Raw genomic sequence first — 72089 nt, forward strand, 5'->3', positions numbered from 1 at the left:
TTCCTCCTGCTGCTGGTCTGTACAAACTGAACACGAATGCTGCAATTTTTGCTGATGAGGTTGTTGGATTGGGGGGGATAGCTTGTGATAGTTGTGGAGATGTGATGCTAGTAGCTACTTGCTGCAAAATTAGGGGCTCTTTTGAAGTGGATATTGCTGAAGCTATGGCTGCTAAACACAACCCTGGAATTGCTTTGGAAAGCTCAACAAAATCATCTTGGAGTTTGATAATCTCAAACTAATTCAGCATCTGAAGAGCAAAAAGCAGGACACCTACTACTTTGGTCGTGTTTTAGCTGACATCCTTCACCTTGCAAAGACATGTGTGTCTTTTGATGTTGTTCATATTGGTAGAAAAGGCAATGGAGTTGCACACAAGCTTGCCCAGATTAGTATGAATTATGTTGATATGCTTGTTTGGATAGAAGAAGTACAACCTGATGTAATTTCTGCTCTAGTTGTAGACTTTGTTTCGATTTAATTTATTATGTTCGTTTTTTGTCAAAAAAAAAGTCCGTACTGCGTTATTTTAGATGCATCTTACAAAGATACCGGGTCCTGACGGTATGTCTGCAATTTTTTTCCAAAAAATTTGGGATGTTATTGGTAATGATGTAATTGGGAAAGTCTTGAATATTTTGAACAATAATGGTGATGTAGGCGCTATAAATAAGACTCATATTGTTTTAATTCCGAAAAAAATATTGTGTAGAAATTTCTTTTGGGGTCAAAATGGAGAGGAACGGAAATATAAGGCTTACAGTTCTAGAACTGATGATGTGTATGACTGGAGCTCTTTATGGAAAGCGGAAGTTCCACCTAAAGTTAAAAATTTTGTGTGGCATGCAATCAATAATGGGGTGGCTACTCAAGCAAATCTAATTTCCAGGGGAATGAAAATTGATCCAATTTGTGCTTTATGTGGTGAAGAACCTGAAACCTTTCTTCACGTGCTCGTTTTGTGCAGGGATTCAAGGATGATTTGGCACCTCTCTCCACTCAGGCAGGAGGTGGGAAATTAAGTTGGCAGAAATTTTAGTGAATGTTATGGTTCAGTAAGAAGCAAGCATAAAGACCATCGATGGTGGAATATTTTGTGGAGCATTACATGGGGTCTTTAGTTACGGAGGAATGCTTGGATATATGATGGAAAGAAGAAAGAGTTCGGGGTTCTCATTGATAATGATGTTAGTCTTGTTGGTGAGTTTGAGAATATTTTAGAATCTAGTAACACTTGCATCACACCTCCAAAAATTCCTGATCGTTTTTCTAATCCTAGGACTGGCGTTATAAAGGTAAACTCTGATGTTGCGCTGTTTAAGGATGGGAGTGTAGGCTTTGGAGAATTGATGAGGCAATGCGATGACGATGTTGTTGCTACTACCTGCTTACTTTTGCGGGGGGACTATAATGTGGATATTGTAGAAGCCATGGCATTATGACACGAATTGTCAATCTCTATTGAGTCTAGTTTCCAGGTGCTTTGCTTGGAGACTGACTGCTTCAAGCTGTACAGCAGCCTAAAAACTGCTACTGTAGGTCCTATTGGTTTTGAGTTGGTTGTTGATGACATCTTATAGCTTAGGAATTTTTTTCTCCTGCACTTTTTCCTTTGTTAAGAGGGAAGGGAACCGCGTAGCGCATAATTTAGCTAGATTAAGTAGTAATTTTGAATGTCTAAGGGTTTAGATGGAAGAAGTTCCATCTGATTTGGTTGATCTTGTATTGGCTGACTTCAACCCTCCTTCTTTTTGATATAAGCTTGTGGTGTTTTTTAAAAAAAAAAAGAAAAATTGTCTTAATATTGTTGGGGTTTGGTGAGTCCAACTCACCGCGAAAACAAACCCAAAAAACAAGACCGCACTTGCAATAAATAAAACCATAAACATAATTAACTTAATGACAAGATTAAGATAATAATTATACTTTTGACATGTGCTTCGCCCGACCTCGAGGGGCTCTTACTTCGAAAGATAGCCTCGAAATTACGACGACCTCCAACGGAAGTCCACCCACAACTCGAACACCCCTAGGATCCAATGCCTTGGAGTTAGCAAGGCCCGACCTGAGTTCAAAGGTTTTCAAAATGGTGATGCCTTTTTCAACTCTTGAGTTCAAAGGTTTTCATAATGGTGATGCCTTTTTCAACTCTTACTCAAGTGCTTTTCCCAATACCCCAAGTTGGGTACTTATAGGGAAATGCAAGAGTGTGAAAAGCTCTCCCATCAATGTGGGAGAATTTGATTTTTCCCATTTTATTTTAAAGCTAAAATAAAATTAATAATCAAACTAATATTAAATCAACAAGTGGCAAGCTCATAAGGAAGAGTAGGTGAGGACCATTTCAGGGAGGGGGACCAAAATTGCCCCCCACTTTTACTCCCATAACCGGCCACCTCTCCATTTAGCCTTCCAATTAGCTTCGGCCATGTAGCAGCTCACTTGGGCACCCATGGTACCCTTGTGGGCTGCCACGGTGCAGCTGTGAGGCCTCGGCTCAGCTCACCTCGCACCTAAAATGCGGGCTGTTGGCTGCCTCGGCCTAGCAAGCCCCGCACCAAGTGTGCGGGCTGCTAGCTGTCGTACGCTAGCACAACCACGCACACTAGTGCGGGCTGCTAGCATTTGTCGCGCCCCTAGAACTCGATTTTCCGATGCTAGGGGTATTTTGGTCATTGTTAATTTATTATTATTTTAACGTCTCATCTTTTTACTATTTTCGACTTGACTTCCGACGCTCGGTTTCGACGCTCCAAGCTCGAATTTCCGGCGTCTATATATTATTCACTCGGTCGACTTATTAATTAATTCCTGATTAATTTGTTGCTTTGGCTCGTTAGTTGCTTGGGTGTGATCCGAAGGGTTCAGTCAAGATTAAGCTGTAATATTAATTATGAATTAATATTACTGATCAGAAGCGGCCTCCATCCAGGCATTCCGATCACTTGGCCTCACTGAAAAATTAGCTTTCTAATAATTCTGAAACCCCTATAGGAATAATACACTTGTTCGAAGGACACCATTCCTTTCAATCTCCCACTTGTCCTTCTGGATAAGTGTGCTTTTTAGTGTATAACTGTAGACACCCAAATGTGTCTCCCCAAAACCAAACCCAGTGATGAGTACCTTTCACGTCGAATCATAATCGAATGAAACGAAAGTGTGGAAAGGTCTAGTGTTGCGGAAAGTTTTTATTTCTTTTCTTTTCTCCCTGTTTTGGAAAACTTTATTTTTAGAAAATAGCCAATCCAGTTTGGTTGGTCCATGATATGGGTCCAATAGTAGTGTAGTTGGATGGGGCTTGCAAAGACCTTTCCAACGATATATTATAAGCCCAATTCCGATGAATATTGAGGAAGTTATGGCCAATTTACTAAACTGGGCCCGGTTTGAGCTTTATGTACGGCCCAATGATCTAGGGGAGGGCCTAATATGATTTATCATTCCTAATGCAATTAGGAATGGTTTTAGTATTCTAGAATCTTCTAGAAGGTTCTTTTCATTCCTAATTCAATTAGCATTGATAAGTTGACTTTGTTGACTTTTCTGAGTTTTAATCAAGATCAAATAGCATTTTCGAAGAAATTATATTATTTTATCTTCCAGTACGGTAAACTTATCAGATTTTCGAAAACGCGTTGAAATCCAGTTTGGCGTCCAACCCCAGGCCTTGGCGCCTGGAACCAGGCTTGGCGCCAGGCGCTAGCCACTGGTGCCTGGCGCTAGCTAGCCAGGGTTGGCGCCAATCCTGTTTTGCGATCATCAGACTCTGTTTTGTTAAATTATCTTTTTTGGCTGATTTTCTCTATAAATATCGTATCAAAAACTCTGTTTTCATTAACCAGTCATCATCAATTCTCATCATTCATCATCTACATCTAGTTTTCACGAATTCTCTTATTCTCAAATTTTCTTTAGCCTTCTTTCTTGCTTTTTCATACAAAATTCCACATTCACAAGATCTAGAAACACCTAGCCATATTCGAAGTTGCCTTCGCCCTAGACGTGAAAGGTTTTAATTTCTGAGGGTTTGGTCCCAAATCTCTCTTTCAATTATTTAATTTAATTGCTTTGATTATTATCTTCCTTGAAGTTACTAACGCGTGTATTTTGTTATTAGAAAGAAGTACGAGGCATCAAAGTAAGTACTTTAATTGATTAATTGATATTGTGATGTAGAAATCATGTTTACATTGTTATTATGATTCCTAGTATCATGTCTAGGGTATTTTTAATATTAAATATGATTGTTATGATGCTTCCTATGTTCTTCCTAATATTAATTCATGTTAGTATCATGTTAGGGCTAAAGATTTGATTTTTATTGCTTAGTGACATGCTAGGGTTTGTTATTAATCTTGTTAGTATCATGCCTAGGATCTTGCTATTTTTATTATGCTTTAATATTAGCATGAACATGATTATGAATATAATCGTTATAATTTATGATGATTGTGAATATTATTATTATTATTATTTTGATAATGATTATTTTATTTATGATTATTATTGTTTCGATTATGATTATAATTTTATGATGATTATTATTATTATCATGATTATTTATTATGTTGCTTGATACATTATTTATTTTTTATTGCTTGATCACACTTTTTATGCATGTTAAAGGGAATTGGTACTTGTAATTACGCTTAATAAGATAATTAATAATCTTGTTAGGGTTAATGTGATTATAATTCAAGTGATCGCCAATAATAGTATATTTGTGCATTAAATTCAACCAACATAGATAAACAGGTTTAGGGTTAATCCTATTGATTGTATGTTAATCAGAAAGCGCACATGAATACGAGCAGAATAAAGTAGAGGCCTATTATTAGGGCAGGTTCAATCTCTTTTAGGTTGGATTTGTACCATCATCCCCGAACCCTTATTTGGTTCATGACCTTATGGAGTTGACGATCTCTTGGATCGTTAAGGGGTGTAACCTTCACCTCGTGAACGGTTTACAAGTTCCTTAAAAACTTGTTGGCGACTCTTTTGCTCTATCTTCTTCCCTTTTGGACGCCACCGTACTTTAGTGTATGATCACAGTGGGGTTCAAGCTAGTGGGATTTTAAAGGCTTGAAATTATTCCCTACAGTAACCCTTTTCCTATGTCGCTTAATACCTCTTCATGAACTATAAGGTAAGATTTATTTGTTATCCTTATTACGTCCAGAAGTGTTTCTCGATTCCGAGTCCGACTGTCAATAAACAAATGATTTCTAAAATCCATCCGAGCACAGCCATGTATTTTACAGTCTCGCTCTTCGAGAGGCCTTGTAAACAACAAAGACATCTTCCCTATTTTTAATAGGGGGACATTTCTAGTCTTTTAATGTAGCTTCTTTTACTAAGAGGACCTAGCCGCCCGTGTGATGCCGTTATAATTCCCTATTACGGCAGAAGTTTGACAATCATCAAAGCGGACTAGTACTCAAACAAGAAAGCTCACAATACTCATGGTCAAGGAAAAAGGTTTTGATAGCAATAATGAGAAGTATACTTATGACGATTTTTAATTTCTTAAAGTATTCTCATAGGTCGATCCAGTATGGTTCTAAACTAATACCTGTGTAAATGATTTATGACAATCATGTCCTTGGCACAAGAAACAGTTCTATAAATCAAACTACATACTAATCTCAAATGGCCATTAGTCGTCCATCGTATTAAATGACCTCGATTAGGGATAATTTTCGATTATAATATTTAATGTTCACTTAATAGGTGTTTCCTTACCAAGACTGGTCTTGATACCCTATTTTAAATATTCCAAGAATCGAATAGACTCATTATTTAATCCTAAACCATAATTAAATAGCAATCGGATTGATAAAATTGCATGAAATTTTAAATTACTCCAAAACATGAATGGTTCATCTTATGATAAATGGTTTTTACGAATGTTTTAAAAGTAACACTCTTTATAAAACATTTATAGAAATCACACCCATATCTAATATGCTTGACTTCTTTCATGTAATTGTGAATGTTGTCGTTCACTTATTGCATAGGTTTAGTGATAATTATTTTGCTAATCTTAGCATCTTCATTACTAATCACTTTCATAATAAGATGATAAAATTTGATAGTGCCATGGATTATATGTGATTTAGGATTTATTGTCCAAGTGATGACTCCCACTCATTTTCATGATTGAGATCTTCAACTTGACAACCTACAATCATTAACGTTCAACAACAAAGTTTCCATAGAACATCTTCTTTATTATCGCCATTAAGGCAACAATATTCTCAACATATATTTTAGTAGACTTCCTAATGATGCTTTGCTTGGGTTTCACTCCAAACGACTCACAATGGTTTGGGATACCCTAATCACTTGTGATCATGGAAATTTACTTTAAATTCTCGCACATTACACATGGATGCACATCCATGTTACCATTCTCAATCCACGACTCATTGTTAGCTCGTGCTTATAAACAGCTTCCTTGTTAAGGATTGTGCTTGCAACATCAATTCTCAAATTGTATTTGTTTCCACAAGTCAAGAACTCATCCTGTTACTTATCCAAGTACTTTGGATGTTCTTGGCCATAATCTAACGATCTATTACATAGATTTAGGTTGATTGGTACTACATATGTACTTCACATGCTCTAAGCATGTAAGTCGTGCGACGATTTCATATCATAGTGTACATGATGGATTAAGTTGCATAGTAATTCTCAATCTTATTTCATCCATGTGAAATTTTAGCTCATTCAGTTTCACCGAGTCTTGCTAAACTGTTTGCTGTGTGATATGGTTGAAAGTCTCTACTAGAGTCTTTCTTGTTTGACTTAGTATTTAGCCTAGCTCACACTTAGTTCAAACATTTACTTAGTTTTATACATACGGGTCGAAAGTCTTTCAAAGTCCTTCAATTCATGTTTAACATAGTAAATTCCTTTACATGTTCAAACATTTTATTAAGTCAATACAATAGATCTTAATACCCAATATGTACTAAGTATCATCTTTTTCTTGGTCCATTGTATCTAAGCATTTAGTTTTTGACAGTTATTTCACAATAGAGTTCGTAAACTTTTCATTGGACCTTTATATAATTTACTTTTTCTCCCACTAAACTTCTTATTCATAAGAATTTCTATGTTTATCCATAAGTCAATCCTCTTATTAAATTCATGAGAAAACACGTTCCAATTCCTATATGCAATGCTTCCTTTAATCCCAGAATGGATACCTTGAGCTTGCTTCCAAATGTAGCATTTATTTAGATTTTCAAAACTCTTAGACTATTTTATAGTCACTTCCAATATCCTATTTTAGGAAGGCGGTTTTGGTATCTATTTTTCCATATTTCATATATGCAATTTTGCTAGAACAATCACGAAAAGACTTTAGCATTCCGATTGGTGAATAGGTTTTTATTAAAATAAACTCCGTGAATTTAATTTTATCATTTTCAACCAATCTAGATATGTATGCATATACATTTCCACATTTGATAGCTTTCTTCTTGAAAACTTATTTGCTATTGATGGGTCTTTCACCCCTCAAGCAAATCAATCAAGTTTTAAACATGATTTTCAAATATGCAGTCTATTTCGGATCTTATGGACTCTAACCATTATTTGGAAATTTGTCGTAGCTATCTTACAAGACATTATTTTCTTACTATCTAATTGTAAATAGTATGCTTGTAAGTCTTAGGTTTATTTCTAACTTAATAGAAAATTTATAGGATTCAATCCAAGCCTCTGGTGTATTCTATACCTATACGGGGTTATTGCATCAAACACTGAGTTTCAAGGCGCTTCCAAAGCCCTTTGATTATCTTGATCTTACTCCAACTTTTCAAAAGCTTTTTGAGTAGTGAATTGTCTTTTAAGGCACTTGTAAAGTCCTTTTGAGTATTCTTGATCAAATACTCTTATGAAGCCCTTTTAAGGTCTTCCGAGATTATCAGTTCTAGTTTGTTGCTAATCTCGATGGTCATCGAGTTCATTTTCCAACCACTTGTCGTTTGGGAAATGTGTTAATTTCCAGTTTGACACCACTTAGAGAAACAAACATTATGTTCTCATTTAGGTTGTGTAGGTATTTCCCGTAGTCTCACTTGAAAGCTTACAAAGAGACATGTATATTGTCTTTGGGTAAAAGTTCGTTGTAAAAGAAACAATTAGCTCCCACTTGAGCTATCTTAGCCTTTAATGAGCTATTAAGCTCCCACTAAGCCACCTAGCTCTCACTGATTCGGTGAACTCCCACTAAGCCACTTAGCTCCCACTGAGCCATTGAGCTCCCACTGAGACTAAGAGCCGTAGATATATACTTGAAAAGACATTTAAAAGTTAATTCTATCCATAACTGAATATGGTGTCCTTTCTTAGCTCCGACATTTTGAACGAGTTGGCAATTAAGGAAAGAGAAGGCCTAAAGTCTATCCGGACGCTTCCTTGGCAGAAGGGACGCCTTGCCTCCTCTAGCGCTCTTCGAATGAGGCGGTCACTTCGACCACCGAGCATTTGCTGCACCGATTCAAAGCAAACCACATTTAAAATAAAAAAACGGCAGTTTTTTCTCCTTCCCTTATTCATTCTCTTAATTTCTTTCCCTTTCTTTTTTCATTTTCATTCTCTCTCCTCATATTTTGTTCCTCCTCTCACTCTCTCCCCTCTCTCTCTCCACAACCAAACCCATTGAAGCTCCAACCAGATGTCCAACCCCCATTCTTTCTAGCTGCACTAATAATGAGTGTAATCGACATTCTTACCAGAGTTGACGCGATCTGCAAGAAATACGACAAATACGACGTCGAGAAGAAGCGCGACTCCAATGTCTCCGGTGACGACGCTTTTTCTCATCTCTACTCTTCCGTCGAATCCGACATTGAAACTGCGTATCAGGTCTTCTACTCTTTCTTCTCTCATTGTTTGGTTGCTTGATTTAGGGTTTGATTGAATTTAATTATGGTTATTGAATTAGGGGATTTTTATTATTTCAGAAAGCTAAAATAATTGCAAATGAGTCGAATAGGGTGTCGATTGTGGGCATTGAATGTTGAGATTCGTCGAATTATAGGTCGATTACTTGAAGAAGTGTCTAAGTTGCAGCGATTGACTCAAAAAAGGGTGGGTAATTTTCTTCAGTTTTGGTTTGTGACGCTGATTAATTTGGTTTTATGCCGAAATTCGATTGTTTTGTTGCCAATTTTCCCCTAATTTTGCTGGATCTATGTCAACTTGGAACTTTGAAATGTCGATAGTTTCTACTATTAAATACAGTTGAAGAACTAAATAGGTAGAAAGACAACGAATTATACTATCTTATTTTGTAAATGAATTGGTATTATGAATTTATTCTTGTTGCCTTTTGAGGTTTTGTTGATATCGGCGAAGTATTTTGACTATGTGTATGTGATGCAAAGTTATTTGAGGTTGAATGCATAGGTTTTGAGGTAGGGTTCTCTTCTGATTTGAATCCAGATCTACCCCTCGTCTTTACACCATTATTATAATCGGCTTTGAGGTAGGGTTCTCTTCTGATTTGAAGATGTTAATTTTTTGTTAAGATTTGGTTGTTTTGATTTGAAATTAGGGTATTGTTTGATTGTGACTGTTTTGGTTGTAGTGATGATGAATTTGCTACTTGGATTTTAAAATGATTTTACATAGACGCAATTTTTAATTGATTTGGTTATAGTGATGATTTTGCTGCTCGGATTTGAAATTAGGGTATTGTTTGATTGAGGTTATGACAATATAAGGAATTTTTTCTCTGTTATGATGTGTTCTTCCATGCTAGTATAACGCAAGTATATTGAAGTAACATAAACTATCTTGTATAGTAATGTATATCTTAGCAACTTATATGATCTTGTGGTTATGCTCACTTGCTTCTACTTTATTTTTTTTGGTTCAAATTATAGTGTTGCATTATTAATTATAGATGTGTGCTCAATATTAAAGAAGTTTATAACCCCCCACCTTATACTCAATATCAAGATACCATTTTGAACTAACATATTTGCTCATGTGCAGCTGAAGTCCTCTCTTCTTGTTAAAAGTAATGGAATAGCGTGCTGTCCTGCTGATGATGTTGGGCAGCAGGTAAAATTTCTCATCTTTTTCTCCTTTTCCACATGTTTTTAATTTCTAGGGAATGGGATGTTGGTGCATATGTACATCATTATGTTTATAACATACGACAATGACTTTATAATAGGTATGTTGCAAATTGGTAGATTATGTTATAACATATGACAATGACTTCATAAATAATTTTATTGCATGTCTCCATGATTACATTTTTGTAGCGTGTGTCACTGGTTAGATTTGTGTTAGCTTGTCTGAATGCATTTGTGTTTGTTGTGTTTATTGTAGTTGTTTTTGTGAAATTGTATTGAGAAACTCAGTGTGAGCAAGTAAATTAGCGTGTTTTTTTTTTTTTTTTTTAACTTGGCTTAGGGTACATCAGGGACAAGAGCCAATTAATGGGGTAAATGTTTTCTTAATACAAATGGGCAGGATTATGGATATGGATCGAAAGATGGGATTTTGAAGCAAAGAACTCATAGTTTGGCTAGACAGAGAGAAGAGATGCAGAAAATCTCTTTGTTATTGTCGTCATAAATTTAAGGTTAATGACTCACTTGCTTCTACTTTATTTTGGGTTCAAATTGTTGTGCTACATTATTATTTATAGATGTGTGCTCAATATATTAACACACTAAAGTAATGACTCAATGCTTGATAATGTGATTAATCACTTGATTTTGGTTCTTAAGAGTATAAAATGATGCATCCGCTATCTTTAGTCTTTTTCTGCTTTTTCTTTGTCGGCTCATATTGATGCTGGACTTGTTTGTTTGGGCTGAGAAATATGACTCATGTATATACTTTCCTTTTTTGATTGTTGGTTCAGTTGTAGGCTTTATGTGCTCATGTATGTTCTTTGTTGTATTTCACATTACTTTCTTCTACAACTACCAATTGTGTTGCTGTGATTATTTGTCTTTGTACATGCTTAGATGAGGGTTTTCACTTTTTAGTAGTTAGTGCTGGTGGTAGTAGATGAAGTCATTCTGAATGGGTTTCTTGGTGTGGTGTGGGGTGGGGGTGGGGTGTGGGTTGAGACTTACTATATATCAATTATTTTCGTCTTACTGTTGGACTTAAATTTCTGCTCTTATGCTGCACATTCCCTTGTGGATTTTTTCAGTTTCTTTTTCTCAATTCTCCTCCCTCCCCCTCTTTTTCTATTTCTACACATCTAACTATATAAGCATAAGTTTCAAAAGATGGTGTGTTTGTAATGAATTGTGAATGTTTGTTAATGCTTTAGCCCCTTGTTATAATTTTTTGATGTGATCTTAGATTTCTTTCATGAGCATAGTAATGGAGTACTGACGTGGGGATAACTAGGTCGTTGAACTAATCCTCCCTATAGTCAAACAAATTTATAATCACTCAACTAACCTAAATACAAGTATAGAGGTAAGTCAAGGGTCGAACCACTAGGAACGGTTATGTTCAAGTATTTCTAATTAATGTCTAAGCTAGGTCGAAGTCTAAGGTGAAAGGTAACACTATTCTACTTCCTAAACCAAGAACCAAACAAACAAATGAAACACTAGGGAATGAGGATCAACATGCATTCATGATAACCAAGCTAATTAGGGAGTTAAGCGATCCAAGCAATGCAAAGACAAATAGTAGGAGCAATTAGGAGCATTCAACTAATCATCCTCATACTCTTTAACATAGATTTCTCTAGTGCTAAACAATAGGAAGAAACATAATCAAATACTCAACCAATTATGATCAAATTGATATCAAGTGGTCATGTCAATCAATTCAATCATGCAATCAATGCTGACAATCATGGTTAGCTACTCCAATCAAACTTATGCAACATGCAAACCTCTATGAATTAATTTAATCACAACACAAGAACTACTCAAATTCCCACATCAATCCCAATCCATCAATCACACATGTTTACCCAAACCCTAGCAAGTAAACTACTCAAGAAACATGATCAATTGAACAATCAAACAATTAGAATCATCAAAATCAATCAAAACCAATATCAACATCAATCAACAAAATCAACCAAACAATATGAAATTAAACAAAACAAATAAAGAGGAGAAAGAGTGAGAAATGCTCATTGATTGATTAGGAAGATCTTCATACAATTGTCACCATTGAATCTTCAATCTCTCAAACCACCATTGAAATCCCTCACTTTCTCTCTCTAAAACTACTCCTAAACTAGCCTAATCTAGAGAGAGAAGCTCTCAACCTAAGAGAGAGAAAACTATCCACTAAGCTAATTGAGAAAATAAAATAATAGTTGGATCCTAATTAAAAATGGGTATTAATTTTTTTTTTTTTTTGAAAGGAAAAAATGGGTATTAATAATTACAAGGATAAAAGGAAATTAAAAGAGAAAAGAAAATAAAATAAAAGGAAAATAAAACAAGAAAAGAAATATAAAAGAAAGAATAAAAGAAAATGAGAAACAAAAGAAAAATAAATCAAAAGGAAAAAGAAAATGTAAAAATAAATAATAAAAGAAAAAGAAAACAAAATCAAAAGGGGAGTCAGGCTTCGATTTTTTTGGCTGCTCTTATAAGAGGGAATTGATCCCCTGTTTCGCTCCATCACAGTCACGCACCATCACAACCTTCATCAAGCTCCATCAAGGCATCAATCAATCACTACCGTTCATCATCATCGTCTTCATCAAGCTTCATAGAAAGACGGTTCGATCTTCGTTAATTGATACGTGAGAAGATCGTGACAGATTTATAGACACCCAAATGACCGCGCCCGCGGTGGTCTAGGCTGTGCCCTCTCCTGAGCCGCCGCGCCCGCGGAGAGACCGTGGCACGTCCGCGGCTGCTTCCTGCCACAAATTGGCAGATTTGGTGCATCGAGATCCGCGTTCGCTCCTCTCACCCCCGCGCCCGCGGGGAATTCCAATTGAATTGGGGCTTGATTGAGTTCGATTGGGGTTGCTTGGTTTGGGAGTTGATGAAGAGTGGTGGCCGGAATTCGTTGCTGTGCGTGGTTGCGGTTGATGTGGGTGATGGGTGGCAAGGATAAGTGGTGCGGCGTTTGTTGTTCGGTGGTGATTTGAGGTGGCAGGTGCAACATTGAGTGGCTGGTGGGTGATGGTGGTTCTGGCAGGTGGCGGTTGTGAATTGGTGAATAGGTGGCTGCGGTGGTGAATCGATTGGCAGGAGCTGGTCGTTTGTGCGGCTGTTATGGGTGTTGGCTGCTAGGTGTTGCGGCTGTTGTGTTGGCTGGGAGCAGGGGAGCTTGGTGTGGTGAAGGATAAGAATAGTGGGGTGAGGGATATGTTGGCAGCGAAAGGGCAGTGAGATGGGATAAGACTCGTTGGCTTGTTTTCGTTGCAACGCTTAATTGATTTTGAAGCTAAGACCTCGAAACATCAAGCTTGAACATCGGAATATGACAAACAACCGAGCATGAGGAAGAAATAGAAGACAAATAAAATAAAAATAAATAAAATGGAAATAAATAAAGTAAAAATAAAAGAAATAAAAGAAATAAAAGAAGAGGAATTCCATGTTAATCTCCATGATTGACAAACTTTGTCAATCTAAGGGCAATTATGGTATTTCAACTGCTTTAAGTTAAGGATATAATTGACAATTTCGCCTCCTGAGTTGAATTATTAATCATGACTGAGCATCCACGTATGAATGGAATTGCATACTTGGACTACATGGCCTATAACATTCGTTAATTGCCGTTAATGAACGAAACTTTGAAAAAATTACATGTTGTTGCACATGTTGCAATATTGTTTGGGATAAATGAGGCATCTCATTTAAAGTTTTTATACTTCCAATTTGATTTAAAATGCCATTAGTCAACATAGTTTGAAAAAATTACATGTTGCATTATTTGTTGCAATATTATAAGTAAACTATAATTTTTTTTTAATGTTTTTTATTTACTTCTAATTATTTCATTTTGTACTATTTTTAATAAACGAAATAATGAATTAATATTGTAAAATAGCACAAGGTTTGAACTAGTTTTAATCTATGGCATTAGAATTTCCCAAAGAAAAACAAAAATCCAAAATATATATTAAAAAAAAAAAAAACTATTTAAAAAAAAAAAAAAAAAACCATAATGAAAACCAAACCGGTTCAAAGATATAAGAAATAAATAAATTCCTTCCAAGTTAATAAATTAGCTAGTTTGGGAATTAAAATTTATAATTAGCCGTTTTGGTGAATACTTTTGTAAAATTAGCCATTTTGGTAAAAGATCCTAAAATTCTAATTTTACTTTGTTTATTTGTGTAAATTAGGGATGGCAATGGGGCGGGTCGGATGCGGATGATGGTACCTCCATACCCATACCCGCCTAAAAATCTTATACCCATCCCCGCCCCACCACCCATGGCGGGTACAATATCCACATCCATACCCGCCCCACCGGGTACAAGATATGATCCATCCCCGCCCCATCACCCACTTGGATATTCATACCCACCTCATACACGCCCCAAAATTGTCCCAAACCCTTTGCCATGATGATCTATTGTATCACATTAATGACGATTATATCAAATTAGGTTAAGAAAATTGGCACTTTCACTATTCAAACTTATTGGGTCTCAAGGGGTATCAAGTTTCATAAATTCTCAACTCATCTAAAAGAAATATGGTGCGGGTATAAGGTGGGTATGGGGCGGGGCGGATATGGGGCGGGTCTACTCTAAAATCCATACCCGCCCCATCACCCATGGCGGGTACACATTTTATACCCATCCCCGCCCCATCACCCGCCAAACCTCCCTCCATCCCCGCCCCACTTGGGCGGGGATGGGGCGGGTCTCCCATTTAATCCGACCCACTGCCATCCCTAGTGTAAATCAACATGTTAATAAATATTGTAATTAGGAAAAATAGAATTTTAAATTATAGTGTGAATTTAGGAGTAGTGTAGTTTAATTTGTGAATTGTTATATTAGCCCTTGTTTGAAATTTGCTATCGTGACTTTGTTTATGTGTATAATTGTTACTCGTACTAGATTAGGCTCGTGCAATGCACGATTTAAATATTATTTTACGATTTTAACTATATTATTTAGCTTATAGTGTGTAATATGTACGCAGTGCAAATAATTTAATCAACATCTAATTAATTGAGAAATTAATAAAGAGTGAAAGCCCTAATTCATATAATCTGTATAAAATATACGGAGTAGGAGAAAAATTTAATGTTTATAAGAAAATGAAATAGTCTGACCTTCCTTTAATTTTTCCAATCGAAATTGCATAATTAGTCAATTTAAATATAAAATCTGTTAGAGAAATGTATAATTAATTTATCATTTTCAAATTTTTATTTATGTTGAAAAAAAATAATGATGTCATTATTAGTTTTGGCGGAAATTTTTTTTATGATATGTTGACATGTGGAAAGTAATAACATCAACGGTAATTAGTTTAGTTATATTTATAGATTATAACCGAACTGGAATTTGGGTAGTTTTGTTCCGGATCAAAGAAGCTGATGATGGTGGTTGATGGATTGTAGGATGTAGAATTATTTAGAGTAGGAAAATGCTAACGAACACCCCGGGGGCGTTGAATAAGTTAGTTAAAAGTAGAAACATTAAATTAAAATTAACATTAATTTCACCGATTGACGCGTGATTTTGTCATGCTTTCCCAAATTATTACCACTTTAGGTAAGATTTTAAATGTTTATCCAACACCCCGGGGGTGTTCGTTAGCAAGATCCTTTAGAGTATGAAGATTATACATATGAATTTATTATATTGTGCAATTGCCTGGCACACCCAAACAATAAACGAATAGCCTGTGATCATATCGTGTGGCTGGATGAGATACACCCGAACAATGACCGAATAGCCTCTGATCGATTGATTAACCCTTGATCAACCAAGTAGTAAGCAAGCGAATAATACAAAGTTTTAATAAAGGTTACTAACTTACTATGTTAACATCAATATTTAAATTAAACATACAAATTTTTAAATGGACCTGCCTAATATATTGAAATACAGTCATTGTGACATTTAAAAGCTAAAGTCAGTAAATTTTTTATTGAAATTTTAAATATACTTGTCAATATAAATAATAAATGTGACTATATTCAAATTAGGTTCACTATGTTAATCATAACGACGTACTTTCGGTTATTAATAACATTACAGGTCACACAATGAAGTTTTAATAAAGACTACTATGTTAAAAATAAAGTTGTATGAGACAACGAATCGAGAATATGCCGAAGTGTTATATCTATGTATTTGAATTCTTAGCTCTTCCCCGATTTATTCTTTTTTGATTTTGTTAAATCTGTTTTCATTATCGTTAATTGTCAATTGTATATGCCGTATGACTTTATTTAATGAAATTTAATGTCATTTGGGGACTTGTTTTAAAGAAATTAGGGATTATTTTTTTAAATTATGGAAAATTGGATATTACCGTTGACAAACTAAAAAGGATTATAATTGGGAATTTCACCTTAATATATGATACGTTTGGGAAATAGGTAATATGTCCTTAAATAAAAGGATAAAAGTCATAATACTGACGAACACCCATGTCGATCGGCGTACGACTTTCACTATTATAATGACATTAACTTTACCAATTGGTTATTGGTGTAGTGGTGATTGAGACTACACTTGGTAGGGAGAACCCGTGTTCGATCCTCCGCACAACAATTGGGAGGGGAGTGGAACCTTACTATCCAGATTAGCCCAAATGGTGAAGCGGGTAGAACACCAAAAGAATAATGTCATTAAATTTCATTTTACTCGCTTCTTGTGTTTATAATAAGTGTTAAAAAAAAAAAAAATTTGGTACCGTATGTTATTAAGTGTTACTTTCGCCGTACCAACAAATGTGTTTGTGTTTTTATATTGATTCATCTTTCTCACGGTCAATAATTTTCTAATATTCATTTTTTTTTTTTTTACAATTTCATAGTACTCCAACTATCCTACTAACTTTTTAATTTTTATTTTTTTATTATTTGAAAAAATGTTATCCTGGCATTATTATTAAAACTAAATCAAATTAAATTCCGCCAAAGTTATAAAACTTTGAGGGAAATTGTCCAACCATACACAAGTCGACTCACTTGCACTATAACTAGCAACTAAAGAAACTAAAATTATCTTCTCTTCCAACAAAGTATTAGACTTTTGAAAGTATTAGTCAATGGATAATAAATATAGATTGAGGTAGTTAAAAACTTAAAATATCACACTTGGTTGTATAAATAAATAAGAGTCAAAGACTTAACTTTGAATGGTCTATAAAGTATAAACCACCACCTAACTACAATAAATGCTAAAATAAATAAATAATGAAGTACTAGTACTTCGTATTCATCTTCCACTTTAAACTAAAAGCCCACTAAAGGCTTAGGTAAGTAGCGTCGTTTCATAGCTGTTTGCCTAGGTGTAGCTATTAACTTATGACTAGGATGCTGACTTGTTATACACATACTCTACATTCTGACATGACAGGAAAGATTGACAAAGTTCGTTAATCATGAAGATTAACTGGCAGCCCTCATAAAAGAAATAAAACTAAATCTATGAATTAAGGACTAAAATCATGAAAAACTCATAAAAACTAATCAAAACTCAAAATTAGTTATTAAAATGGAAAAACAAGGAAAACTAAGAAAATTATAGGAAAATAAACAAAGAAAATATAGAAAAATGACCTAAATCTTATTCTTTTGAGAACCATAAATGACGCTAATCAAGTACTAGTTTGAACTTGAGTATTTGTGTTTATGTCCATGATCACCAAAGCTTAATATAGTAGTTACAAACATTGTTTCGATATTTGAAATATAATCATTATTTGACTCTCTTTTAGGATTGCTCAATGCTCATATTTATGTAATGTTCGCACTTCTCATGATTTGCTCCTTTTGGTTTTAAGGTCTTTCTAAAGATCCGTGGCCCGGAAAATAAGTTGAGGAAGGCAAATATATTATATGGCTTGTTCTCTGTCTGTGCAACTACTTCAGGCGCTGCCTCGCAAGGAGCCTTGCAGTTGTTGCCTCGCAAGGCTGATGTGCTCCTAATGCTGCTGCTATGCTCTACGCCACTACTTCCTACTCTCCTTGTTACTAATCTGTTCTACGCTACTGTTGTAATATTATTACAGTTGGTCTGTTTACAATATAAAACTACATTTTTTTTTTAATAAATTGTAATGTTACAGCTATATATTAATGAAAATTATAAGTTTATATAAATCTTAGTGTTTATATATCAACTAGGTTAAACCCCGTGCAAATACACGGTTGTTGAATAATTATGATAATAATATAATTATATAAAAATTAATGAATTGATTCATCAGGTATTAAAGTGCATGAAATATATTAAAACAATTAAAACATGTGAGAGAAAATATTTATCGTTATAATGTGCAAGTTGATATTTTAGGAAGTTTATTTTAGATTTTATATATAAAAAAAAAGGTCATAATCTAAATGCAATCATTATTTATATAATAACGATTTTATTTAGAAAGTAATTTTGGCGGGAATTTTTTTAATAATATGTTGCCAAGTGTTCCTACAGATTCGCTTTTAGTAGTATGTAATTGATTTAAGTGAAAAAATGCACAAAAAAAACATATATATTTTTTTGGACTATTTTTGGCATTGGTTTTGAACTGGAACTGATGCCAAAAACCCTTTTTTGCCACCGGTTTTGAACCGGTGCCAAAAATCCTACTTTTTGGCATCCGTTAAATGCTCAATGATTCAAAACCGGTGCCATAGTGGGGTTTTGACTCGGTGCCATTTTATATTTTTCTACTAATGAACCCTTGGGTTTACCATTCTACCGTCTGGATTTCTGGCGGCGTACTTATCGTACGTCTACATGGTCCATGCCATTTGCAATTGTAGGGACAGAGAAGAATAGGTGGAGGTGAGTTGATAAGCACTAGAAATGGACCCACTCCACGAGGGAGAAGACTCGTCCTTGTCCACTCTAGACCCCGTAGACCGACCTCATCAGGAGAAACAGACAAAGCCGAGTGTTGAGCCATATTTAAAAATGAAAACAAAAAACAAAGCAAAGTAAAAGAGGAAGTAAAAAGGCAGGCGATTACCTTTGTGCGTGCATAAAACTTAGAGAATGTTGGAAAAGTCTTGAAGATTGACCGAAAAACTCAAAAACTCTGACCGGAAACTTCAAGCGTACGGCGGAGCTCTGGAAGATTTAGGGAGGAATCACTTTCTCTCTCTAAAAAGCTCTGACTTCTCTCTAAAATTCTCTAAGTACCAAAGTAACTAAATGAAGTCAAACATCCTATATTTATAGGCTAAATTTATGATGGCAAAACGGTAAATCCGTCTTTCCCATCCAAGAATTCGAACGATTACTTTTTGAAAAAGTCAACCTAGAATTCAAATGGTTTTGAAACCAATTCCGTCATTTTAGACGGAACGGGATGCGAACGGGCTAACGACGCGTCAAAATAGACGACCAGGTCAACAGAATTAAACCGTCGTCCCGAAATCTCGGACAATAGGTGTTCTCCCTAAAAAGCCAGTCGACCTGTTCCGTTCGACTGACCTCAAGACCTAGAAGTGTCTAATAGAGGAATTTCAGGCGAACTGGACAAAGCGTTCGGCCTAAGGGTCATTTTTTCTTCTTCTTTTTTTTTTTTTTTTAACTTTATTCATTGTCCTTGCCTTTTTTTTTTTTTTTTTTTGGACGGCTTTTTCTTGAAACTTCACTTAATTTTCAAAAATTTGCTTATTTCTTTACAAGCTCAACTCTAACCAAATCTTAAAGTGCTTCTTGTTTTTAATCAACTACTCAAAACTTAAACCTCACATGCCAATGCTTCACTAACTAAAAGGTCGGTAAACATAGGCCATTAGGTTTGTAATGTGGTTTAAACAAGAGCGGGAAACATAAGGCTCAAATTGGTTAGCAAGTAGGTTTATGCAAAATAGAAAATCAAATTTGTAACAAAACAAAAAGAAGATAAAGAAAAAAAAAAATGAGAAAGAAGTGCCCTTTTCCTCCCCTAGAGTGCTTCGGTCACGATCTTGGGAGCTATAAGTCAAAACAAGGATCAAGACATGCATAGCTAAGGATCCAAATGTGCCACACAACAAAGTGATGAAGGCTAGAACAATGTTACCTCACACGGGATTATAACTAAGCAAATACCAACTAAGGGTGCCAAATCCACTATAGAGAGCAACACCATCTCACCACATACCCGTGAACTAGGGCTTCATGGGTTCCTAAAAGTTCTCAACCCGGCTACCTTAGCATGTAATATCCTAGAGTCAACCAATGACACTCTCAAATCGTGCACACATTAACCACTTAGGAAGAAAGGCATTAAAGAGTAAACAAATCCAAAAGATATAATGTCCAATTAAGAACAAACAAAACACAACTTTGCTAAACTTGCCTAAAAGTAAACAAAAATCTTTTTGGATTTTCCAAAAGCATGAAAAACATGGAAATGCATATACTCATGTGCATGGCATATATGAATCAACATCCCACCAAACATGATAGAATACCCTCCCCCAAGCTTGAATGAAACCAAGCTTTCAAATCATAAGCAATGAAACCAAAGAGGGGAATTCAAGGAAAAATTAATCCAACATTACCAACACATGATCTTCAAGTCACAATAAGTAAGAGAGAGATGGAAAAGAAGGATATTACCGGATATGGGATAAATGCAAAATCACACAAAAAACCCGAAATAACCTCATATGAGCTATAATCTCTACAAATAAGGCTTGAATTCCACATTATAGGTAAGTTGAGGCACATTTCCTTGATTCTTGATCATCACCAATGCGCAAGAGTATATCAAGTTGTGTACCTAGCAAGGAACACAAACACGTCCATGTGATAAAATCTAATCTAAAAACAAAAGAAAATGAAAGCTATAAAACACGGGTTACTTCCCGCAAAGGCTTGTTTAACGTCCAAGCGAGACCGCTCTAGGAAATAATAATTCAACGCACGCAAGAGCTTGTCAAATGCACTACTACACATTTCATGGGGGTGTAAATAGGCAAATGACGGAATAAGAACGTGCAACAAAATCATTGCACGCAAGTGAAGAGGGAGATGCCAAAAGAAAGAAGAAGAAGGATCGAAAGGAAACTCAAGAAAGTAAGAAGTAGAAGAAGGAAAAGAATAGTGGAAAGAAAAGGAAAAAGGCAAATCCTCATCACATAATTTTTGGTTGACAAAATTCCTCTCTTCCTCAATGATGATGGAATGAGGGACATGAAAATCATCCATAGAGGGCGGCTTCCCAATAGGTTGTTTGAGATAGGAAGGGAGAGAAGTAGGGTAAGGAAGGATGTGGTCGAACCTTAGAGAAAAAGGGGTATGAGAAACGGGAAAAGGGGTAGCTACTCCCTCACCACAAGGTCTCACATCACCAATGAGGGCATGAAAATCAATCATAGCATCCTCAAATGAAGGGCACTCACGATCTACACCTCCCTCAAGCTCAAAAACTCCAAGGGAGTCAACCTTATCCTCCTTTTCACCACAATAGACAACCTTTCCTTCAACTATCTCAAAACCCAAGGTCCCAAAATCGTGCATGAATGGAGGTAGATTCATCTCAAACTCATCTAAGTCCCAAGAAGCGTTCTCGATGAAATCATCCAATAATCTATAAGTCCTCAAATGACTCTCGAAAAATATGTGGGACATTACCTCAAAAGAGTCTATATACTCATAGATTGAAGGGTCACAAACATACACTTGAGACTCATCAAGATGGGAAGAAGGATTAGGATTTTCAAAATCAACACTCTTTTCATTTTCAACTCCTTCACCATCACTCGAATGCTCTCTAATGGGATCCTCACTCATATGGGGAAGAGAAGAAGAAGGAAGGGCATTTTCTTGAGAGTTGGCTAGTTGGAGAATTTGGCTCTCAAGCATCTTCATTCTAGCTTCCGTCTCCCTATTCTCAACTTCCCTCATCTCGTTATACTTCTCCATCATCTCCATTATCCTCATTATCTTCTCTTCCTTCAAACTTTCCATAGAATTACCCTCATAAAAGGACTCATTAGAAGCATAAGGGAAATCATTTGAAGCCATGTAAGAACAAGAAGATGAGGAGGACGGATCATTCACATTATAGACATGAGCATCATCATATTGGGGAGAGGGGGCATAATCAAGCAAACGAGATTCATCATCAACAATAGGAGATAGAGAGTTGAAATCACTTGTACTAGGTTCACAAATAGGATCACAAGACAAATCATGGGGATGCATGCCACTAATAAAACTATTATCACATTGAGAATCAAAATTAGCAACATTACATGCCCTATTGCGTACTTCCTTAGCAAACCGTACAAAAAAGCTCCAAGCACTATGAACCGATAATGCTTGAAATTCGCCATTAAACCTATTTTCAACTTCATATCTCGTTTGTTCATTCATGCTATAGTAACAAATCTCACAAGCTTCACAAGGATTACAACCATTGTAGTTCAAAAACCCCACAAGTCTATGGAAGTAGACATAAAAAGGCTCATCATCATATTGAGGAAAAGAAAAATGTGTCATTTTTCAAAAACAAAGCAAAGAGAACAAAAATAAATCAAAAGAAATAAATACAATGGACTAGTCTCAATAAGATAACATGACGGTAATGGAAGCCGTTCCCCGGCAACGGCGCCAATTTGACAAGGGAATAAACGCGTCGTCAATTGTCTATCCCTAGATCAAATACAATTTATACAACCTAAACAAACCTAATACGAGTATAAGGCAAGCATAGGGGTCGAACCACAGAGAACGGTAAACACCACCAAATGTTATCGACAATTAAGCTAGTCCGGAATAGGGGATAAATAAACTAAAGTCTAAAAATGCTAAAACAAGAAATAAAACATTAAGGGAAATGGTTTAGGTATAGCATTCACTTGAACATAAACAAAGGCATAGAAATTGAATTAATTATGAACTAAACATGCTCAAGTATCGAAATAAAGAATCCAATCTAGCCGCCTTCCGGGGTCAATTGGCTTCTCCTAACATAGCCTCTATGTTTCCACATTAGAACCATATACTAGGAGGTACTATTAAATAACAATCGATACTAATGAACCTTAACTAAGTCAACTTCCGTTTCTTGTTAGCAAAGATTCACCTTTAATCAACCAACAATGTGCACTTGCAAGAAGATTAAAGAATATCAAGCATATAAAGACTTTAATCACAAATAAATCGATTCTAAACCCTAGAACATGCTCAAGGTCCAACTACACCACAACCATCCCCTTAATGGGGAAATTACTCACTAATCATGATAATAACAAGATTAATCAACAAATAATCAAGAATCAACATGATTAACAAGCAATACCAACAACTAAAATAATAATCAAAATAAACAAATAAAAATAGAGGAGAGAGAGTAAGAAATTGCTCATTAATTGAAGATGAAGGTCTACAAAGGATTGAACAAGCTCCTTCTTCAAAATCCAAGTTCATTAATGAAGAAAACCTCACTTTCTCTCTCTACCAAAGAAGACTAATCCTAACCTAACCTAAAACTAATTAGAGAGAAGAATAGATAGTTATTCCCCCCCAAAATTGGGTATTTATACTAAGCTAATAAAACTAGGAAAAGAAAATAAAAAAAAGGAAATAAAATAAAGAAAGAAAAGGAAAATAAAAAGAAAATAAAAATAGAAAAAGAAAATAAAAGAGAAAAGAAAATAAGAAAAGGAAAAAGGAAAAGAAAGTAAAAATAAAAGAAAAAGAAAAAGGAAACCAAAACCATCCAAACATCAGCTCCCCGATTTCCATTCATCACCATCAAATGGTTTTTTTTTTTTTCTTTCTTCTTGGCTGCTCTGATTCGATTCTCCTACCACCATCATCAACCATTATCATTAAATCAATGCTCTAAATCAATGGCTATCAACACCAATTGCATCATCATCGTTTTTAGACCGATTGATCTTCACTAATAACCACGTGTATAGCTCATGAAATGGTTCGATCGAACCGTGGGTTGGTGCGGCCGAACTACGGGGTTGGTTCGGTCGAACCATGGGTATGTTTGATAAGTGACTTTTATGTCACTTTTAGGGTGTTTATTGAGTCGTATTCCGGCTTATTTTCCAATAATTTCACCTTTTATATCCTTTATTTCTATTATTTTATTATTCTCGTCTTTTATCTTTATTTTGAGTATTTTTGTAATTTTCTATAGTTTTTAGTTTATTTTCGTGTTTTATTTTATTTTTCTTTCTTTTAATGTTTGTAGTTTAAGTCGTTAGTTTTTATTTTTAATAATTTCTCTTTTTATCTCATTTTCTTATTTATTTTAGTTTCATATTTTATTTTATTTCTTTTCATTTAATTTTATTATTTCTTTAGTTTTAGCATTTTATTTTACTTTATTTATCTTATTTTATTTTACTTTATTTTATTTATTTTATTTTATTTTCTATTTCACCCTCGTGTTGTTTTTGGTTGTAGGCGCTCCGGGTTTCAAAGTCAAGTTTGTGTTCGGGGTCCAAGGTTCGAGCAAACTTCACAATGCCCCTAACCGACCTAGCTGCTGCCCACCTCTTAACCTACACCACACCATCCCTTAACCTCCACCACACCATCTCCCCTGCTCCAACACACACAACATCACTTCCCCTGCTCCCTGCTCTCCCAATCCACCACCAGCCCTCACAGCAAAGCTGCCCACTCACACCATTCCCATTTCACCACCAGCCCTCACAACACCACCCAACAACCGTCAACAACACCAACACCATCAGCCATCTCCAATTAAACCACCAGCCACAATCCCCTGCTTCCACCAACGCGCAACCCCACAATAACACCAACAACGCAACCAATCGCAACTTAAAACCACCCACCACCACTCACGCGCAACCACTGTTGCGCTGCACCTATCACCAAACACAAACCTGAACAGCAGTGACAACAATCTGCAATTCGCAGCACCAGCCACCAATTTCAACCACCAGCCTTCGCAACCCACTCAATTTCAGCCACCTTCAATCACACCAATTTCCAGCCACCGCAACCAATTCACCCAAGCAAACCCCAACACCTCCAATCACCACAACGTCAACCACCAATTCACAGAAACACCAGCAGCAACCCGCAACAATTGCAGCAACACTTACCTCCGCGGCCGCGCACCCCTGTCAGAAAGCGCACACGATTGGAGTCCAAATTCAGAGTCGAGGCAGAAGCTATGCGCGACCTCTGCGCGGTGTCTTCGCGGGCGCGTAGATCGGGGTTCAATTTGAACCACATCACGAGCTTTGCACGTGATTTTAATGAAATCCAACGGCCGTGTTTTAATGATGCTTGATGAAGATGATGATGATGAACGGTGAAGATGAGGGGATGCGTGGTGATGGTGATGAAGGTGATGCAAATCAGAGCAGCCAAATGAAAGAGAAGTGGAAATCGTGGCTGAGGGAATTTGGGGGATTTGTGGGTTTATTTTAATTTCTTTTTCTTTTATTTTATTTTATTTTCTTAATTCTTTTTATATTTTCCTTTTCCTTTTCTTATTTCCTTTCTATTTTATTTTTTCTTTTGTTTTTCCTTAATTTTCTCATTCTTTTATTTCTTTTATTTTTCTTAGTTTTATGAGCTTTGTATAAATACCCATTTTTGGGGGTAATTAGAGGGGAGGCCATTATGCTATTTTCTTAGTTAGTTTAGGAGAGATTCTCTCTCTTAGGGTTAGATTAGATAGTTTTTAGAGAGAAAAAAGTAGATTATTGCTCAATTTTCTTCCAAGTAATCAATTTTGGTCAAGTTTAATTTCCAATCAAGCAATTCCTTCAAGTTTTCATCTTTCATTAATCCTCTCTCTAGTAATCTCTAATCCTTTCCTTTAGCTTTATTTATTTGCTTTATTGTTGCTTATTTTTGTTAGTCTTTTTAGTTCATCTAGTTATTATTGTTTTCATTGTTTTTAATCATGTTTTGTTTTGTGTTTCTTGAATATATTTTTGGTTTTGCTATTATGTTTAATCTCCTTTCTCTAGGCTAATCTTTTAGCTAGGGGAAGGGGGTGGAAAATATGTGTTGAATGTTGGATGAATGATGATAGTGGATTGATTACATGCCTTAAATTGATGAAAGATATGATTTTTATTGACTTGAGACTATTGTAGCACTTTATTTGATTGCCTTCTAGTTTAAATGCATGAAAATGATTTGAACTAGATTTAGATCACCTCTATTTTAATGATTGCATGAGAATGAGTTGTTAAAAATGGAGTTCCATGTATTGTGCCCCTTTATTCCTTGGTTAGCTTGTGCCTAATGGGATGCATGAGAATGATCCTAATTAGCATAGACCTCTTTCATTGATTTGCCTAGACTATTGCATGAGAATGAATTGTTTAGGTAGGATCTTGTGTTCTTTGGCATGTTCTTCATGATAACTATGATTATTCCCCTTTTTTCTAATCATGTTTGACACCCCCGTATCCCTAGCGTTGTTCTCTCTTGATTTTATTCGTCTTTATCTTTGCTTATTCGTAGTTTTAGTGCTTTTTATCCAATATATCAACAAAAACATTTCCCCTCTTGACTCTTGCATTAGTGATATTGATGTTGGACGAGTGAGCTTCCTTAGTGGTTCGACCCTTTACTTGCCACTAACTAGTTTAGTGTAAGTTTAGGCATTATAAATTGTTAATTTGATTAGGGTTAGTAGAACCAACGACCTACTTAATCCCGATCAAATTTTGGCGCCGTTGCCGGGGAAGCGGGTTGTTTAGCATTTGTTTTTGCTATTGTTAGAGTCATTTTATTTGCTTTCTTTTTATTATTTTGCCTTTTTTTAATCCTACTTGTCATTGCTAATCGTGTGCTTAGCTTTGTTGTATTCAAAGAGAGATATGGCAAGACAAGAGGATGGCCTTCTTTTTAGGGAGTTTGGAAATCCGGAAGTCTATGAGCTCACGAGTGGTATACTTCTCCCAACCACCGAGTCTAATTTCACAATCCATCCACAATATGCTAGGATGGTACAAGTTGAGCAATTTTCCGGAAGTGCAAGTGAAGACCCCATTGAGCATTTGGACCGATTCCTTGAGTTGTGTGCAATGATGCAAACAAATGAAGTGAGCCAAGATTACATTCGTATGCATCTCTTTCGGCAATCTCTCACCGGAAGAGCAAAGAAATGGCTCAAGCTTTTGAAGCCCAACTCTCTCACCACATGGAAAGATGTTGCGAAGGCCTTTCTCAAGAGGTTCATTTCCGATGAGCAAACCGCAAAAATGAGGAGGAAGATAGCTTCTTTTGAGCAAGAACCGGATGAAACTCTTGGGGAAGCATGGGAAAGGTTTAAGGATATGATTAGAGCATGTCCTAACCATGGATTCAACCATAATTTGCTCATGAGATTCTTTTATGATGGCTTAGAGCCAATTTCAAGAACCAATCTAGATGCGGGTGCCGGTGGCCAATTGATTAAGATCCCTCAAAGCCAAGTTGAAGCTATAATTGAAGAGGTGGCTACTAGCTATTCTTGGGGAGGTCAAAGAAGGTCCCAAGGAAAGCAAGGTGATCTTTATGAGTTGGAGAAAGTCGGTCAACTTAAGCACATAGTTGAACTCTTGAATGAAGGTCTTTCCAAGTTGAACTCAAGTGTTGGTTTGGGTTCAAAACTGTCACAAATCATTGATTTCTCATGTGCTTGTTGTGGTGGGACGGATCATGATGCATCGTATTGTAGAGAGTTCAATCACAAGCAAGGTGAGGCTTTGACTTTGAGGGAAGGAGAGTTTGTAACCCAAGCTCATTCTCAACAACTTCAACAACCTCCAAAACAAGAAAACTCCTACCTCCAAGATGAACCTCTTTTCAATCCTCTAACCGAAAATTTTTCTTACCCTTCCATCCAAATGGGGAACTTTCAAGATCAACATCATGACCAAAATCCTCAAGCGTATGAAGAACAATCCCCACTCGACCACACACAAACCCAAATTCTTCAACAACGTCAAATTCTCACTCAACAATTCCAAGAGATCAAATCTCACAATGAAGTTGTTGACTCCCAACTAGCCAACATTTCTTCTCTCCATTTAACCGCAAAACTCCCCTTACAATCATCTACTAACCCTTCATATGCTTATCATCTCGAAACTTGCAAGGAGGATGAAAGTAAGGAAGACAAGGTTGTGGAGGATGTGGTTGAGAAGAAGGTTCAAGAACAAAATGAGGAGCCATTAGATTTTAGTGAACCAAACAAGTTTGAAGGCCCGGTTCCCTTCCCTTGTAGGCTAGTTGAGAATGTTGTTTTGAAGAGCCCTATGGCGGTGAGCGTATGTAGAGTTGATGTGGTCGATGGTGTGATGGATAATGAGAGCTTACCTCCATGTGACGGTAAGGTGACAATGAGGTATGATGACTTTCTTGAAGTTCCTACTTGGTTTGAAGGCTCTCTTGAGGAAGGTGAGGTTTCCCTTCCTAATATCGAGGATTCCAAGCTTCATCGCCCTTTTAGAAGAAACGACAAGAAGAAGAGAAAAAGAAAAGATGAGCCACCATTGGCTCTTGATTTATTCCCTCCTTTCCCTTGTGGTGATTTGAGACCTCAAGGAATGCTAGTCCTCAAGCTTGGGGGCATTTATGATTCAATCCTCAAGTTGATGAGGGTGATGTTCTTTATTCCACCTTGAAGGAGGTGAAGGGTCAAGCTAGAGACCATAAACAAGCGCTTCCCGGGAGGCAACCCGGAGGATTTCTACCCCTTTCTCTCCCCCTCCTTTCTTTTTCTTTTTTGTTTTCTTTCTTTGTTTTCTTTTAATGTTTTCTTTTATGTCTTGTCTTGCCTTGTAGGTTGCATTTTGGAAGCTTGGAGCGGAGTGACATTTGGTGAACTCGATTTTATGCTCCATTATTCTTTTAAGCCAACCTCTCGGTGAGACCTTTCTTGTTTTCACTCTTTTAATTTTTCTTTGAGTGCTTAGTTTAAGGTTAGTTTAGGAAGAAGTTGAATGGTTCGAGGGTGTTTGCATTGGTTCTAAGGAACCTGGGATCGTTGATGTTGTTATCAACGGTCATTTGTATGACGATTGGGATTTACTTGAATTACATGCCTCATTTGTGAACCTTTTTATTTCTTCCTCTTGTTTTTGTGTTGTTTTTCCCTTTTATCTGACAAACATGGCTATGACGAGTTGAAATTATTTTGATTTAGAATTGCTCATTCATTTGGATTTGTGTGCCTTTCATGATAATGTGTCTTTGAATGCTTATCTTCCTAGTTGATGAGGGTTTACACGGTTTGAGAGTGCTTAGGGTTGAATTAGACACATTGTAAGCTAAGGTAGCCCGGTTTAGAACTTTTGAGGACGTTTGAACCCCTAGTTCACGGGAAAGTGGTAAGATGGTGTTGCTCTCTATGGTGAATAGGATTCCCTTGGTTGGTATTTGCTTATTTCTTATCCCGTGTGAGCGTCATTTGTTCTAGCCTTCATCATTCTTGTGAGCGGCATTTAGGATCCTTAACTATGCATAACTTAATCCTTGTGTTGTTCTCTAGCTCCCAAGATCGTGACCAAGCAACTCTAGGGGAGGAAAAGGGCACCATTTTTCTTTTTTTTTTCTTTATCTTCTTTTTGTTTTGTTACTTATTTTGTTTTTATTTCGCATTTGCTCCTCTTGCCAACCCTTTGAGCCTATTCCCTTTCTTGATTATGAGCCACATTACAAGCCTTATGACCTTTCGTTTCCCTAACCCTTAGTTTGTGAAGCATTTCGGTTTAAGAGTTTGTTTTGTGTTGTAATAAAATGAGAAAGTATTATGCTTTTTGTACCAAGCAAGAAAAGTAAATTGTATATATTGTGTGAAATAAAGCAAATGTTAAGAAAAAGCCGTCTAAAGTTAAAAAAGGCAAGGACAACAAATAAAATATATATAAAAAAAAAAAAAAATTTAAATTAGTTTGGTTTCGTTTTCTTCCCTACTTTAAGCATTGAGGACAATGCTTTGTTCAAGCTTGGGGGGGAGCGTTACTTCGTTTTTGTTTTTATTGAGTGTCGGTGTCGAATAAGCTTGGGGGAGATGGAATTATTGGTATTTTTGTTTGATGTTTGGTGATTTCTTGAGTTTGTTTTTGAGGTTTGATCACCCTTTTGCTTCACTTAGGAAATATCACCAAAATTTTCAAATTTTTGCCCCGCCTTGACCCTTAGCCTTACGTTACAACCCTAGTAAAGACCCTTTGACTTTAGAGGGGTGAGGTCAATGACCGGTGGAGGGAGATAGATTTCAACCCTATGGAGAGAGTATGCATAGTTGAGATGTCGGGATGACCTTATGATTCCACATAAAAATTTCTTTTTCCGGTTCCCTCGAGGAATCATGAGGAGCTAACTAAGGGATGATTTGAAGCTAGTGGAGAGAACGTGGACCGTCTTGGATGGGGCTAGGGCGGAGAGTGAAATCATTAGTTCTCTATGCTTAGCTTAGGTTTGTCTCTTTCAACCATGAGCATCTCGGAACGTGTATTCCCTCATTTAATTAAGAAAGGTGAGCATTCTTTGGTGCATGTCTCTATGTTTTGAGTCCGAATGGAGCATTTTCTATCTAAAAGCTTGTTTGGTTTTCTTAAGCCTTGTCATGTCATAATGGTCGTGGTTGTGCTTGCTTTTTGTTTTTGCTTTTCTTTTTCTTTTTGTTTTGCCTTGGTTTTGTTTAGAGTTGTGGGTTAAACTCTTAGGACACCCTCACGAGAGCACACTCGTCCTCTAGGGCGATCTAGGGGTTTAAAGGGCTTGTCATTAGTTGCTAAAAGTGACCGTGATTCCTACGAAAGTGAGTTAGTGTACATTCTTGTCTCCTTTAGTGTGTTAGCTTTGCTTGAATAAATCATTCTCCTTCTTCCGTGCTTCATGTTAATTTGCTCGAGGACGAGCAAAAGGTAAGCTTGGGGGAGTTTGATAAGTGACTTTTATGTCACTTTTAGGGTGTTTATTGAGTCGTATTCCGGCTTATTTTCCAATAATTTCACCTTTTATATCCTTTATTTCTATTATTTTATTATTCTCGTCTTTTATCTTTATTTTGAGTATTTTTGTAATTTTCTATAGTTTTTAGTTTATTTTCGTGTTTTATTTTATTTTTCTTTCTTTTAATGTTTGTAGTTTAAGTCGTTAGTTTTTATTTTTAATAATTTCTCTTTTTATCTCATTTTCTTATTTATTTTAGTTTCGTATTTTATTTTATTTCTTTTCATTTAATTTTATTATTTCTTTAGTTTTAGCATTTTATTTTACTTTATTTATCTTATTTTATTTTACTTTATTTTATTTATTTTATTTTATTTTCTATTTCACCCTCGTGTTGTTTTTGGTTGTAGGCGCTCCGGGTTTCAAAGTCAAGTTTGTGTTCGGGGTCCAAGGTTCGAGCAAACTTCACAATGCCCCTAACCGACCTAGCTGCTGCCCACCTCTTAACCTACACCACACCATCCCTTAACCTCCACCACACCATCTCCCCTGCTCCAACACACACAACATCACTTCCCCTGCTCCCTGCTCTCCCAATCCACCACCAGCCCTCACAGCAAAGCTGCCCACTCACACCATTCCCATTTCACCACCAGCCCTCACAACACCACCCAACAACCGTCAACAACACCAACACCATCAGCCATCTCCAATTAAACCACCAGCCACAATCCCCTGCTTCCACCAACGCGCAACCCCACAATAACACCAACAACGCAACCAATCGCAACTTAAAACCACCCACCACCACTCACGCGCAACCACTGTTGCGCTGCACCTATCACCAAACACAAACCTGAACAGCAGCGACAACAATCTGCAATTCGCAGCACCAGCCACCAATTTCAACCACCAGCCTTCGCAACCCACTCAATTTCAGCCACCTTCAATCACACCAATTTCCAGCCACCGCAACCAATTCACCCAAGCAAACCCCAACACCTCCAATCACCACAACGTCAACCACCAATTCACAGAAACACCAGCAGCAACCCGCAACAATTGCAGCAACACTTACCTCCGCGGCCGCGCACCCCTGTCAGAAAGCGCACACGATTGGAGTCCAAATTCAGAGTCGAGGCAGAAGCTATGCGCGACCTCTGCGCGGTGTCTTCGCGGGCGCGTAGATCGGGGTTCAATTTGAACCACATCACGAGCTTTGCACGTGATTTTAATGAAATCCAACGGCCGTGTTTTAATGATGCTTGATGAAGATGATGATGATGAACGGTGAAGATGAGGGGATGCGTGGTGATGGTGATGAAGGTGATGCAAATCAGAGCAGCCAAATGAAAGAGAAGTGGAAATCGTGGCTGAGGGAATTTGGGGGATTTGTGGGTTTATTTTAATTTCTTTTTCTTTTATTTTATTTTATTTTCTTAATTCTTTTTATATTTTCCTTTTCCTTTTCTTATTTCCTTTCTATTTTATTTTTTCTTTTGTTTTTCCTTAATTTTCTCATTCTTTTATTTCTTTTATTTTTCTTAGTTTTATGAGCTTTGTATAAATACCCATTTTTGGGGGTAATTAGAGGGGAGGCCATTATGCTATTTTCTTAGTTAGTTTAGGAGAGATTCTCTCTCTTAGGGTTAGATTAGATAGTTTTTAGAGAGAAAAAAAGTAGATTATTGCTCAATTTTCTTCCAAGTAATCAATTTTGGTCAAGTTTAATTTCCAATCAAGCAATTCCTTCAAGTTTTCATCTTTCATTAATCCTCTCTCTAGTAATCTCTAATCCTTTCCTTTAGCTTTATTTATTTGCTTTATTGTTGCTTATTTTTGTTAGTCTTTTTAGTTCATCTAGTTATTATTGTTTTCATTGTTTTTAATCATGTTTTGTTTTGTGTTTCTTGAATATATTTTTGGTTTTGCTATTATGTTTAATCTCCTTTCTCTAGGCTAATCTTTTAGCTAGGGGAAGGGGGTGGAAAATATGTGTTGAATGTTGGATGAATGATGATAGTGGATTGATTACATGCCTTAAATTGATGAAAGATATGATTTTTATTGACTTGAGACTATTGTAGCACTTTATTTGATTGCCTTCTAGTTTAAATGCATGAAAATGATTTGAACTAGATTTAGATCACCTCTATTTTAATGATTGCATGAGAATGAGTTGTTAAAAATGGAGTTCCATGTATTGTGCCCCTTTATTCCTTGGTTAGCTTGTGCCTAATGGGATGCATGAGAATGATCCTAATTAGCATAGACCTCTTTCATTGATTTGCCTAGACTATTGCATGAGAATGAATTGTTTAGGTAGGATCTTGTGTTCTTTGGCATGTTCTTCATGATAACTATGATTATTCCCCTTTTTTCTAATCATGTTTGACACCCCCGTATCCCTAGCGTTGTTCTCTCTTGATTTTATTCGTCTTTATCTTTGCTTATTCGTAGTTTTAGTGCTTTTTATCCAATATATCAACAAAAACATTTCCCCTCTTGACTCTTGCATTAGTGATATTGATGTTGGACGAGTGAGCTTCCTTAGTGGTTCGACCCTTTACTTGCCACTAACTAGTTTAGTGTAAGTTTAGGCATTATAAATTGTTAATTTGATTAGGGTTAGTAGAACCAACGACCTACTTAATCCCGATCAATGTTCGACCACTCCTCTTCGATTAACGAAACCCACAAAGTCTCTGACTCGAACTTCGACCGAACCACCAACGGTTTGCCCGAACTTGATTAAATTGCTAATTGTTCTGATTTTTGGGTCGATTGGTGGTTTGAGCAGTTGCGGGTCAGGTGTGAAATCGGTGGTGTATTGGTGTGGGTTTGGTTGATGTGGCTGCGTAGTTGGTTGAGTCGGGTTTGGTTTGGGTTGTGGGGTGCGTGAATTGGTGGGTGATTGGTGGCAGCAAGGTGCGGTTTGTGGGTGCTGGTGGTGATGTGGGGTGAAGCAGGCTGGGTTACGGTGGTCAGGTTGTGTTGCTGTTGGTGTTGGTTGAGCAGGTGTGTGTGGTGTTTGCGGGGTGAAGCAGGGGAAGTTGCTGGTGGTGTTAGGTTGCGCAATGTTGCTGCTGTTGGTGCTAATGGAGGTGCGCTGGTGGTATGGTTGTTGTCGTGGCTGTTGGTGGTGTGTGGTGTTTGGTTGTTGCTGTGTGGTGGTGTTGGTGGGTACGGCTGTGGGGCTGCTGTGGTTGCGTGAGAGGTGATTTTGGTGGTGAGGGTGAGTGAGCAGGGGAAAGGTGGATGATGGTGATGTGCGTGGTTGCGTGAGGGAGCAGGGGAAGAGTGTTGTGTTTTGGTGTGGTGTAGGATAATGAAGGGTGCGGTGATAGATAAGGTTGGGCAGCAGCTTTGTTTGGCGTTTCCCGAACCCACTTGACATAAAACCCGAAACACCTATAACCAAAAACACGAGGGGATTACTAAGAGATAAAATAAAATAAAATAAAATAAAGGTAAAATAAAGTAAAATAGAAAAAGAGAAATAACACTAAACTAATAAAGATTAAATAAAACTATACAAGTAAATAAAATCAAATAAATAACAAAATAAACTTAAAACTAATAAAAACTAAACAAAAACTATACAAGCAAAGAAAGTAAAAATAAAATACGAAAATAGACTAAAACTAATAAAATAAAGAAAATGAACTAAAACGCACCAAAATTACCAAAATAAACTAGAAATATTATTAAGAGAAAACAAGAGAAAGAAAGGGGAAAATAAGATAAAATAAACACGAAAATGACTCTAGAACTACTCCCTAAGAGTGACATAAATGTCACTCATCAAATTCCCCCAAGCTAAACCTTTGCTCGTCCTCGAGCAAAGCTAAGGCAAAAGAGAACAAGATGGAATTATTAAAGGCAAAAGAAACAAAATAGAAACAAAGAAAAAGAATGTACACTAACTCACTGTCGTAGGAATCACGGATGCATTTAGCGTATGCATCAAGCCCTTTAAACCCCTATGTCGCCAAAGAGGACGAGTAAGCTCTCGTGAGGGTTTCCTAAGAGGTTTAACCCACAACTCTCGACAAAAACCAAGGCAAGGCAACAAAAGGAAAAAGGAAAAGGAACACTAAGAGAAAAAGCGAAACACAAGCTCATGTATGGACAAGAAATAAGGACGAGTACTAATGAATGCAAACCTTTCTAAATGGACAAATGTATACAAGTTCCAAGATGTCAATGGTTGATTGAAACATAACACATGCTAAGCATAGAGAACTACTTAGGACTCAATCCACCCTAGCCCCAACCAATCGGGCCACGTTCTCTCCACTAGCTTCAAATCAACCCTTAAGCTAGCTTCTCAAGATTCCACAAAGGAACCGGAAAAAGATAAAGAAATGAAAAACTTTGAGAAGGTAATCCCGACGTCTCAACTATGCATACTCTTTCCATAGATTTGAAGTCTATCTCCCTCCACCGTTCTTTTGACCTAAACCACTAGAGTCTAAGGGTCTTTTTATTGGTTGTAACGTAAGGCTAAGGGTTAAGGCGGGGTAAAAAATTTAAAATTTGGTTATAATTCCTAAGTGAAGCAAAAAGTGCGGCCGACACTCAAAAATAACTCAAGAATTCACTAAATATCAAGCAAAAATACCACTAATGCCATTCCCCCAAGCTTATTCAACACAAACACACAAAATATACAAAATGAAGGAACGATCCCCCAAGCTTGAACAAAGCATTGTCCTCAATGCTTAAACTAGGGAAGAAAACGAAACCATCGAAAATATTTTTGTTGTTTTTGTTTCTTTTCCAATTTTTTCTTTTTTTTTTTTTTAACTTTATTCATTGTCCTTGCCTTTTTTTTTTTTTTTTTTTTGGACGGCTTTTTCTTGAAACTTCACTTAATTTTCAAAAATTTGCTTATTTCTTTACAAGCTCAACTCTAACCAAATCTTAAAGTGCTTCTTGTTTTTAATCAACAACTCAAAACTTAAACCTCACATGCCAATGCTTCACTAACTAAAAGGTTGGTAAACATAGGCCATTAGGTTTGTAATGTGGTTTAAACAAGAGCGGGAAACATAAGGCTCAAATTGGTTAGCAAGTAGGTTTATGCAAAATAGAAAATCAAATTTGTAACAAAACAAAAAGAAGATAAAGAAAAAAAAAATGAGAAAGAAGTGCCCTTTTCCTCCCCTAGAGTGCTTCGGTCACGATCTTGGGAGCTATAAGTCAAAACAAGGATCAAGACATGCATAGCTAAGGATCCAAATGTGCCACACAACAAAGTGATGAAGGCTAGAACAATGTTACCTCACACGGGATTATAACTAAGCAAATACCAACTAAGGGTGCCAAATCCACTATAGAGTGCAACACCATCTTACCACATACCCGTGAACTAGGGCTTCATGGGTTCCTAAAAGTTCTCAACCCGGCTACCTTAGCATGTAATATCCTAGAGTCAACCAATGACACTCTCAAATCGTGCACACATTAACCACTTAGGAAGAAAGGCATTCAAGAGTAAACAAATCCAAAAGATATAATGTCCAATTAAGAACAAACAAAACACAACTTTGCTAAACTTGCCTAAAAGTAAACAAAAATCTTTTTGGATTTTCCAAAAGCATGAAAAACATGGAAATGCATATACTCATGTGCATGGCATATATGAATCAACATCCCACCAAACATGATAGAATACCCTCCCCCAAGCTTGAATGAAACCAAGCTTTCAAATCATAAGCAATGAAACCAAAGAGGGGAATTCAAGGAAAAATTAATCCAACATTACCAACACATGATCTTCAAGTCACAATAAGTAAGAGAGAGATGGAAAAGAAGGATAATACCGGATATGGGATAAATGCAAAATCACACAAAAAACCCGAAATAACCTCATATGAGCTATAATCTCTACAAATAAGGCTTGAATTCCACATGATAGGTAAGTTGAGGCACATTTCCTTGATTCTTGATCATCACCAATGCGCAAGAGTATATCAAGTTGTGTACCTAGCAAGGAACACAAACACGTCCATGTGAGAAAATCTAATCTAAAAACAAAAGAAAATGAAAGCTATAAAACACGGGTTACTTCCCGCAAAGGCTTGTTTAACGTCCAAGCGAGACCGCTCTAGGAAATAATAATTCAACGCACGCAAGAGCTTGTCAAATGCACTACTACACATTTCATGGGGGTGTAAATAGGCAAATGACGGAATAAGAACGTGCAACAAAATCATTGCACGCAAGTGAAGAGGGAGATGCCAAAAGAAAGAAGAAGAAGGATCGAAAGGAAACTCAAGAAAGTAAGAAGTAGAAGAAGGAAAAGAATAGTGGAAAGAAAAGGAAAAAGGCAAATCCTCATCACATAATTTTTGGTTGACAAAATTCCTCTCTTCCTCAATGATGATGGAATGAGGGACATGAAAATCATCCATAGAGGGCGGCTTCCCAATAGGTTGTTTGAGATAGGAAGGGAGAGAAGTAGGGTAAGGAAGGATGTGGTCGAACCTTAGAGAAAAAGGGGTATGAGAAACGGGAAAAGGGGTAGCTACTCCCTCACCACAAGGTCTCACATCACCAATGAGGGCATGAAAATCAATCATAGCATCCTCAAATGAAGGGCACTCACGATCTACACCTCCCTCAAGCTCAAAAACTCCAAGGGAGTCAACCTTATCCTCCTTTTCACCACAATAGACAACCTTTCCTTCAACTATCTCAAAACCCAAGGTCCCAAAATCGTGCATGAATGGAGGTAGATTCATCTCAAACTCATCTAAGTCCCAAGAAGCGTTCTCGATGAAATCATCCAATAATCTATAAGTCCTCAAATGACTCTCGAAAAATATGTGGGACATTACCTCAAAAGAGTCTATATACTCATAGATTGAAGGGTCACAAACATACACTTGAGACTCATCAAGATGGGAAGAAGGATTAGGATTTTCAAAATCAACACTCTTTTCATTTTCAACTCCTTCACCATCACTCGAATGCTCTCTAATGGGATCCTCACTCATATGGGGAAGAGAAGAAGAAGGAAGGGCATTTTCTTGAGAGTTGGCTAGTTGGAGAATTTGGCTCTCAAGCATCTTCATTCTAGCTTCCGTCTCCCTATTCTCAACTTCCCTCATCTCGTTATACTTCTCCATCATCTCCATTATCCTCATTATCTTCTCTTCCTTCAAACTTTCCATAGAATTACCCTCATAAAAGGACTCATTAGAAGCATAAGGGAAATCATTTGAAGCCATGTAAGAACAAGAAGATGAGGAGGACGGATCATTCACATTATAGACATGAGCATCATCATATTGGGGAGAGGGGGCATAATCAAGCAAACGAGATTCATCATCAACAATAGGAGATAGAGAGTTGAAATCACTTGTACTAGGTTCACAAATAGGATCACAAGACAAATCATGGGGATGCATGCCACTAATAAAACTATTATCACATTGAGAATCAAAATTAGCAACATTACATGCCCTATTGCGTACTTCCTTAGCAAACCGTACAAAAAAGCTCCAAGCACTATGAACCGATAATGCTTGAAATTCGCCATTAAACCTATTTTCAACTTCATATCTCGTTTGTTCATTCATGCTATAGTAACAAATCTCACAAGCTTCACAAGGATTACAACCATTGTAGTTCAAAAACCCCACAAGTCTATGGAAGTAGACATAAAAAGGCTCATCATCATATTGAGGAAAAGAAAAATGTGTCATTTTTCAAAAACAAAGCAAAGAGAACAAAAATAAATCAAAAGAAATAAATACAATGGACTAGTCTCAATAAGATAACATGACGGTAATGGAAGCCGTTCCCCGGCAACGGCGCCAATTTGACAAGGGAATAAACGCGTCGTCAATTGTCTATCCCTAGATCAAATACAATTTATACAACCTAAACAAACCTAATACGAGTATAAGGCAAGCATAGGGGTCGAACCACAGAGAACGGTAAACACCACCAAATGTTATCGACAATTAAGCTAGTCCGGAATAGGGGATAAATAAACTAAAGTCTAAAAATGCTAAAACAAGAAATAAAACATTAAGGGAAATGGTTTAGGTATAGCATTCACTTGAACATAAACAAAGGCATAGAAATTGAATTAATTATGAACTAAACATGCTCAAGTATCGAAATAAAGAATCCAATCTAGCCGCCTTCCGGGGTCAATTGGCTTCTCCTAACATAGCCTCTATGTTTCCACATTAGAACCATATACTAGGAGGTACTATTAAATAACAATCGATACTAATGAACCTTAACTAAGTCAACTTCCGTTTCTTGTTAGCAAAGATTCACCTTTAATCAACCAACAATGTGCACTTGCAAGAAGATTAAAGAATATCAAGCATATAAAGACTTTAATCACAAATAAATCGATTCTAAACCCTAGAACATGCTCAAGGTCCAACTACACCACAACCATCCCCTTAATGGGGAAATTACTCACTAATCATGATAATAACAAGATTAATCAACAAATAATCAAGAATCAACATGATTAACAAGCAATACCAACAACTAAAATAATAATCAAAATAAACAAATAAAAATAGAGGAGAGAGAGTAAGAAATTGCTCATTAATTGAAGATGAAGGTCTACAAAGGATTGAACAAGCTCCTTCTTCAAAATCCAAGTTCATTAATGAAGAAAACCTCACTTTCTCTCTCTACCAAAGAAGACTAATCCTAACCTAACCTAAAACTAATTAGAGAGAAGAATAGATAGTTATTCCCCCCCAAAATTGGGTATTTATACTAAGCTAATAAAACTAGGAAAAGAAAATAAAAAAAAGGAAATAAAATAAAGAAAGAAAAGGAAAATAAAAAGAAAATAAAAATAGAAAAAGAAAATAAAAGAGAAAAGAAAATAAGAAAAGGAAAAAGGAAAAGAAAGTAAAAATAAAAGAAAAAGAAAAAGGAAACCAAAACCATCCAAACATCAGCTCCCCGATTTCCATTCATCACCATCAAACGGTTTTTTTTTTTTTCTTTCTTCTTGGCTGCTCTGATTCGATTCTCCTACCACCATCATCAACCATTATCATTAAATCAATGCTCTAAATCAATGGCTATCAACACCAATTGCATCATCATCGTTTTTAGACCGATTGATCTTCATTAATAACCACGTGTATAGCTCATGAAATGGTTCGATCGAACCGTGGGTTGGTGCGGCCGAACTACGGGGTTGGTTCGGTCGAACCATGGGTATGTTCGACCACTCCTCTTCGATTAACGAAACCCACAAAGTCTCTGAATCGAACTTCGACCGAACCACCAACGGTTTGCCCGAACTTGATTAAATTGCTAATTTTTCTGATTTTTGGGTCGATTGGTGGTTTGAGCAGTTGCGGGTCAGGTGTGAAATCGGTGGTGTATTGGTGTGGGTTTGGTTGATGTGGCTGCGTAGTTGGTTGAGTCGGGTTTGGTTTGGGTTGTGGGGTGCGTGAATTGGTGGGTGATTGGTGGCAGCAAGGTGCGGTTTGTGGGTGCTGGTGGTGATGCGGGGTGAAGCAGGCTGGGTTACGGTGGTCAGGTTGTGTTGCTGTTGGTGTTGGTTGAGCAGGTGTGTGTGGTGTTTGCGGGGTGAAGCAGGGGAAGTTGCTGGTGGTGTTAGGTTGCGCAATGTTGCTGCTGTTGGTGCTAATGGAGGTGCGCTGGTGGTATGGTTGTTGTCGTGGCTGTTGGTGGTGTGTGGTGTTTGGTTGTTGCTGTGTGGTGGTGTTGGTGGGTACGGCTGTGGGGCTGCTGTGGTTGCGTGAGAGGTGATTTTGGTGGTGAGGGTGAGTGAGCAGGGGAAAGGTGGATGATGGTGATGTGCGTGGTTGCGTGAGGGAGCAGGGGAAGAGTGTTGTGTTTTGGTGTGGTGTAGGATAATGAAGGGTGCGGTGATAGATAAGGTTGGGCAGCAGCTTTGTTTGGCGTTTGACTCAACTTGGAACCCGAACCCACTTGACATAAAACCCGAAACACCTATAACCAAAAACACGAGGGGATTACTAAGAGATAAAATAAAATAAAATAAAATAAAGGTAAAATAAAGTAAAATAGAAAAAGAGAAATAACACTAAACTAATAAAGATTAAATAAAACTATACAAGTAAATAAAATCAAATAAATAACAAAATAAACTTAAAACTAATAAAAACTAAACAAAAACTATACAAGCAAAGAAAGTAAAAATAAAATACGAAAATAGACTAAAACTAATAAAATAAAGAAAATGAACTAAAACGCACCAAAATTACCAAAATAAACTAGAAATATTATTAAGAGAAAACAAGAGAAAGAAAGGGGAAAATAAGATAAAATAAACACGAAAATGACTCTAGAACTACTCCCTAAGAGTGACATAAATGTCACTCATCACAAGTGAACCACCAAATTTATCAAATCAATAGTTCCAACCAATACATATCATGACACTACCTTAGAGTTAACTAATCAAACCTTAGCTTACTTCTACACACTTAAACAATTGCCGAGTTCGTTAACGTACCTCAATTATGCCCTTAAAGTAGTCGTTACATCATACCACTCCCCGAAACAAGTCTCCTACATAGAGGGACAATAAAACTATATTATTTATTCTTGTATACACAATTTTCAGCAACTTACACTCACTTTAAACAACTTATAATAATCTGAAAATTATTTTTAAACCCCTAATTAACCTCTCTTTTAATGAGTGGTTAAACCCTTTCATTAAAATCACAATTCCACTACTTTAAATAAAATTCTAGCAATATTACTAGATTAAAACCCCCTTAAAATCTTTATTAAAACATAATTTGATGCTTAATTACCAATAATAATTAATGGGTATATAAAAGCCCCAATTTAATTTGATATTAGAGCCTTAAAAATTAAGTCTTTGATACTTTAAAACCTTAGCTTAAAATTTATAAAATTTAAAAAATAAAACCCATCTTATAATCTGAAATCATGATTTTAATTCCATTAAAACATCAATTTAAAACCATTGAACAAGTTTTAGACAATAAAAATCAAAACCCCATACATATGTGTTGGATTAAAGAGAGTATAAATCATGCTTTTTGGTAGTTGATCCGTTTACTCCCCAATGAGGTTGTGGCCTACAACATTTGCCCACAGGTAGGCTGTGGAGTAGTCTTTTTATGTCTAGTTTATAAGAAAAATCAGCCTACTCCACAAATAGGTTGTGGCCAACAACGATTGCCCACAAGTGGGTTGTGGAGTTGACTTTTTATGTCTACATACATTCATCTTTTAGTATTCTTCCTTCATCTCTTGGAGTCTCTTGTAACCTCCCATTGAAGTGGATGTTTATGGTGATTTAATCACCTTTTTATGTCTAGATTCATCCTCTAGCTTGAAACTTCATCCTTATAGATTTGGCTTGGTTATCTTCTTCTTGGATATACATCATACACAAAAAAACTAGCTAAATACATTTTTTTTTTGGGCATAAGTTTATATGACTCCACCTCTCATCCAAAAGTGTCTTTAAGTGAAAGTGGTGTGTAACCTTAGGGAACGTACCGGCGATACAATGTGCACCCTGGTTGCGCCGGAATTCGTTTTCACAGGCAATGACGAAGTCACGCCTCACCATCTTCCTTTTGATCAAACTATTACACTATTCATTCTATTATTCATAGCCTTTGAAACACTTATTTTACAACAATTTTGAAAACGAATTATCGATTTTCAATGGCTACTCAATGGATGTTGATTGAAAGATTGTATGGTGTGAAGAAAATAATTTTTGGGGAAAAGTTTGTGTTCACATTTTTCTGGGAGCAGTCCCGAAGATGACCCCCAATCGAAGGTCATTCGTGATCGGTTTTGACTGAAATTTTGGGAGCTTGTTCAGGACATAAGAGGCTTTATTTTCAACGGTCTGATCGTTGATATCTATTTGATTTTGAGAGTTATGGCTTCAAAGTTGAGCTGCATTTTTTGGAGAGGATATTTGGGCGTACTACAGAAAATGCTCATTTCAACACTTGAATTAATTCAAGGGAGGTCCTTTCTAAACTAATTTTGATAATTCTTAGCATGTGATTTAATTCTAATAATCATCTTGACAAATATATATGAGTTATGATATTTGGCACTATAATGTTGGATGATTATCTATCTATAATGTATTATTTGTTATATGATTATTAGTTTATAGGCTAATGTATATAATCCATGTTATATATGTGTATGATTATTTCTATGTCTTTGTTCTATGTTTGTGGTTTGAACTTAGTACTTAGAAATATGTTAATTGGTTTTATTTACCGAGTTGTTGGTTTTTTTAACATATAGATTATTTTGTTCATTGAGAAAGTATATATTAGGGCGATTATTTTAGATTAATTTCTATTAGCAATTTGGTGAGTGCCTAATGTTTACATGCCTATATTGATAGATAATTCATGCTTATTTAAGACTTGTTAAATTATAGGTTTTATAAGTTTTACCATGATTTTTTGTTACAATGAGTATGATGTGGAGTATAATGCGATGTCAAAGTCTATTACTTTTGTCACATATGTGTTATATTCAAATATATATGTCTTGCTTGTGGAGACTTTGTTCATGCTCATAATAATGCTTTATGTGCATACTTCTTTTCAAGAACTTGTGTTAATTCTATCAATTTATTAAGTATGAGAAGTTTTTGAATGAGAATTATGTGATTATTTTGTGAAGAGTCATAAGTGTATTTTTCTCCATAGGAGAATATCATTATGGTTGTTGTTTTTGTGACTCCTACTTGAGCCATAATCTATAGTTCTTGTTGGGGAATACATGACTATTTTTATTAATTTTACTCTTGAAATTCTTTTGGTGACTATTTTTATATTTTAGTGTGTTAACTAAGTTGCGTTAACCTGTGATAAATTTTTGAAGTATGATAATGATTGAATTATTTTTAATTCAATGGTTAGATTATTTTACTCCTTTATTTGTCTAACTTAAGAGAGAATTTTCAACAGTTATTAGTTCTTATTGCATGTTTTACTCATTTTTGTTCTTAATTGGTTAAATTTGGTTTAGTAATATTGGCATTTGTTTCAAGAATCATTATTGGTTTCTTTATACGTGGAAAGTGATTCTTAAGAATTTTATTTCTTTTGATGTTATACCTAGTAATTCTCCACATGATGCCAATATGCTTCAAGTAAAGAACATGGATCCAAATGTGCTTCAAGAAGCTCAAAAATGCATAATTAGTGGATGCACAATCACTACAAGTGGTGGTCATTGGGTTTTTCGTCATTGATCGCTAAGGTATGGGTGGGAATGTAGACCCTAACTACTATGCCGGTGGTTCGGGGTATGGTGGTGGTGGCTCTAGCCATGGAGGAGCCGGTTCTAGCCACGGCGGGGGCTATTCTAGGATGGATGAGGATGAGGAGTAGGCTACTCTCCCAAGTCAATGAGGGCATTGCTTGATTTGGCTTGGGGGGGGTGTTCTTTCACTTGGAAATTATCTTCCTTTTCTCTCTTTATTTGCTTTCTAGTATAGTTTTTATTTGCTTTCCTAGTGTAGTTTTTATTGCTTTCTTATATATGAAAAATACAAAAAAAAATTGAAAAATAAAAAATTTAAAAATACGTTCCAATGAATTGTAAATCATACTTCCCTGTGCCCCATACTTGAGAAAATTTGTTTTGATTCTTGGTATTTGATGATGAATATTGTGGATTTGTTGGTCATGATTTGAAGTCTAATTGTTTGGATTCCTAAACTTGCGTCAATTTTGCCCAACTACTTGTGAATATAGTGCTTGACTAGTTGATTTGGTTAGGAAATGTGTGATAGTTCCATAATTCCTGGTATGTCAATGAATTTGAGTATTGATTTGCAACTATGAGTAGTGTTTCATGACTTATTATTATGCACACGAGGAGGACGAAGGCGTTCATTCTTTTAGGTAGCCTTCAGAGTATTAGATACATTTGTTCCCTTCTTGTTACCCATGTTGTTGCTTGTGCCCTTTTATTGTTTATAGCCACATTACAAGCCTTAATTGCCCCATTGGTTACTAGTCCCAAGCTTGGCTTGGGGGAGCTATTAGTGAGTGAGGTGAGGGAGTTTGTAGTGTGCACATTATTTGCATAATTTGGGTGGGTTTTGAGAAGTAATTTGTTCTTGATCATATTTTTGTTTTTATGAGTTTGAAAGTTGTATATATTTGAGAAAAATAAAAGTGTGATGGAAAAAAAAAAGAAGTTCAAAAAAAAAAAAAGTGAGAAATTTGAAAAAAAAGAAAGTGAACTTCTAAGAAAAAAAAATGTTTGATGTTCAAATGTTCTAAGTGAAGGGTAATCAAAAGAAAAGAAAAAAAAAAGTTGAGTTTCAATGTAAATATTTCAAGTTATGAGTTCAAAGTTTGTTTTCACTCAAAGTTCTACATTATCGTATTTTTATGAGTGAAATTGTAAGTGTTGGGATGGTTTATTTTGTTTGGAGTATATTTGGTGGATTGTTGTTGGAGTTGGTTATGTTGGATATGTGTATGATCATTATTTTTGATCATGGGTTTATTAGGATTTGGCTCCCTTAATGCATAGCTTTTCCCTCACATAATCCCAAATTTATCCTACCTTTACCCTAGCCTTACATTACAAGCTTAAAAGACCTTCCGACCTTGTGCATAGAAGTTATATAAATGTGAAAGTGTTGTTTTTCAATGCAAGTTATGACTTGACATATTTCGAGTCGACTAGTAGGATGAGCATTCAATGTTTTTTATACACACGAGAGTGTGAGTTGGGAGGGCATTGTTCACATAAATGAGAGTTGAGTGTGTGAGCACTAGTCTTGAATTCTATATGCTCTTATAGTTTGCTTTATTTGACAATTGTTGGGGAGGAAGGGTGATTAGATGAATAAGATTGATTGATGTTGAAGCATGTTCATTTAATTTTACCTTGAATCGTTGGCTTTTGATTTGTTTATTGGGGTGAAGTATGTTTTATATGTTCATTGATGAGCTCTTTGCTTAGGGACAAGCAAAGGTTTGGCTTGGGGGAGTTTGATATGTTTAGTTTATATAGTGTTTTATCCCCGTCCCGTGGTCATTATTAGTAGTGTTTTTGGCTCTTTCGGGCCACTTTTATTACTAATTTGTGTGTTCTAGTGTTTTCGTAGTTTTAGTTGTATTTTACAGGAGAGTGCACTCTTGGAGCATTTTCCCGGGCCTTATTGGATCGACTACGGAAGCTAGAAGGACACGATCACTTTTGGAGCCCAAGATCGGTGAGAGCCGGTGACTAAGGGCTCGGTAATTTGGATCACGAGGCATTTGGACCATGTATTCGAGACCCGAGAGGAAATATGGATTGGGCCGAGAAATCTAGCCCAATCGAAGTCCAAGCCTCGAAGATGAAGACCGGGCCCGATCGGGCAAGCATACGCCCGATCGGGCGGCTGCGTGCATTAGTGCCCTCAAGGAAGAGGCGCGCCCGATCGGGTGAGCTAGGCTCGATCGGGCGCGGCACATCAGAAGGAGCACTGGAAAAAAGGCGGGCCCGATCGGGCGCCCCTTCGCCCGATCGGGCGCGTGTTTTCTTAGGACCTGATTAAGTTTTGTTTTAATTTTTGTTTTAGGAGAAGTTTATATACATTTTTGTACGGAATAATTACTTACCTCTTTCTCTTAGACTTTCTCTCTCTACTTAGTGTTTTTCTCTCTCTTAAATTCTCTCTAAACTTTTGTTCTTAATTCCTTCATTAATTCCAGATTTGCTTTGGTACAATTTCTTCCCTTTTTAATTTCAGCTATTTTAATTGTTTACTTGATTATGCTTTTAATTATTTATTTGATTGGTTTAGTTATGATGATTAGTGAGTAGTTTAATTCTAGGGTTTATGGGGATCCATAATTAATATGAAGGGATAGTTTGTTATTATTGATTGTTGATATTGCATGATGATTTCCTATTGAATTGTTTTAATTCTTTGCAATTAGGTTATGAATCGAGCAGATGTAATTTGATTGTGAATGTTTAGCAATATTGAATTGATGAATCGAGCAGATGTTGATTTAATATTAAAGGCTATTTTTAATAGGAACTTAGGTCTAATAAATTGTGAGAGCCTGTTAGATCTATGTTGATTAATAAATTGCGAGAGCCTGTTAATCATGTTATCTATGCATTGTTAATTATTAATTACTTCGTTCTATCCCGGAATATTAATTATTGGCGAACCTGTGACCCTAGGTTTCCTTATTATTGATTCTTTTCTCCCTAAACTTATTCTTCGTAGTATAGAATTCTTACCCAAAAATATTGGTTACTTAGATAATTTAGAGTATAATAATTAATTAGAATTAAAAAGACCTGTTTCCCTGTGGAGTTCGACCCTACTTCCCTATCTACTGTAGTTAGTGATTTAGGTAATTATTTTTGATTAGGGGATACGACTTTACCCTGTCACGCGCGCAACCCATTCCAATGCGGCGCGCGACACCTGCTGCGGCAAAATGCTCAAAACCCTAATCGTATCCCTTCCCTATCAATAGGGGCTTAATACAAGGCTCAAATACACAGAAATTAACCACAAACGCTGGCAGAAAACTTGTGAACTTATGTGCAACCAAACCCTCTTGTCCTAAACATTAACCTCTCTTAATCTTTGTTACTACGGTGGAGGTTCCCGAACAAGGAGTCCATAAGTGTTCTAAGCGAAGATCTAACAAAGAGAAGTGGTAAATTACCTAACACTTAGATCAATCACCTTTATTTTTATTGTTTAAAAGGACTTTATTTAATTAATTAGTGTTGTTTTATCACTTTAAACGGATTTCTAATTAATCAATTTCACATAGTATCTTGCGTTAAATAAGAATAGAATTGAATAATTAATTATTGAGTGATCACTTAATAAGCTAAGGCGAATCTTGTTTATTTTGTTCGTCTCACGAACTTGAATTAAATAAAGAATAACGACTTTGCAATGTATTTTCTAAGTGATCAATGTTTGTAAATAAAATTAACTAACTTATTTTTAGGTATCACAATGCATATATTGTTTGGTAATGAAATTGTGAAAAAGGAAGAGCTAGTAGAGGTCGTAACTAGGGCTTGAATAACGATTCCTCCCTAAAAGGAACGTTATTTTAGTACCCTCGCTCCCGAACTCATTTCTGGTTTATGTAGACCAATTTGGGCATGGGTAAACTTACGATTTGTGCTAATTATCCTTTGAACTCTACTTGGGAGAAAGGCATGAACGAGGTTTATGAGTTTTCCTAAAACTCATTGGCGACTCCTACTTGTTTCTTACAAAAAAGCGTGATGAGAGTATCATTTCTAATTCAAGGTCTCCCAAACAGTCAGGAATTCAAATCCTAATACACCCTAACAAGTGTAAAGTCTTAGGCTTTTAAAGGGTCATGGGAATCTAAGGAGAAGGATCCTATACGATGGGAATACCCTCCTTACAGTGGTGTAGGGAATAATTTCAAGCCTTTAAAATCCCACTAGCTTGAACCCCACTGTGATCATACACTAAAGTACGGTGGCGTCCAAAAGGGATGAAGATAGAGCAAAAGAGTCGCCAACAAGTTTTTAAGGAACTTGTAAACCGTTCACGAGGTGAAGGTTACACCCCTTAACGATCCAAGAGATCGTCAACTCCATAAGGTCATGAACCAAATAAGGGTTCGGGGATGAAGGTACAAATCCAACCTAAAAGAGATTGAACCTGCCCTAATAATAGGCCTCTACTTTAGTCTGATCGTATTCATGTGCGCTTTCTGACTAACATACAATCAATAGGATTAACCCTAAACCTGTTTAATCTATGTTGGTTGATCATTAATGCACAAACAAATCTATTATTGGCGATCACTTGAAATTATAATCACAATTAACCCTAAACAAGATTATTAATATCTTATTAAGCGTGATTGCAAATACCAATTCCCTTTAACATGCAATAAAAGGTGATCAAGCAATAAATAAATAAATCATCAAGCAACATAATAAATAATCAATATAATGAATAATAATAATAATAAATCAAAATCATGTTAAAGCATAGCAAGATCCTAGGCATGATACTAACAAGATTAATAACAAACCCTAGCATGTCACTAAGCAATAAAAATCAAATCTTTATCCCTAACATGACACTAACATGAATAAATATTAGGAAGAAAATAAAAGGCATCATAGCAATCATATTTGATATTAGAGTTACCCTAGACATGATACTAGGAATCATAATAACAATCTAAACATGATATCTACATCATAAATCAATTAATCAATAAAGTACCTACTTGGATGCCTCGTACCTCTTTCTAATTACAAAATACACACGTTAGTAACTTCAAGGAAAAATAATAATCAAAGCAATTAAATTAAGTAATTGAAAGAGAGATTTGGGACCAAACCCTCAGAAATTAAAACCTTTCACGTCTAGGGCGAAGGCAACTTCGAATATGGCTAGGTATTTCTAGATCTTGTGAATGCGGAATTTTGTATTAAAAAGCAAAGAAGAAAGAATGCATGAATGTTATTGAAAATTGATGAATGATAATTGACAATCCGTCCATATTGATGAATGAAACCGGAGTTTTTGATACGATATTTATAGAGAAAATCATCCAAAATAATTTATCAAAACAGAGTCTGAAAACCACAAAACTAACTTGGCGCCAGCCCTGGCTCATTGGCGCCAGGACCAGTGGCTAGCGCCAGGCGCCAATCCTGATTCTAGGCGCCAAGGCCTAGGGTTGGACGCCAAACCGGCTTTCAACGCGTTTTTCGAAAATCTGATAAATTTCCCGTACTGGAAGATAAAATAATATAATTTCAGTCGAAAATGCTATTTGATCTAATTAAAACTCTGAAGAATCCTAATTGAATTAAGAATGATAAGACCTTCTAGAATGTTCTAGAAGACCAAAACCATTCCTAATTACATTAGGAATGATAAATCATACTAGGCCCTCCCCTAGATCATTGGGCCGTACTTAAAGCTCAAACCGGGCCCAGTTTAGTAAATTGGCCATAACTTCCTCAATATTCATCGGAATTGGGCTTATAATATATCGTTGGAAAGGTCTTTGCAAACCCCATCCAACTACACCACTATTGGACCCATATTATGGACTAACCAAACTGGATTGGCTGTTTTCTTAAAATAAAGTTTTTAAAAACAGAGAGGAGAGAAAAGAAAAGAAATAAAACTTTCCGCAACACTAGACCTTTCCACACTTTCGTTTCATTCGATTATGATTCGACGTGAAAGGTACTCATCACTGGGTTTGGTTTTGGGGAGACACATTTGGGTGTCTACAGAAGCCCCCACTTTGACTGAGTTTGGAGAAATGCAAGTTTCGAAAACGAAAGTCAAAGTATCGATAGGGACGGAGAATGATTCAGAATGTTCGGCGATCCTAAATCAATCTTTTAACGCCGATACCTGCAAAAGTAGCATTAGTTAAACAGATAAAAGAGTTAAGAAACGCGTATCTTGCACCGTCGAGCACACGTCTCTGAAAGTGACCGATTTGCTGCTGTACTGTTTTTTTGATGACCTCCTGCAAGCTAGAGAATGCCATCCCGCTTGAAAACCGCTACGCCTTGTAACTGCTTCCAATTAGAAGATTGCTTCGCCTGAAACTATCCTCTCCGCTATGATAATATGCCACGTCCAAGGGAATATCATCGAAAATTATTTCTCTTGAAATAATTCTCATCCGCATTATGATCATCTTCCATGCCTCAGGAATTATGATTGAAGACAATTTCGCCCTAAAATTACCTTCAGTTGTTTGTGACAACCTTCCGCAAGCTAGGGAATGATGCCGAAGACATCTTCTCTTGAAGTCATCCTCACTTGATGCGATAATCTCCCAAAGGAAAATACCGAAGATCTACGCCTGTCGATCTTTAAAAGTCCGCCTGAACTTTGCTTTTTCTATGCCTGTATGTCGGCGCTCTTCTTCTCTTGAACCTGTATGTCGGTGCTTTATGCTCTTAAACCTGTATGTCGGTGCTTTATGCTACTGAGCCAATGCTTAGGCGCTTTAAGCTAAGTGAGACGATCTTTTCATCAAGTCGATCACTTTATGTAATCAAGCCGATCACTTAATCATGTCAAATTGCTTAGAAGGGCTAACTGGCGTACCAAGGAACCAAAAATATGTTGCAGAAAGCTAGCACAACCCCAACAGGTGGCTGGCTGCTTTGGCGTCGCTGAAAATCAATCAGCGCCAGCTTTATATCATTAGCGCCATGCGCTGATATTGGCGTCTGGCGCCAAACACAAAATGTGACGCCAATGCCTAGGGACTGGCGCCAACACGGGAATCACTTTAAATTCCCGTTTTCAGTTCATTTCGTGCTCTGGTTTGTTGCGAACGCTGCTCGAAAGAAGTCGAAACTTCAATTGATCGTTGCTCATTCGTTTCTCAACCGAATTCGCTCAAATTTGTTGCAAATCAAAGCTCTTTTCATCCATATTCCCAATCTATGTAAGTTTTCCTCCAACTCACACCGGCTTTTATGAATTATTGGCATGTTCATTCACGAATTTCATGAAAATTCGAAACTTATGATGCTCAATTTGCTTTGTTTATCAAGTTTTATGCCATGAAATTGCTTGTTTATGTTTGTATATTGCCTTGGGAGTAATTTGAGACTTGTTTGACTCAATTTGGTGAAGAAATGAGCAATCCACCATTGTTGGACCTCTTAAGGTCGTGAAGAACAATGTGGCTCGTTCTCGTTGTTTTTGCTAGCAATTCTTGTTCAATTTGTCACAATAATCACTATAGTGTTGCAAGAAATTGTTTGATTGCTTGAAAAAAAATGCTGTCATGCTCAATTTGAATTTGTGCTCTGTTTTAGTACTACGTACTCTGTTTTTTTTTTTTTTGCGAACATAGTATCATGCGACTAGGCAAACCTTTAGATACTATAGAACCTCAATTTATGATGATTTTGCACAATGTAGCATGGCTAGACAAAGAGGCTCAGGTTCACGGTCCCGAAACACTAGACGAGAGCATGAGCCTGTGGAGGACGACACTACACCGTCCACTTCGCTTGGTCAATTCCCAGAGTGGGATGAGCAGACCTTGTCCTTTGCCCCTGTCCACCACATTTCTGAGAGGGTGAGACGGGGAACCGAGCCTGGGAGGACACGGCATCACGGCTCTGGCTGTGATGGTCTAGGCGATTTGTATAGGATGCATATCGCCAGAGATCGAGAGACGAGACTTCTATGGGAGTCTTGCGGACTGGTTGCCCTGTTTGAGACCTCCGAGGCTATGGTTGCCTCCAGCGGGGGTCACCACGTAGTACGCGCTCTGGTGGAATTCTTTTGGGACACCACCAACACCTTTCATTTTCCTTGGGGTGAGATGATGGTCACTCCTACAGACTTCAGTCTCATCACAGGACTGGAGTTCTCTTCTGTGCCACTGCCATTCGACGGCAATATCGATGTATTTTCTCCAGAGGTCGAGGAGCTACTGGGGCCGATTGCTGTTCGGGCCCGAGTTGAGGTCGAGACAACTCAGTTCAGTGCTAGGGGGATTCGCCGCTCGACGCTGGCAGCGGCTCTTGATGACGATGCGACCACCCGAGAGCAGCGGGTGCGCATCTTTGTGCTGATGTTGTTGTCAGGGACATTCTCCCCTGACAGGGGTAGTAGGGCGTTGCTTTACTACCTCCCTGCTGTTCGCGATCTCCGGCGGATCGGGACTTATGATTGGGCCAGCTTGGCCTATACTGACTTCGTTCGCGCACTGAGGGACTCGTGTCGCCACCGGTCCTTTAGGACGAATGTTGCTCTGTCTGCTTTCTGGAAAGTCGTAAAGGTAAACATTATTCCCTATAAAGTTTAGCCCTATATGTTAGGCAGCTTTTACTCATGCTTTAGCTTTTTTGTAGATCTGGTTCTATGAGTACTTTCCTTCCATTGCGCCGGCGAGACCATCGCCGAGGGGGTATCCGGTGAGCGCCTCTTGGGGCGGCCACCATGTGGACCTGTCTACTGCACATGTCCGGAGTCGGATCATCTCGGTACGATTTTAGTGTTTATCTTGCTCTTCTACGACGTTTTAAATATGTTTTTATGTGATTGGTGCTTTTGTAGGGACCTGAGGTAGTATACCGACCATGGGGTGGTTGGACAGTCCCTGGATTAGCCGCACAGTACTCTGCCGAGCGTCGCTACTTTTTGGGGACCTATGGAGCGGTTGTATACTTAGGAGAGAGAGTTGCTAGACATTACTCTTTCGATATTTTTATTGTTCCTGCTCCTCCACCACGTCACATGTTCGACGAGAGAGAGTTATCGAGCATGGCCGAGGATTCTGGTTCCCTTTGGCGGTCCCATGTGATCCTTGGGCGGAGTTATGCTGAGGAGCTACTTCCTTTGTTAGCTCCAGCCCCTGTGCCGGCCGAGGATGTGAGGGTAAGATTCTTAACTTCTTGTTTTTCGCTAAGTAGCCCCCAAGTAATACCTTGCTGATTTCTTTCTTTCTCAGCAGGATGGTCCCACTGAATTTGTGCCACCCCGTGTGTCCATCCACTACCAGGGGATGTACGGGCCGATCGAGGAGATGATTTCTCCGGCTCCAAAGGGCGAGCGCTTCGTGGAGCGGTCGATTCCTCGTCACCAGACTAGGGTAAGTCTAATTCTAATTCAGAATCTTGTATTTAGTTATCATGCATTTTTACTGACTTGACTTTCCTTGACAGTTCTCACGCGAGGTGGTTTCGGCTATGGCACGATGCATAGATGCCTTCCGGAGCCAACTCGTCCGGATGAGGAACGCGGCTACCTGTCGTCGAGACGACGCTGTCCGAGAGGTAACTTTTCTTTACTTATTATTTCTGCACTATGGCTTCAGCTTTTGCCTTGTTTCTGATTTAATCCTTTTTGCAGGGTCAGCCGATTGCTTCTCACACCCGTACGAGGCCTGAGGGGCGGAGAGAGCCGGCGAGGTCTAGCTCGAGACGTCGTCGCACTTCGTCAGGAGGTAGAGGTGGTCGTTCTGAGGCTGCTCGAGCCGATGTTGCTGAGGGCTCCGGGTCTTCTTCTGAGGGTGCTCCTGCTGCACCGGTAGGAGAGGCTACCTCGGCTTTCAGAGGTGGTGGGATGTACGAGGTTGGCTCGTCATCGCAGCAGCCTCCGCGGTCTCAGCCTCAGGTTGACCTTGGCTGGAGCGGTCCTGTTTTGAGTTTCCCTCCTCCTACGGAGACTGGAGCTGGTGCTGAGGCCGGAGCTGGTGGAGAGGTGACTCCTCGGACGGCGCAGTTTTATGGTATGATGGGCCTACGTCCTCCGGTGCCGTAGTTTGCTTCTGTATATGCATTTTATTTTAACTTTTTATAGAACTTTGCCTTTGACTTGTTATTTAGACACTTTGTACATTCTGTTATTGCAAATTTATCTACTATTATGTTAGTGTATGTTAGTGTGTGCAAATGTGATGACAATTATGCGCAAAAATTCCGTCATTTTTATTATTGATGGAGGGTATTATCCGACTCTCTCCCCCAAAAAGAAAAATAAAAAGGAAAAATAAAACGGAGAAAGAAGCTGATTTTTGAGAATTAATATAAACTAAAAAGAAAATAAAAATTAACTAAAAATAATCGCTATATTTAATTAATTAATAAAAGGATAGAAAAATATTAAAACGGGGCCACAAAGTCATTAACCGACTCCAATTTAATATAAAAACGCAAACTGAGCACGCGCGGCTGTCCTGCTGACTTGGCGCCAGCTGGCGCCAGCCTATGGCGCGTGGCGCCAGGCGCTACACATAGCGTGTGGCGCCAATAACTGATGGGTGACGCCAATTTCGGGTGTGTGACGCCAATTGACGCTGACTTCGTATTCCAGTCAGGTTGAAATTCCTCGCAATTTGTGCATAAATAGCCCCCTGCTCAGCCGATTATTCGCATAATTCCAGCGAAAAAAATTATTCTTCTCTTTAGAAAAAATAACTATCATGTCTTTAGCCACCAAAACCTTCACCCAATATTCTCATGAATGGTGTCGATCTCTTAATGCTAGAGAAAGAAAAGAATTGGATTTATTTCACTTGGGGGGAATATATGGCATTAAAGGGGTAGATCTAGACATAGACTTCATACATACCGCTTTAGAATATTGGAATATTGATACTCATTGTTTTAGAATAGGGTATGATGAAATTAGCCCTTTGCCAGAGGAATTTTGTGCCATTTTAGGCTTCCCTGCAATAGACCTGATAGTAATCCCTAGGGTAGATGCATATTACTATAAGGATTTCGAGCGCTTCTTTAACTTGAAGGAAAGGGATTTATCAAAAATAGTAGATGGCAATGCAGTGAACTTAAAAGAATTCGTACGCTATTATTTTGATAAACCGCTTTCTGAATCTTTTCACATATATAGAAGAAGGGCGTTTTTATTCTGCATGCTTAATCAATATTGTCTTAGTAGTGGTAAAATTAACGAGGGTCAATCAATTATAACCACTGTGCTAGAACAAATTGAATCAGGGAGAAATCCAATGCCATTGATAGTTGGAGAGACTATGATTAGTCTAGATGAGTTGAAAAGGGACCTAAAAGCACCTCTTCGCGGTTCTCCAATTTTATTACAGGTAGAAAAATAATATTTTTAATTACAGAAATCAAAAAATATATTTTTGTATTGTAATATTAATTTGTTTGCATTGGAATTTTTTACAGATGTGGCTAATGGAAAGGTTAGGATTAATTAGCCCTCCGGACGACATTGAAAGTTATACGCCCACTTGCTTTGTGAGAAGAAAGAAGCGCATCCCTAAAATTGGGCGCCATGGGTGGAAGAAAGTCTTTGAATCACGTGATTTCGCTATCAAGTGGGTCATCCCATGGTGGAAAATAAAAAGGATGGTTGGTGTTAACAAGCAACCTTTCTGCCGTCTTCCAAGCTTGTCTCGCGTGACATATTATTATCCCTGCAGAGTAAAAAGACAATATGTCTTGCTTCAAAATATTTCTTCCGGGGATCTTCGTCCTCCCTATGAGTATCCCATATCTCAAGAAGTAGATAAATTTGACACTTACTGGAGCGCTAGACCTTTATGGGAAGTGATTACCCAAAAGGTTCCCCCTTCTTTACCTAATGATGTAAAGAAGTGGTTGTTGAAGAAGTCTTCAATTGATCAGGGTAGAACCTATGTGAAGAATTGTCTAGGTGACAGGGTGACACCGGCCAAGGAACGCTTAGGTGCAAGAATTGAGTTCAAGACACCTACAATGCCTAAGAAGAAGAATACTACTAAAGACAAAGGGAAAAGGAAAGCTATAGACAAGAAGGCTTGGGTGGAAAAGAAGCATGGGGTGCTAGCTGAGGGAGAAACAATCTATTCTAAAATTGAATGTAGGTCCTCTAAAGGATGCCTACTAGCTAAAGTAATGGATGAAGAGGAGGAAACGGAAAAGAATTGGAAAGGGGCAAAGAAGGAGAAGAAAGACTAGAACATTGCTTAGCTTTAGATTTATTAGATTGTTAATTTTTTTTATTTAAAGTTAATTTATTTCAGCCTTATTTAAATTCCATTAACAATGAAATTTTATTTCATTAATGAAATTTCAGCTTTTAATTAAATTGTTACTTTAAATTTATTTTATTAAAGCAATGAAAAACCGAAAAAATTGATTTTCCAGAAATTCTTCGAGTACGGAAGTCGAAAATTTTCCGAAAAAACACCGAAATTCGCCCAGATTTTATTACTGAATTGGCGTCAATAATTGCAGATTGGCGCCAGCTATTGAGGTCTGGCGCAGGCGCCAATACCGTCGTCTGGCGCTAATGGCTTTTTGCTGGCGCCAGGCTCTGTTCTGTGACGCCAGTTGCTTTTCCGACTTTTGTTGACTTTTTGTTGATTCTGGAACGCGGATATGTCGAAAAATAAAGTGGCCACACCCGTAATGGGTTGCCTACGTATCCTTTCCTAAGGAATCAGGCCGAACGTAGCTCTCTTGAGTGTCCTACTCAAGTAATTATGGGTAGTATTTTTTAAGTTGGTCAAGATTGGTCATGTTTGAGAATTCATTACCATCCATGTCAGTTAATTTTGCTGCGCCACCTAATAGGATTGTTTTGACAATGTAGGGGCCCGACCAATTAGGTCTAAACTTTCCCCTTGGGTCTAAAACATTTTTCCTTAGCGCTTTTAATACCAAATCTCCTATTTTGATATTTCTTGTCTTGAACTTCTTATTAAAATGTCTAGCCATACGAGTTTGATAGCACTGAGTGTGATGTAGAGCTTCTAGTCGTTTTTTGTCGAGTAGGATCAATTCTTCATATCGTGCCCTAGTCCATTCGACTTCATCGAGTTTACTTTCTAGTGCAATACGTAGAGATGGTATTTCTAGTTCGACAGGTTGTACGACATCCATTCCATATACCAAAGAAAATGGTGTATTTCCTGTTGACGTACGGATTGAGGTGCGATAACCCCACAATGCAAAGTGAAGCTTGTCAGGCCAATCCTTATAATTATCTGTCATTTTCTCGATGATAGTCTTTAAATTCTTATTAGCTGCCTCGACTGCTCCGTTTGCTTGAGGTCTATAAGGGGACGAATGATGATGTTGGATACCATATTTATGTAGCAATTCTTCACATTTGGCTTGAAAGTGAGTTCCGTTGTCACTTATCATTTCATGTGGGACTCCATATCGACAAATGATATTCCTTTCGATAAAGAGTGCTACATGTTTTGCGGTGAGTTTAGCATATGATTGTGCTTCGACCCACTTCGTAAAGTAATCAATTGCTACTAGAATACATTCATGGCCTCCTGTCCTTGGAGGAGCGATCTTGCCAATTATGTCAATTCCCCATGTAGAAAATGGCCATGGTGATGTGTAGGTGTAGAGCAAAGATGGAGGAACGTGTTGTAAGTTGGCATAAATTTGACACTTAGGGCATCTTTTTACATATTGATGGCAGTCCCTATTCATGGTAGTCCAATAATACCCTTCTCGCATTATTTTCTAGACTAACATTTTGCCATTTATATGAGTTCCACAAATTCCTTCGTGGACCATTCTCATTATTCTCTGTGCATCCACTTTCCCTACACATAAGAGAGCTCGACCTTTAGGTACCCATTTATGTAGCTCGTTGTCTATGAGTACATATTGAGAAGCCAAAAGTCTCAAGGCTCGTTTTGCTCTTTTGTCAACATGAGGAGGGTATTCTCCCTTGGTGACATAGTTGAGAATGTCTGTATACCATGGTTCTTCTTCTTGTTCTTCATCTTCGTCTTGGACTGGGTCGTCGTCTTCTATAGCCTGTATATACGCCGGTTTGTGCCTTTTTTCGATAGTTAGAGGCATTTGCTCAATATCCGTGGGAATCCTAACCATTGAGGCTAATCTCGTCAAGGCATCAGCAAATTGATTTTCTTCTCTGGGTAGATATGTGTATTCCACCTTCTCTAACTGATCGGTAAGAGTTTCCAGATAGGTTTGGTAAGGGGCTAGGCTTTCGCTCCTTACTTTCCACCTTTTAGATATTTGATTGATGATTAGAGAGGAATCTCCGAATATCCTTAACTTCTTTACTCCCAATGCCAGGGCCGTTTCAAGGCCTACCACACATGCTTCATATTCAGCAGCATTGTTGGTAACGTCGAAATCAAGCTTTATTGAGATTGGGACGTGTTCTTCTTTGGGTGATACTAGTAGCACTCCGACACCACATCCCTTTTGGTTTGAGGCTCCGTCGAAATACAAGGTCCAAGTATCATCTTCGGTGACCATCAAATCTTCATCTGGAAATTCATTGTCCTGTATTGGTGTCGAGTCTTCTATTGGAAAATCTGCCAGAAAGTCTGACACCACAGATCCTTTAATAGCTTTTTGTGGCATAAACCGGACATCGAACTGGGCTAAGTTGACTATCCATCTTGAAATACGTCCATTGAGTGTTGATTTCTCGAACAAGTATTTGAGTGGATCCAATCGAGATACCACGAAAACGGTATGCACCAACATGTAATGTCTCAACTTAGTTGTGGCCCACACCAAAGCGAGGCACAATTTCTCGAGTGGTGTATAGCGTGTTTTGTATTCGAGCATCTTCTTACTTAAGTAATAGATTGCATTCTCTTTGTTTTCTACCTCTTGTGCTAATCATAGCTCCCATTGTCTCTTTGGTAACCGTCAAATATAACCTAAGAGGTATTCCGGGAAGTGCTGGCGCTAATACGGGAGGATTTGCGAGATAGGCTTTGATCCGGTCAAAGGCTTTTTGACACTCGTCATCCCATATTACTGGTACATTCTTCTTGAGCTTTTTGAAGATTGGTTCACATATCGTTGTTAGTTTTGATATGAACCTACTTATGTATTGCAATCGGCCAATGAATCCTCGAATCTGTTTCTCGGTTTTGGGCGATGGCATTGACATGATTGCTTTAATCTTGGTTGGATCTATCTCTATTCCTCTAGAGCTTATGACGTACCTCAAGAGCTTGCTTGAGGTGACTCCAAAAGCACATTTTGATGGATTCAACCTCATATTGTATTTTCTTAGTCTTTCGAAAAATTTCCTTAAGGCTACTTGATGGCCTGGACGGTCCTTTGATTTCACAATCATGTCGTCGACATATACTTCAACTTCTTTGTGCATCATGTCATGGAGCAAGGCAGTTGCTGCACGTTGGTAAGTAGCACCTGCGTTTTTCAACCCAAATGGCATTACCGTGTAACAGTAAGTGCCCCATGGTGTGATAAAAGTTGTCTTCTCCATGTCTTCTTCCGCCATGAGAATCTGATTGTACCCTGCGTATCCGTCCATGAATGAGAGAAGCGCGTGATTTGCTGTGTTGTCTACCAGAATATCGATGTGTGGCAAAGGGAAGTCGTCCTTCGGACTTGCCTTATTTAGATCTCGATAGTCGACACACATCCTTACCCTTCCGTCTTTCTTTGGAACTGGGACGACGTTGGCGACCCATTCGGGGTATTTGGATACTTTGATGAAACCTGCAGTTATTTGTTTTTGAACTTCTTCTTTTATTTTAAGTGCTACGTCGGGTTTCATTCGACGTAACTTTTGTTTTACAGGTTTCATTCCTGGAATTAATGGTATAGTGTGTTGAGCTATTTCTCTGTTGATGCCTGGCATATCTTCATATGACCAAGCAAATACATCGATAAATTCTTTAAGCAAGTTAATTAAATCGGTTCTTTCTTGTTTATTCAATGTTAGTCCGATTTTATCTTCTCTTTTATGAGTTGAATCATTTGAGATGTCAACTGTTTCAGTCTCTTCAATTACTGGTGTTTTCTTTCCAAGTGTTTCCATTGCTTTAATAAATTCTTTATCTTTTTCATCGTTAGCTAAGCAAAGTTCATCATCTTGGGTTAGGGAAGAACACGAGAAGTAAGGAGAATGAGCGATATTATTATACTCTGAGATCATTACATCAAAGAGTGATATGTCCTCAGGGACTGGATCATTAACTATCCTAGGAGAGGAACAAAGAAGGGGAGGCATTAAAGATTCAGAAGATTCTAAAAGGAAAGACTCTGACTCAGACTCTTACTCTGACTCTGGCGATTCTTCAAACATTGGCCCTTGTCCTGTCGTGATTGATATCTTCCTCCCACTCGGAGTGGTCACCTTGATAGTCTTGCGCCACCCTTGCAGTGATCCTTCAGCTGGAGTAATTAGCTTTGAGGGGTCGAAGTTTTCACTTTGTAGGACTGTTTGAATGAGTGAGGATTTATCTTCCTCATAAACTGGCTCATTCTTTTCTCGCCCAAATAGTAATCCCATGATGTTAAAGTCAAAGCATGGACTGGCTCATTCATTAAAGAAACTGGCTCGCTTGAGATCTTTCCGAGTCGGTTCGAAACCAAGTCCGAAAGTATCTAGTTTAGGGAGGCCAGGTGACTCTATCGATTTTGCTATCCCCTTCTTCTTTCCTAAGGTCATCCCAGGGAAGTGTCCTTGTTTCTTTAGCATAGTGTTGATAATCATGTTGGAATGGGGGTCGTGGCAAAGAGATGTCCTTTCATCCTCTTGGATTAAGGAGACTTCTTCGTTAAAGCCCCATAGGTCTTCATCATTTTCGTCGTGCTCCACGTTGATGATTGGATTTTCTATTGATTTGATCCTCATTGGCGAAGCATCAATAGTGATGGGTATTCCTCCAACTATGGCTTTCACTTGTTGGTGGAGAGATGAAGGGACGACCTTTAGGTCATGGAGCCAAGGGCGTCCTAACAACATATTGAATGAGGCTTTGATGTCTACCACTTGAAAAGTAGTAGCATGTTCTATTGCTCCTGCCGTCACATTTAGAGTTATTTTGCCAAGAGCTTGACGTTGAGTGTCATCGTAAGCTCTTATTCCTTGTGTGGACGGAGTTAAATCCTCATCTTTTATGCCAAGCATCCTTGCAGTCCTAAGTGGACAGACATTAATAGCCGATCCATTGTCTACAAGAGTCATGGGAACATTCATTCTTTTGCAGACTACTGTGAGGTTTAATGCCTTGTAGTGCTTGTCACCTTCCGGGGGTAAATCTTTATCAGAGAAGGTGATTAGATTAATTGGACTAGGGAGATCACTCGTGAGGAAGTTAGCTAGTCCCTCAGGAGTAGTGTCAGAATCTATCCCGATTTTATCCAAGGCATTCATCACAGCCAACCTATGTTCTCGAGATGTTGCCAGAAGCTTCCATACATTCATCTCCACTTTTGTTTTCTTGAATTGTTTAACAATGTCATTGTCTTCGATGACAGGTATGGGAACTTGTTGTACAGTAGGCATAGGTTGTGTTGAAACGGGAGGTTGTATTCTCCCGGATCTTGTGAGGACGTCTATTGATGAATCTTCTTCAGCCCAAATGTCGTCTGTGGTGTATGATACAGAAGGTGAATGTCCTAATATGTCTTTTAGATAGAAATATTCTTCGTCACTGTCCCATACTCCATTAACATTTATATCCTCTTCTTGTTGAACTTGGACTAATTCCTTTCTATCAATCATTTTCTGCACCAAATCCTTGAACTTGAAGCAGTTTTCTAGGGTGTGTCCTCCTGACTGATGGTATTGACAGTAATATCTATCGGTCCTTTTTAATGATTCAAATGGTCTCGGTTTGAGAGTTTTGACCTTGCCACTCTCGGAGAGCATTTTAAACATTTGTGCATACGGGATCCCAATTGGAGTATAAACTTTATTGCCCTTCTTGGGTCTTTCGGTGACTTGTAAGGGAAAGTATTTTGCCTCATAAGTCATTTTTACTGGTGTGAATTCTCTCTTAGGTTCTTCATCATATTCCTTGTGAAGTTCATTCAAAATTTTGAGATTTTCACGTAACAGTTGCGATGTCTCCCTCAGATACAGTGTGAGTATTCGTATCTCTACCTCATTTGCTAGTTCTGGAAGATTATCTTCGACATCGAAAAAGGTCTCTTCTTCTTCCTCTTCGACATTGGTTTCTTTGACAGGTTTAATGAGAGATGAGGGGTCAACTTCGCTCTCTTCATCGGAGATAGCCAATGTGTGAGCTAGAGGTGCATTGTCAATACTCGGTTTCTTACTGGCAGGAGGCAACGACAGCTTGTTACTGTCAATTAAGTCTTGAATAGCTTCCTTAAGCTTCCAACAGCTTTCAGTAGAGTGGCCCCTACCTTGATGATATTTGCAATGCGCATTAGGGTTCCGATTAGGCGACCTCTTCTCGACTGGTGGATCTCCAAATGGTCCAATAGGAGTTATAAGACCTTTTGCATTTAGCGGATCAAACGCTGTGTCATAACTCATGCCAATAGGAGTGAAGTTTCTCCTAAAGGGTTTCTTTTGTCCTTGATTGTTCATGGCGAGGACTTCTCCCAGATTAAAGGTGCTAACATTATTTGAGTGGGCGGTTTTGGAAGAAGAAGGATTGTCGTTCTTCTTTCCTTTCCAGCCACTGTTGGAGTTATTGTTGGCAGCTTTAGATTTAGCTAAGTCATCTTCAATATTAATCCCGATATCATAAACAGCCTTAAAGGTATGAAGGTTGTTTTGATATTTAAGATGTTTTGAATATTTTTCTTGGAGGTTTTTAATGAACAATCTCACGGACTCTTTCTCACTTGGTACCTCAATCATTTTAGCTGAGGTTTCTCTCCACTTGTTAAAGAAAGATGTGAAGCCTTCATTCTCCTTCTGTTTGAGGATTTCAAGTTCTCTATGGTCAGTTTCGACTTGAACATTGCACTTGTACCTATCGACGAAAGCGTTTGCTATGGATTCCCAGGTAGAGGTCTTTTCTTTTTCAAGAGAAAAGAACCATTGTTGGCAAACGGTCTCGAGAGATAGCGAGAACAAAGAAGGGAAGACTTTCTTATCGATACCCTTGATACTCATTATTATTTCAAATGCTCTTAGATGGAAGTAGGGGTTGTCGATTGCCCTAAACTTTGGGATGTCGTTGGCACTGAACTTCTGTGGAAGAAGATCCTTATCCACCGAGACCCCTTGGGATGTGAGTTCTTGAAACTTGTAGTCGCTAGACAATTTGCTTAGGCTTTCTTGCATGAGGTCCATTTGTTGTTGCTTCGCGGGATCCTCGATCTTAAGTGCGAGAAGTTTCAGTGTCTCAGTTACAGTAGCCAGTTGGTTCTTGAGATCATTAACTTCTTCCTGAGTTGCCATTATAACTCTTGCTTTCCTCTTGCGAGCTATAGGTTTGTCGAAAAGTTGGACTTGTACGAAGAGGTTATCTTTGATTAATCGCCCTTCCTTTCTTGACCACGCGCTGTAAATTAAGCCAGTTTGCGTTTTAATTACTTGACTCGAATCAGTTTGACTTTATGGCTTTTATTATAAAAAAGGTATGCATATTTTTAGGGAGCAATAATGTACATGTGTTTAGGGAATTTAAGTATTATTATTTATTTGGAGGATTAATATCCGACTTACCCCCCTAAAAAAATGACGAAAAAACGCGCGCACACAAGACTCCCTTAATCATGGTCAAGACATGTGTATTAATGTGTGTATTGAGTGTAAGTGACATGCTTGGACTCTTGTGTAAGACCATGGGACTTAGTGCCTAAACTCGAAATTCAATTAAGCATTATTGCCGGCAAAATTAACCGAATTAAACAGGAAACTGATTAATTAGACATTAGGTGATGACTCGACAAATAATCCGAACTGTCGGCCAAGCGACAGGACTGGCGTCACAATATGGTGGTTGGCGCAAGACTTTTTAGTAAATGTCTGGCGCTACACACCATACAGTGGCGCTACAGCTCAAATTTTGGCACCAACTTTGGAGCCTCGATCCGAGACTGTTTTCGGTATTATTAGTCAACTGGGGTATGCCTAAAGTCGTACTAGGTCAATTCCGATTAAAAGAAGAAAAAACGTTATGGACTCGAATTAATTAATTAATTAATTAATTAGGCAAAGCTCTTTAAGTCATTAATTTTAATCTCAACACAAATCAACAAACGGTTAGGAGGAGCATAGGATATATATGCACAACAAATAATGCACAATTTAGTCAAGTAGGCACAATATGATGCAATGAGTTCGCAACCTAACCATGGCTCTAGTTCTCTAAAGTTCAGGATATGGTTTAGTCAAATAGGGTCCATGGTTAATTGTTCAGATGCACCGCGTAGAAGCCTAACCGTGAAGGGTTAACGCGTGTGGATAGAACACCGCGAGTTTTTAGAAAAAACTCACTTCCATGGTTTGGTGAATTCAACCTCTCAGATGTACCCTTTGTTGCCAGGAGCGTTCAATCGGGTAGATAGAGCATGAATTCCCAGAGGGTTATGTCCATATGTAGAACACATATGGGTTTCAGAAAAGTGAGAAAAAATTCAATCAGGAAGTAGGATCGAGCAAACAATACGAAAAACCGGTCGAAATTAGAACGCATATTTCTGGCTCGGTATTGGGGGAAATTGGCGCCAGCAAACAGAGACTGGCACCAACTTTTAACTGTAGCGCCTGGCGCCAATACTGGCGTCTGGCACTACGGCTAAAAGTATGGCGCCAAGCTCTGGCCCCTGACGCTACTTCCCACATGCCTCAGCAGCTTTCTGTGCTCAATAAAATCATCCAGTTTCACGCGGTGTTATTTCAGTCCTAGTTGTGAAAGACATTTCTCAAATTTCCTACGTGTAAAATCCTTATGTTTTTGACTCATTACGGATGGTCTTTCCAATGAGAACCTTTTTATGCATATGCCACAATGTTAATCAAAATTACGCACATGAAATACTTAGAACTTTTCGAGTCTCATCCACTCATTCTAAATCATTGCCGAAACAAATTCAAGAATTAAAATAGAAATCCTCCCTAGTGGAGTCGCCAAAAACTGTAGGGAATAATTTCAAGCCTTTAAAATCCCACTAGCTTGAACCCCACTGTGATCATACACTAAAGTACGGTGGCGTCCAAAAGGGAAGAAGATAGAGCAAAAGAGTCGCCAACAAGTTTTTAAGGAACTTGTAAACCGTTCACGAGGTGAAGGTTACACCCCTTAACGATCCAAGAGATCGTCAACTCCATAAGGTCATGAACCAAATAAGGGTTCGGGGATGAAGGTACAAATCCAACCTAAAAGAGATTGAACCTGCCCTAATAATAGGCCTCTACTTTATTCTGATCGTATTCATGTGCGCTTTCTGACTAACATACAATCAATAGGATTAACCCTAAACCTGTTTAATCTATGTTGGTTGATCATTAATGCACAAACAAATCTATTATTGGCGATCACTTGAAATTATAATCACAATTAACCCTAAACAAGATTATTAATATCTTATTAAGCGTGATTGCAAATACCAATTCCCTTTAACATGCAATAAAAGGTGATCAAGCAATAAATAAATAAATCATCAAGCAACATAATAAATAATCAATATCATGAATAATAATAATAATAAATCAAAATCATGTTAAAGCATAGCAAGATCCTAGGCATGATACTAACAAGATTAATAACAAACCCTAGCATGTCACTAAGCAATAAAAATCAAATCTTTATCCCTAACATGACACTAACATGAATAAATATTAGGAAGAAAATAAAAGGCATCATAGCAATCATATTTGATATTAGAGTTACCCTAGACATGATACTAGGAATCATAATAACAATCTAAACATGATATCTACATCATAAATCAATTAATCAATAAAGTACCTACTTGGATGCCTCGTACCTCTTTCTAATTACAAAATACACACGTTAGTAACTTCAAGGAAAAATAATAATCAAAGCAATTAAATTAAATAATTGAAAGAGAGATTTGGGACCAAACCCTCAGAAATTAAAACCTTTCACGTCTAGGGCGAAGACAACTTTGAATATGGCTAGGTATTTCTAGATCTTGTGAATGCGGAATTTTGTATTAAAAAGAAAAGAAGAAAGAATGCATGAATGTTATTGAAAATTGATGAATGATAATTGACAATCCGTCCATATTGATGAATGAAACCGGAGTTTTTGATACGATATTTATAGAGAAAATCATCCAAAATAATTTATCAAAACAGAGTCTGAAGACCACAAAACTAACTTGGCGCCAGCCCTGGCTCATTGGCGCCAGGACCAGTGGCTAGCGCCAGGCGCCAATCCTGATTCTAGGCGCCAAGGCCTGGGGTTGGACGCCAAACCGGCTTTCAACGCGTTTTTCGAAAATCTGATAAATTTCCCGTACTGGAAGATAAAATAATATAATTTCAGTCGAAAATGCTATTTGATCTAATTAAAACTCTGAAGAATCCTAATTGAATTAAGAATGATAAGAACTTCTAGAATGTTCTAGAAGACCAAAACCATTCCTAATTACATTAGGAATGATAAATCATACTAGGCCCTCTCCTAGATCATTGGGCCGTACTTAAAGCTCAAACCGGGCCCAGTTTAGTAAATTGGCCATAACTTCCTCAATATTCATCGGAATTGGGCTTATAATATATCGTTGGAAAGGTCTTTGCAAACCCCATCCAACTACACCACTATTCCGTATTATGGACCAACCAAACTGGATTGGTTGTTTTCTTAAAATAAAGTTTTCAAAAACAGAGAGGAGAGAAAAGAAAAGAAATAAAACTTTCCGCAACACTAGACCTTTCCACACTTTCGTTTCATTCGATTATGATTCGACGTGAAAGGTACTCATCACTGGGTTTGGTTTTGGGGAGACACATTTGGGTGTCTACAAGTGGCGACTCAGCTGGGGACTTAGAAGTTACAAGATTAGTTCGTAGTTATGGTTCAAGGTTTCCAACACTAGGTTGCCTATGGATTGTAACGAGAATAAACTTGGATAATCTCTAGTTAGATAGCGAGACTCGAACGCATAATATCTTCCTTTTTCACAAAAGTAAAAACCAAACAAGCAACATTGCATAATTCATAATCATAGCACACTTTAACCTTTGGGGATTGGCTTATTGACTAGGGGTTGCCAACACTAGGCTTCTATCCCAAAATCAATATCAATCATCCCACCCATATCGCCAATAAAATGTTGGGAGGGCTATGTCATGAGTCAACATTTTGAGTGATTGATTAGTGTGTCATTTCTTAAGATATGGTACCTTTGGACACCCAAGCTTATGACCTTAGAATGGCATTACGTGAACCTTGGCTTATTGTATGCTTATATGATTACGTGACTATGTGTGACGTGTTAGGATAGCATTTTTCCTTTTTTTTGGTTTAGGTTCCCAATTATGAAGTTGTCTCTTCGTAATTTTGAGTCATATTCGAAAGGTAACATAAAAAATAAAAAATAAAAACGAATTGAAAATACAAAACAAAAAAAATCTGCTCGAAAAAAAAGTTGCACTAGTAGGTGGCGCACACAACTCATTGAGTTGCGCGACCATAACAAGCGCAAGAGATTAGGATGCGCGCAGCCTAGTTACTTGCGCGCGGCTTTAGCTACGAGCCTTCTTGATTTTGCGAACAACAAATTGGTTCATTTAAACAATATCTTCGTTGAAGAATTGTTTAAAGGGGATGTTATCCATTTGAATATATCTTGCGTTCTTTCCTCTTCTTTTTTCCTAAATAAGCGTATTGATTTACTTATCCTCTCATACTTCTTTTAGGGCCGGTTTTCAAGCTTGGGAACAAAGTCTCCCAGGCGCTCGCATACTACGTTTACCACCAAACAATCCACCCCTTTCAAACCACCTTCTCTCTACAACAAGTTCTAGTCCAACAACAATGTCATCCATAAAGCAACTTCAAGAAGAGATTGCTCGCTTGAGAGAAGAAAAGGCTCAAGAGGCCGAGGAGAGAAGAATTAAGAAACTCGAAAAAACTAAAAAGAAAAATGCCAAAGCTTTAGCTTTGCAACAAAAGATGGAACAACTATCCATCAAAGAGAAGTCGTTGGAGAAGCTTGTTCTTCGTTCTACAATGGGGAACAAGTACTTCGATGCAGAAAAGTTTGCTCCTCCTACAGGAATCACTTTACCAGAGAATTTCGTAGCTATAGACTTGCCAATATTCAAGGTGACCAATAATCCACAAAGTCATTTAATGTGTTTTACTGGCACTATGGCTTTAAAGGGAGTTGATCCTAAGCTTTATGCTTTGACTTGCCCTTTATCTCTAGACCCAACCGCGAGAGAGTGGTACTATGGGCTAGACCCAAAATTCAAAGCAATATGGGAAGATGTAGTCTCGGCTTTCATTACCCAATATGAGAGTAACGTAGAGTACAAATCCACACTACGTGAGCTTGAAATGCTTAAACAAGGCGACAATGAAGGTTTCCTTGCTTTCTATGGTAGATGGCGAGAAAAGGCAGCCCGCCTTGCCTAAAGGCCACCTGAACTCGAGTTAGTACAAAAATCCATTTACAATTGTCATGAAAAGTACAACAAACATCTACATTACCTTGGTTTAGACACTTTCCAAAAGGTGTATTCTGTGGCTACTAAGATTGAAGATGATCTTGCTACAGAAAAAGCAAATAAGCCTCATCATCATCAACCTAAGAATAACTACAAAAAGAGGAATGATAACACTTTATTCTCTATTGATGTATTTGCGACTTCCACTCAATACAATAGCACAACTCAATATCACAGTAATGATCCTCGAAGAAGATGGACAAAAGAAATAAGATTTACACAATTCCCTGTGAGTTACAAAGAGTTATTAAAAAAATTAAACAAAAAAGGTTTATTTACACCAATAAGGCCAACGCCACCCACTCCACCAGAAAAACGATATGCCCAATGGGATGACAATACTTACTGTGCTTATAATAGAGGTGTTAGGCATGATACTGAACGTTGTTATGTCCTAAAGCGCAAGGTACAAGATCAGATTTAGTAGACGATGGGAGAATTCCCATGCCTAAACCCAACAATAATGTATCCCCATTAGGGTTATTTCACATTGATGAGGAACATATGGGAAATGATATGTTCAATCCTTTGGACTATATCACACTTATAGGGAAACCTCTAGCCACAACACTCGTAGGGGCAACTATCAAAGTGTGTGGATTATGGGATGATGACTTTCAAGACTTATTTGTCTCTAAGTACGCCGCCGTCCAACCTCTATCTTGTCTACAAAATGAGACAAGTGGAGCGCTTGATTGGGATCATTTCTTGGGGAAATCGCAAGATTTATCAAATCTCTCCTTGGATAAATAATGGCATCAAGCACAACTCATGGAACATCTTGAAATGGAGGCACATTCAAAGCCTCTAGAAGAAAGTTGGTTCACGAGTCCTATAACTAACCTAAATGAGATAAATCATCTAACTCGTTCTGAGCGAGTTTATCAAGCACCACCAAATGGATCTTCGACCACTCAAAATCAAACTCACAGTCAAGCTCAAAGTTTAATACCACCTCCCCTTGTTGTGGAAGATCCATTGGTCAAACAACTTCGTTAATCCAAGGCGAATGTTAGCATTTGGGAACTCCTAAGAACATAGGAATTCTCTTATGAACGCTCTAACGGCTTTGTCTGTAAGCACAAACACAACTCTCCAGGATCTTGTTAGCTTTCTTACTAGAGAGAAATTCGATAAATCAATCATTTTTACTAGTGATGATTTGCCTTCAAAAGACACAACCCACAACAATGCATTATACTTAATTGTGGGGTGCAAGGGATACAACATCCCTCTTCCTTTGGTGGATAATGGGTTAGCTGTAAATGTGTGCCCATTACAAACTGCAAAATATCTAGGCCTTAATTCAAAAAAAGACTTCCAATCAACAACACAAAGCATCAGGGTCTATGACAACTCGAGGAGATAGGTGTGTGGAACTGTTAAGCTACCAATTACCACAGGCCGAATCCAAAAGATGGTTGAATTTCATGTCATAGATATTAAACCTACATTTAATTTTCTTCTTGGACGTCCTTAGATACATGAGCTTGGTGCAATACCATCCTCACTTCATTAAATGGTTAGGTTGAACTATCAAGGTCTTCTTATGACCATACATGATTCTCCTCTCAAAATAGCAATAAATGATCAATCACTTCTAGAAATAAACCATGATATTGATGAAGAGGACATGTGGGGATTTTCCACGGAGTCGATTTGCACACTATAAATGGAGGAGAGCCTTGAAGAACAATTCAAGCTTGATCCATACTCCACCTCAATAGTAAACAACATCTTATTCAAGAGTAGTTAATTTCCGAGGATGCCTTTGGGAATAGGATTGAAGAAGTCTCTATTACTTCCTATCCTAAAGAAAAGCTTCTCCTTTTGATTGGGATACAAACCAATCAAAGAAGAGCTAGGATCTCACAATGCTAAAATCAAAGCACGTAGAGACAACAATAAGAAAGGGATTATCACTTTACTTCCATCCTACAAACGAACCCTTAATGGACAATTCATTAGGGAGGGAGAGGATTATCCATGCTATGACTTTCCAAAACCACTAGTTCTAGAAGGTATTAAGAAGTCTAGATTCGATATATTCCATGATTGCTACTTCTTGAATGAAAATTTCAAAATTGTTCAATCAAAACACCCAACTCTATGGTGCTATGATAGGCAAGCATTCAACTTGCTATTTGGACTAGAGAAAAATCATGTTGCTACAATGACTAATCAAAAAGCTATCCAAGATGAAGCTTTTGACCCAACCTCGTTGATCACCCTTTTTAATGAGACCTTCAAGCATGGATGGAGTAAATCTTTCAAATGGACCAATCATAAAGGTGATAAGTTGGAAATCATCACTGGCAAAGGGAAGATGTTTGAAGAATCTGACAACGAGTCCACTTTAGATTTTAAGGAAGCTCAAAATTTAGGCCTTGTGGCCATTATTGAGTCTTTATTTTCTAGTTCTAAGGACGAAGCTCCCAAAAAGGATTCTTCTCTTGATATAGTTTCTTTAAATTTCAATAATATGAGCTCTATTTCCGAGCATATGCCTTCTCTTGAATATTTTGAATGCTATATCAATCAATATAATGAAGATGATAATATTAACAAATTGGTTGAATTAATGATGAACGAGAACAAAAGAACCCTGTAATTGAAGAAACTGAAATAATCAATATAGGTTCTAATGAGAACAAAAGAGAAGTCAAAATTGGCTTAACTTTAAACCCGGAAGAGCGATCGATCCTCATATTGTAATACCCCGTATTTCCATACGTATTTTCTAATTAATTAATAAGTATTTTTATAAAAAGGGTATTTTAGTAAATTTATTATTTGGAGCCAAAATAATATTTGAATTTTGGCGCCAAAAGCATTTTGAAAACTAATCATTATTTTGGATAAGATTTATTATCCATTTATCCTATTTTTAAAACCGGATTATTTACATATTTCGGATATTTTAATTAAAGCAAAATAATATTTCATTAATTATTTTATTATGGCCGAAATTTTCCAATAATAGTAGGATTTCGGATTTTCCATGAATGGAAAATATGTTTTTCTTGATTATTTATTGGTAAATAATTGGTATTTAATTAATTAATTATTTAATTTTTATTCTATATACAATTATTTTATTCCTTAAAAATCGAGCAAAATCTTCCTAAATATATCTAGATGAAT

General features: G+C 37.5%; 2 protein-coding genes and 1 non-coding gene across 5 annotated transcripts in view; 2 read left to right on the forward strand and 1 right to left on the reverse strand.

Moving 5' to 3' along the window:
* Window positions 1-1442, forward strand: part of LOC145627834 (uncharacterized) — a 2360-nt gene extending 918 nt beyond the window's left edge. The window contains exons 2-4 of the mRNA XM_081680180.1: window positions 1-110; window positions 203-442; window positions 1122-1442. The exon at window positions 1-110 is cut by the window's left edge and continues 5 nt beyond it. Of these exons, the coding sequence (XP_081536306.1) occupies window positions 1-110; window positions 203-442; window positions 1122-1442 (671 nt within the window). The remainder of the gene's footprint in view (window positions 111-202; window positions 443-1121) is intronic.
* Window positions 1443-8579: 7137 nt separating this feature from the next.
* On the forward strand, window positions 8580-18287 carry LOC145626906 (syntaxin-71-like). 3 transcript variants are annotated; one of them, XM_081679362.1, is made up of 5 exons: window positions 8580-8880; window positions 8979-9105; window positions 10015-10083; window positions 10501-10612; window positions 17964-18287. In XM_081679362.1, exons 2-4 carry the CDS (start codon window positions 8998-9000, stop codon window positions 10603-10605), a joined length of 282 nt encoding a protein of 93 aa, XP_081535488.1. In that variant the 5' UTR covers window positions 8580-8880; window positions 8979-8997; the 3' UTR covers window positions 10606-10612; window positions 17964-18287. The 3 variants fall into 3 exon arrangements, 2 of the variants coding, with proteins under 2 accessions (XP_081535488.1, XP_081535487.1); XR_014111155.1 differs by lacking the exon at window positions 8979-9105 and having other exon boundaries at window positions 10441-10612; XM_081679361.1 differs by lacking the exon at window positions 8979-9105.
* A 9052-nt stretch (window positions 18288-27339) lies between these two features.
* LOC145629527 (small nucleolar RNA R71) lies at window positions 27340-27446 on the reverse strand. The gene has a single exon (XR_014111693.1). It is a non-coding gene; the product is annotated as a small nucleolar RNA R71 (small nucleolar RNA).
* Window positions 27447-72089: the final 44643 nt, after the last annotated feature.

This window comes from Chenopodium album, chromosome 4 (assembly GCF_948465745.1).
Source record: "Chenopodium album chromosome 4, dcCheAlbu1.1, whole genome shotgun sequence".
Taxonomy (NCBI): domain Eukaryota; kingdom Viridiplantae; phylum Streptophyta; class Magnoliopsida; order Caryophyllales; family Amaranthaceae; genus Chenopodium; species Chenopodium album.

Excerpts from the sequence above, each read along its gene's own strand:
- LOC145626906 (XM_081679361.1), top strand. The coding sequence starts at position 8,725 with ATGAGTGTAATCGACATTCTTACCAGAGTTGACGCGATCTGCAAGAAA. Across the intron at positions 8,881-10,014 it reads ACATTGAAACTGCGTATCAG|CTGAAGTCCTCTCTTCTTGT; the intron begins GTCTTCTACTCT and ends GCTCATGTGCAG. Across the intron at positions 10,084-10,500 it reads CTGATGATGTTGGGCAGCAG|GATTATGGATATGGATCGAA; the intron begins GTAAAATTTCTC and ends ACAAATGGGCAG.